The 72,089-nt window shown below is 38.0% G+C and overlaps 4 protein-coding genes and 2 non-coding genes across 13 annotated transcripts; 3 read left to right on the top strand and 3 right to left on the bottom strand.

Moving 5' to 3' along the window:
* Positions 1-34,546: 34,546 nt before the first annotated feature.
* On the top strand, positions 34,547-40,097 carry LOC103425238 (filament-like plant protein). 8 transcript variants are annotated; one of them, XM_070813664.1, is made up of 7 exons: positions 34,612-35,206; positions 35,549-35,700; positions 35,804-35,907; positions 35,977-36,111; positions 37,498-37,690; positions 37,983-39,391; positions 39,519-40,097. In XM_070813664.1, the coding sequence occupies exons 4-7, from the start codon at positions 36,004-36,006 to the stop codon at positions 39,921-39,923; spliced, it is 2,115 nt and encodes a 704-aa protein (XP_070669765.1). In that variant the 5' UTR covers positions 34,612-35,206; positions 35,549-35,700; positions 35,804-35,907; positions 35,977-36,003; the 3' UTR covers positions 39,924-40,097. The 8 variants fall into 8 exon arrangements, with proteins under 8 accessions (XP_028949991.2, XP_070669765.1, XP_008361543.3 ...); XM_029094163.2 differs by having other exon boundaries at positions 34,647-35,206; positions 35,498-35,700; XM_029094158.2 differs by lacking the exon at positions 35,804-35,907 and having other exon boundaries at positions 34,547-35,206; positions 35,498-35,700; positions 35,954-36,111.
* A 220-nt stretch (positions 40,098-40,317) lies between these two features.
* On the bottom strand, positions 40,318-40,402 carry TRNAM-CAU (transfer RNA methionine (anticodon CAU)). Its single transcript is given in 2 exon segments — positions 40,318-40,353; positions 40,365-40,402. It is a non-coding gene; the product is annotated as a tRNA-Met (tRNA).
* Positions 40,403-40,867: 465 nt separating this feature from the next.
* Positions 40,868-40,939, top strand: TRNAQ-UUG (transfer RNA glutamine (anticodon UUG)). The gene has a single exon. It is a non-coding gene; the product is annotated as a tRNA-Gln (tRNA).
* Positions 40,940-41,268: 329 nt separating this feature from the next.
* Positions 41,269-43,951, bottom strand: LOC103401839 (uncharacterized). The gene is made up of 3 exons (XM_008340551.4): positions 43,403-43,951; positions 42,293-42,570; positions 41,269-41,746 (listed from the first exon to the last, which is right to left on the bottom strand). Exons 1-3 carry the CDS (start codon positions 43,653-43,655, stop codon positions 41,435-41,437), a joined length of 843 nt encoding a protein of 280 aa, XP_008338773.2. The 5' UTR covers positions 43,656-43,951; the 3' UTR covers positions 41,269-41,434.
* A 6,253-nt stretch (positions 43,952-50,204) lies between these two features.
* Positions 50,205-54,058, top strand: LOC103431681 (chlorophyllide a oxygenase, chloroplastic-like). The gene is made up of 9 exons (XM_008369857.4): positions 50,205-50,533; positions 51,004-51,237; positions 51,442-51,546; positions 51,713-51,988; positions 52,243-52,390; positions 52,509-52,693; positions 52,803-52,915; positions 53,051-53,345; positions 53,440-54,058. The coding sequence occupies exons 1-9, from the start codon at positions 50,432-50,434 to the stop codon at positions 53,608-53,610; spliced, it is 1,629 nt and encodes a 542-aa protein (XP_008368079.3). The 5' UTR covers positions 50,205-50,431; the 3' UTR covers positions 53,611-54,058.
* A 304-nt stretch (positions 54,059-54,362) lies between these two features.
* LOC103431682 (uncharacterized) lies at positions 54,363-55,120 on the bottom strand. The gene has a single exon (XM_008369858.4). The coding sequence runs from the start codon at positions 54,968-54,970 to the stop codon at positions 54,635-54,637; it is 336 nt and encodes a 111-aa protein (XP_008368080.3). The 5' UTR covers positions 54,971-55,120; the 3' UTR covers positions 54,363-54,634.
* Positions 55,121-72,089: the final 16,969 nt, after the last annotated feature.

The raw sequence follows: 72,089 nt of genomic DNA, 5'->3' as shown, positions 1-72,089 counted from the left end.
CAACTTTTATACATGGGTTGAAGTCCAATTAGGCCGGGAAAAACCCCAATTTCACTCAAACCTACCGAAACCCTAGAATTTAGGTGGCCTCAATCTATCACCTCCGGTGCTCCGCCACCCCCAAAGTTGTTTGGGCTTTGTTCCAGACCTCAAGAGGAGTCTAGTGGTGGTGGTAATTGGAGGAAAACGCTTCATAATTTGAGGAATCTTCACACGAACCTGTTGCACCCACCGACGATTTTTCACCATTTCAAGTTTAAATTTTACCAATTTTAGGGTGGAATGAGTTGAGGGAAGGTGGTGGAGTGATTTCCAAGTGGTGGCTTGGCTTAAATAGCCAGAATTTGACTAGAAATGCCATTAGAATCCATCGGGTATTGACCCATCCGCGGGTCCGATCACAAGGAACCGGGAAGGGATCCATGATCCGTTGTTGCTTTCCCTCTCTCCCATTCCCTCTTTCCCTCTTTTCTGATTGAGCCTTCCCTTTCTCTCCTCTCCCCATTAGCCGAGCCCCTCCTCCTTTTTCTTCCTGAAACTCCTCTTCCTCCCTTATTTTTATTCTTCCTTTTTTTTTTCTTTTTTTTTTCTCCAACCACTCACGTGGCCTCCTTTTACCAAAATGATGCTCCCACAAATCTGGAGCCTTCCAGATTCCTAGCAAAATAACTATTTTGCCCCTACCTTCATTCATTTATAACTCTTTCGTTATAACTTCGTTTTACAAACGGTTTGCGCCTACGCATCCGCTAGATCAAGCTCTATCCAAAAATACCAAAAATACAATAAAATATATGAGGATAAAAATACATCCTCGTATATTTATGTTTAGCCGCCTAGGAGCACTTTCGTCATTTCCACTTATCAATAGATTTTACAACGTAAATTATAATAATGTCCGGAAACAAAACTTTAAAATTTCCCAATTCTATTTCCATAACCATAAATCGATTTATTTTCAATTTTCACCACATATTCATAATTATGAATATCTAAATCGTATATTTAAATTTTTAGGGTATTACATTCACCCCCTGTTAAAATAAATCTTGTCCCCGAGATTTCAACCATCGAGTTACGAAAATGAATTAGAACTATTCCCACGATTTCTTTAATGGTGAATAAAATCATAATCTCAGTCTACGATTTTATTCATGCTGCAAAAATAGGCCACCAAGGAACAATAATCGTGATTCTCACCCACATTCCCAAATCCCTAGCCACATTCATTGGCAGAATAATTATAAAAAATTCTAGCCATACCCATTGGCAAAATAAAAATCCACATCAAGCCACATTGCTCATAGCCTAAAATAAATACTAGATTATCAAACCACATCTACCATTGGTTAGATAAATACTAACATAAAAATCACAGTTATTGGTAAATAATTTACCATCATTGGCTATACGTTGCTGTTACCATGATTGTTCCTCAAAATTTCTAGCCACAATCACTGGCGATACCCAACATCATAAAATTTTTGCCATATTCATCATTAGCAAAATAAATATCACTTATTTTAGCCATAACCATCATCGGCCAAACAAATATCAGAAATGCAAGCCATATTCATCAGTGGCTAAATAAATATCACTCACTAGGTAATGGAAAGAAATTTAAAATCAAATTTGCAATACCGTTAACATTGAACGAAATCAAAATTCGTTCTATGATTTCATTCATTTCCTCAATTCACTAAATTGCCCATAGTAAATTTAAAAAAACCTTATCTTCCTTTATTTTATTTTATTTTTTTCCAAATCTTTCTTTCAATTGTTTCTATTTTAAATTGCTTCAAAGTGCAGCCACAAATCGAATAAATGAGTGACTTGCACATCCAGAGTACTATTCACATTTCATCAACCAAAGGAGAAAATTTATATAACACGACTCTAATGGTCAACAATATTAAACGTTACTAATCACATAACCATGAGAATATGTGCTTGACATTAGTTTTGTTCTGAATATCAAATGCAACAATAACTCATGAGTATGGAAACTCAAAACAATCAAATTTTTAATTATAAACTTTCCCCATCGATTCGTTTCATCAATCACAAAAATTTCACATCTCACACAACTAGAAATTTGTTTTTATTAAACGAACTCAAATCTCTTTTCATAATTTTATTCATGTCCACCAAAAATAAAGGGAGGAATTTTCATGGTCTTTCAACCATTCCAATTATAATGGTCAACCATAACCACAGTTTATCATTTATTCCCATTTGATAAATCATCATGACTTTTATAAATACCAAAATGTCCAACCATAATTATCATTGGCCACAATATTTTAAAATTTCTAGCCATATTTATCATTGTCTCTAGCCATATTTATCATTGTCAATACAATGATTTCACCACCATTTTTTTTTTCAATCAATGAGTAATAGTCTGGAAAAGATTGTAATATACTTGGCCGATACACATCACACCTTTTATCACTTCAATAATTCATTTTTTATTTCACAGCCCACACATGGAGCTTTTCTCCCGAAAACATTGGGTCTTTGTGCCTACTCATCCATTCTTTCACATTTCACGGGTCATTCGCCCAATTCATCGTTCACATGGTCACTTTGCCCAAGTCACACATCCTCGGGCCTTTTTGCCCACATCCCACATCCTTAGGCCTTTTTTGCCCACATAACACATCCTCCCATTCCACGGGCTATCACACCCAAATCGACATCCACGGGCCTTTTTCGCCCAATTTCAACATCCACGGCATTTTCTGCCCAATTCAACATCCATGGCATTTTCTGCCCAATTCAATATTTTTCACTGGCACATGTATAATACAAGTCTTCCATCTACTTGTCACAATTCCACTATCATCTTAACATTCAAATTTTTTCATAATACAAAAATAATATCAATCCAATTCACTTCACTTCATGATGATTCACAACATATATATGTATTCCACATAACTTTCTCATTACTCAAAGAACTTAGGAAATAATGCAATACCAATGCAAATCATAATTCCCATTAATGAGATTTTCATAATCACCATGGAAATTTCACCACAAACACAATGCAAATAATATATGTATCTCACATACACACACACACACACACACACATATCACATGAATGCAACTTTATTCACAAAAATTGTGACACACACACACACATATATCACATGAATGCAACTTTATTCACAAAAATTGTGAAATCATGCAACCACAATGCATATCATAATTCACGCCAACAAGACTCGAGAATGTTGCATATCATAGAGTATGATCATTTGCTCTAATACCATTTGTAGCACCCCGACCCCAAAATATTTATTTTCGGGGATTAAGTTTGTTGATAGGCCCAAATTTAAACTCTTGTTTATTTAGCTGCCAATATTCACGACTCTTTAATTAAGTTCCTTAATTCCACATGTTCTATAACCTTAATTCTCTTACCAAAACATAACAATTATATTTTCAATTTACTACCCTTTACTCCTCTTAGATCAATTTTCCAATCTAGCCTTAAATAATTGAGAATTACATTTTAGTTGAGAATTATTCTTAGCTTGGAAAATTGATCTAAGAGAAGCAAAGGGTAGTAAATTGAAAATATAATTGTTATGTTTTGGTAAGAGAATTAAGGTTATAGAATGTGTGGAATTAAGGAACTTAATTAAGGAGTCGTGAATATTGGCCGCTAAATAAACAAGAGTTTAAATTGGGGCCTATCAACAAACTTAATCCCTGAAAATAAATATTTTGGGGCCGGGATTTTACAAATTAATTCTTAGTCTAGTCTTGTATTTGTTCCATGTTATGATTACGATTAATGAGACTAAAGGGACTCGCATTGTCATGCCCCAAAACTCGAGGTGTGAGATTAAGAGAATTAAATAGAACCAAGTGGTTGTATAAAAATGTAAAACAATTATTAGCCAAAGATTATGTCAATGAAAAATTTAAACTCAACAAATATATTAAACCAAAACTACAAAGGTAACTTTAAGAAATAGATGTTAAGGACTTCTTGCTATAATACAAACTGCAGAAACGACCTGGACCATAAAATTCACCGAAAATAGCTCGTCAAACCAAAAAGTATGAAAATTTCCAAATCCAAAGTAGACATATCTAACTTGTGTTAAAATTTTATGAATTTTCAAGTTCGGGAAGCGTAGGAAAATTGAAATCTAAAACAGCCATGTTGCTGTTGTGGGTGCAAATTTTCTCCTCCTCGATCTTGGACGATTTTGCACCTACAAAACAACTAGCACCTTAGGTTAAGGCCAAAAGCCTCACACGCCCACGATGAATGGGGGGGGCTTTGGCCGAAGAACCTCCAATGCCAAAGTTAGAATTTTAGAGAGAAATAGTGTTTAGAGTATTTGGGATTTTTTGCAAGAGGTTTGGAATGAATTTTTGGTGAGAATAGGTGCCTATTTATAGAGTTAGGCCTTGCCCCATTTTGAATAATGGGAACCGGCCATAAAGTTTTTGTGGAGGTCAATTTCATGTTTTATTAGCCAATTTATTGGCTAATTAAATATGAAAAGAATTAATGGGTGGTTATAAAAATGAATGACTATTTTAATAAGGAAAATGGGAAAGGTGAGGATGTGAATAGTGGTGGCCGGTTTTGTCTATTTAATTTGGGTGACTTTATTGACAATTAGGGGATTAATTGAGTTGATCCCCTAATTAATCAATTATTTATGATTTTAAGGGATGATTTTAGGAGATATGGGAAGAATATATTATTTAGATAATTAATTAACTAAATAATATATTAGAGAAATTAAGTTTCGGAAATAATTACCTAAAATGAGATAATTTGGAATTGGTTACCTCTTTTGGAGCATTTTTGAATTGGTTGAGGATGATTACCCACTACTTGCGCGTAGGAATCCTGTTATACCTCAAGGGTATTTTTGTCTTCTTTTGTCCCAAAGTCCACGTGTCGCCTAGTGAATATTTTTGGCTCCACAAATGCCCCCACACATGTTGGGCTGTTTGCAAAAAAGGGCAACAGGTGTAGAGATTTTCTCGCTTTAGGCAACTCTGAATTGCTTCCTATTTTGTTGTTGATTCTCTCTTTTAATAGGAAATTTAATCCTTCTAGGAAAAGGAAATAAATTTCCTCAAAGCTTATTTAAGTCCACCTTAAGTGGATTATTAAATCAACTTTTTAGAGAGAAACTTATTCAACCTTACAAGAGAGAAAGAGAGCTTAGAGGATATTTGTTCCCCCTCCTCTAGCAATCTTCTACGTCTTGCCCGTGCAAAGGATCGCCTTTCGGTGCATGCTTTGTCTTCTCATCGCCTCTAGGTAAGAAAAATTTAATTTTCTTATCTTCATAATAATAATTTTTTTTTTTTTTTGTTTGGAGTCTCGGAACTTGAAATTGTCTTGATAATGGTTGAAGAGACTGCGGCACTGTTGTCGTGGATAGTTGGAGCAGACAAACCATGCCGTGGAATTTGGCATGGATGCTATGCTTCATGCCGTGGGTTGACACTGCAGTCTAGGCCTTTGTGCCTGGGTTGTGAGGAAGGAAAAAGTGTGGGGGCGTCTGCCCCTGTCAGCTAAATTGGGCCCGTGCCCTAGGAAAGAAAAAAGGCCTTAAGTCCTTTTTTGGGCTTTTTTTTTTCGCGGCTAAGCTTTTAAGCCTTTTTTTTTTTTTTTTTTTTTTGCTGAGAGCTGTTTCTTTTTTTCTTTTTTTTTGAAAACAACTCTCTAACAAATCTTCCTTGTACTTTTGCAGAATTTTCAAACATGTCTTCCTCGAGCCACAAGAATAATGATGGTGTGCCCCTGTTGTATCGTCAAGGCGGGTCTTTGAGCAAGATTGGCTACTTCAAAGCTGCTCACCTCAAGATTAGCTCCGACGATTTGTTTAGAGATTTTCTTGAAGCGTATTGGCATGCCATTCCGTCTGGAGTGCGTGTGAGGCAAGTTAAGGATGGTAGCAGCCGGGAACTATGCAGTGGAACTCGGAGAGCTATCAAGTTCCATCCTTACTATTTTGTGTTAGGGTTTACTTTCCCTATGCCGCGTTTCTTCTAAGAAGTGCTCTGCTCCATGAAATGTGCGCCTGCCCAATGTTCCCCGAATACGGTCCGAGTGATGGTGGGGTTCCACAATTTGAACCAATTTTTTGACTTGGGACTAACCACCAACGAATTTTGGTATTTCTTTGACATAGGTCGTATTGATGGAGTTGGACAACTGCGAACTCATCATAAGCTTTTTGATAATTCGAGCAAAGGAGATCATGATTGGGCCAAAGAGACCTTGGAGATAAGTGGAGAATGGGAATTTGACTCTTCTCCCGAGCTGCGTGTACCAACGGTCTTCATATCTGGTAAGCAGACTGCTTAGTCTTTTCGGTTGCTTTGCTTTAGAGCCAAATTATTCTTCAATTTTCTGATTGTCTTCCGTTTTTTTTTTTTTTGTAGATTCGGAATTTGGCTCAACTCCTAGGGTTTCTCCAGACATGAAAAAAGTACATGTCGCTCTGGGTATCCCTTTCGAGTATCGTGAGTGGCGTTGGCTTCTTAGTCCTCTTCGTAGGGAAAAAGGTAGGCTGCCCTAAAAGAAGAAATACAACGGATCAAGGCAGACGCGATGGCTCGTCCTATCACTGTGATAGAGCCTACTATCAATGAAGGTGGGAAAAAGAAACATTCCCCGCCTGCTCAAGAGATGTCTGCTGAGAAGAAAACAAAGACTGCTCGTGGGGATTCTCCGGCTGCTCCCAAGATTGTGATTGACTTGACTTCCTCTAAGGGCGAGAAAGAACGAACTGCTACATTTGTGCCGGTAACGCCTATTGCTTCGAAGGCTGCTAGCTCGATTGCTGAAAAAATTGCTTAGCGTAAAAGTTCCTCCGTGCCTTTGGTACCGAAGTTTATGCTGAAGCGTCCGTCTGAAACTAAGCCTGGCTTACCCCTGAAGAGGCTTGCTACTATGAAGAGTGATAAGGTGCCCCTGTCTGCTAAAGTGGCGCAAAAAACTGCTTCTTCCGCTGCTGCAACCAACTCGTCTGCTGATAAGAATGAAGCTGCTTGTTCAGGCAAGCTTGAAGAATCCGCCAAGGCCGTTTCTGGGGAAGCTGCTAAGATTTGTACGCTTTTGAAACCAGATCTTCTTGAAGACATGGATGTATGTGCCAAGTTTGTTGATGGCGTCAAAGAGATTGTTGGTCCGAGTCTTTTTGCAAAGCACACCCCCGAGTATAGGAAGACTACTTTGCTAGCCATGATGCAGAAAACAACAATTCTAGCAGTCGAGTCTATGTTCCTTGACCAGGAGGACACCAAGGCTGCTAAAGAGATGGCAAGAACTATGGTTGCCGAAGCTTACTCCTCGACCGAAAAAATCAAGAAATTAGAATCTGAGCTTGCTGCTTTGAAGGAATCTAATACTTCTGCCCCCACTTCTCTGCAGCTTGAGGCCGCTCGCCAGGAGATCATGGATTTGAAGACTAGGTTTGATGCGATCCAAATAAAGTATGAAAGTGCAGATAAGGAAATCGAGCGTTACATACCTCAGATTTAAGATCTTGAGCGTTCAATATCTGAATTTCGCTCCGCTGCTTATGCAAAGGATGAAGAATTGATTGCTACTTACAACCAAGCGATCCACTTCAAAAAGGTTGTTGACAGGCTTGAGCCTCAAGTGTCGGAACTTCAAGGTGTTTTGAAGACCAACGACAATCTGAAGAAGGAAATTGAGGAGTTGCAGTGGGTTCGTGCTTGCTTGCTTGAGGAGAATGAGCAGTTGAAGAGTGAGAATGATGGTTTCGAGGCTTCGCTTATTCAGAATCAAGCTAATTTCTACAAGTTGGGCTATGTAGATCATCTCTATGGGCGGTCGTCTGACTTTGAGTTTTCCGGTAAAGACTTCGAGACCTTCTCTATTTCTTCAGAAGACTTGCTGGCTTTTACCTTTGAGTCTTCTATCGGTGAAATAGCTGGAGGAGTTGATACCCAGGCTGGAGCAGTCGAGGGTAAAGATTCGGAAGATGCCGCTGCTAAAAACACCAAGGCTGCTGAAGGTGTAATGACCGAGCAGTTGAGAGATGTCCAAACTACTGAAGAGTAGTCTTCTAGGTAGTTTTTAGGATTTCCTTTTCTTTCCTTTGTTGCTTTTGCTTGAACTCCTTCGGTATTTGCTTGTTGTTTATCAATTTTGCTATAAAATTTAATAAACTTGCTTCTTTTGCTTTTCCCATCCTTGCTCTTTTTTTTTTTACCCTAACCTTTAGACCTTATAAGCCAGTGGCAGGCGTGCTACTTTTCTATAAGCAAACAGGCCCACATAGCCTATGCAACCGTAGGTATTGATGTAGAACTTTTGCAAAGCTATTAACCATAGGGTTGGCAGCCGGATGCCTTACTTACAGAAGCAGACGAATCCGCGTAACCACTTGGCTATTCAACCTTGGCTCTTTCCAATTCCGTAGGCTGTGTAGCAAGTATCACAACACTTTAGGACTTGGTGTAGGTTATTCTGCGTTTGACAGAGGTGAAGCTTATCGACTACGTAGCATGTCGGCAGTGGATAAAATCTTCGTGTGTGCACGCTAACTTGTTTAACCTTTCACAATAATGTGCGGTTGCATAAGTTTAGCGTGGTTCTACTGCTCGAAGGGCAAGCCCTAGGCAGTCTTCTGGAAATCCGTAGGCTACCTTAGTGCACTCGATAGCAGCTTTAGGTTTCCAGGGCAGCCGCCCATTGGGTGTGCTGCATAATGTGCCCCCTCCGTTTCTAGGGCCCGGTTTCCTGCGGATTAAGCCGATAGATCCATAATCCTTCAACTAGCTAAGCCTTGAAACAGACCATTGTGGCTATTTCTAGGAATCCCGGCGTAAGCCATCATGCACCTAGTTATACTAGGGCAGCCAAGCTCATCCACTTCTGGATATTCGGAGTGTTAAGTTTATCCTCCCGCCTTGGAGAGCACAATTGGTCCCTCGGGGGGTGCAATCTTCTTTTGAAGTGTAGAAAGAAATAAGTTGTTGTAGACATATAATAAAGCCAAGTTACAAATTACTTCTGAATTCTTTATTGAAAAATAAAATGAGCAAATAACTTGGTTGCAAAAACTGTATGATGATTGGATAGTCCTCGGTTTACGAGGTGGTACCCGTTGAGCTGCTCGAGTCTTCGGGTCTTGATATAGTGTGAAGTCACACATGGTATTTCCTCAAATTGTAGGCATTCCATTGCTTCTCGATCTCTTTATCATTCATGGTAGCAAGAGTATAACTACCATTGCCGCCTACTCTGCTGATCTTGTAAGGACCCTCCCAGATGGGGTCTATTTTTTTCGAGCCTTCTCTGCAGGCAGTGATGAAGGCCTTTCTTAGGACTAGGTCTCCGGGTTGGAATTGCCGGATCTTGGCCCTTTTATTGTAGCTAGAAATGAGCTGCTGCTGGTAGGCTGCGATGCGGGTGATGGTTTGTTCGCACCTTTCTTCTGCCAGATCTAAATCTGTGGCCATCTCTTTACTGTTATGCTCAACGCTTGGCAATAAAGTGTTGATGCTTGGCACGATGATGTTGGGAGGAATGATTGCTTCCGAACCAAACGCCAAAGAAAAAGGAGTTTCACCGGTTGCTCGTCTTTTGGTGGTGCGATATGCCCATAAACATCCCGGGAGCTCATCTGGCCATTTTCGCTTTTTGTCCGTGAGGGATTTCTTGAGGCAGTCGAGGATCGTCTTGTTAGATGCTTCGGCCTGCCCATTGCCTTGAGGATATCTTGGTGTGGACATGTGTTGTTTGATGCCGTATTTTTGGAAGAACTTTGCCAAATCTTTTCCCACAAATTGAGGGCCGTTGTCAGTGACGATGGACTGAGGGATGCCAAATCGGCAAATGATGTTCCTCCATATAAAGCGTTCTATGTCCGTCTGAGTCGTGGTCGTCATGGGTTCTGCTTCTACCCATTTGGTGAAATAGTCGGTTGCCACAATCATCATGCATCTGCCCCCCGTAGCCGGCGGCATAGGTCCTACCAGGTCGATTGCCTATTGCATGAATGGCCAAGGACTCGTTTGCGGGTGTAGCTCACTGGCGGGTAGTGCTGGTACTGGTTTGTAGCGTTGGCAGCGGTCGCACTTTTGTACTAATTCCTTAGCATCTTGGTGCATGGTAGGCCAGTAATAGCTTGCGTTAAGAGCCTTTTGGGCTAAGGATCGGCCTCCAGAGTGATTCCCACAAACGCCTTCGTGGATTGTGAAGGAAAAATTTTGTCCTAGCTAAGAACATGTAAGAACATTTGAATACATATGCAAACTATTAACACTTTAAAGTAGGCATGCATTCAAAAACAATTCATAAAACCCATGACTTTCAAAGCCTAGTATATGGTGAACCAATAAACTCTTTAACAACATTAAAGAGAAGTAAAGATTTAGAGTTTCTTTACCCTTGAAGCTCATCCTTGTTTACAAAAGGGATTCACCCAAGTGGAGGGCCTTCAAGTCACCTCCTAGCTCCTTGGATATTGCTTGTGATTTCCTTCTCCTTTTTGTGCTCCTTTGGACTTTGAGGATGTAAGGAAATGATCTCCAAAAACACCAAAGATTTGATGTCTCTAAGTCTCCACACCAAGGGTTAAGTGTGAAGATGAAATGGATGACTTAGAGAAGAAAATATTGCTAGATTAATCTCTCTAAGTGGCCGGCCTCTTTAGAGAAATAGAGAGAAAGTGTTTCACCTCATTTCACCAAGAAAAACCCTAATGAGAAATAAAGCTATAAAGTTGATTTTATACTTCATTTCAAGTGAGTGGCAAACTTGTAATTAATCCAAGTTTGCTACCCTCACCCTTATGGCCGGCCTTACCTTTGTTATTGGGCTAATTGCCCATTTTGTTTTAGTTGTCATACAACTTAAACATAATGGGCCTTGTGGACCAAAACGCTTTTGAGCCCCGAAGCCCAAAACCAACTTAAAAGCCCAATATGAACCTTTCGTAAAATTAATTAACTAATTAATTAATCTTGACCATTCTTCAATTAAACCATTTAATTGCATATCCATTTCATTTAATTTCTTCACTATCGCCCTTACTCGGTGTACGATCCATTAGGTTCCAATTAGCGAGGTAGTGGGCGATTGTTACTCTTAACGATCGATTGTGAATTGAAACCACATTTCAATTCTCCCTTAATGATTAGTGTTTGCTAATCATTTAGGGCTTCCACAAACCATGAGTGACACCTAGCAGTATGTCATGGTTACCCAAGCTAAGTAGAAGTGGTTGGAAAACCTATCCAGTTACAACTACAATGCAATACGGTCATTCTCTAATACAATACTCTTAATCACATTGTTTAAGTGATAGTTTGTTTCATGTCTACTATCCAATGTGATACTTATCTATATGATTCCCTTGAATATGATTTGGAACATTCTTCCTAAGTCATATTCATATGCTTTGGCCAAAGACTTTAGAATCATATCTTAGAGTATTCTCCTTCCACCATGGAAGGTTAGAGATCCCTTGTTGTGCATTCATATGCCTACACGACTAGATAGCTTGACCCCAACAATGCTGTGAACACTCCGATGGAATGCCGTTGACATGATCAAAGATCAAGGACCTAACCATTAGACATCTATGATACCTCAGGTCAAAGGACTACTTTGCATATTGCAACTTTCGAGTTCTTACATGACATGTATGTTCGAACTCTTTTTTGATCGTTGTTCAGTGTACTCGATTACTCTTTCGAGCACCTATGTGTTTGTCTTAGTGTCCAACACCAAATGACTTGAGACTAGTCATACTCACGCTTGAGTCAACATAACACATACTAACCTTAGCGGATTGTCAATGCCCAATTGGCAATCCTATGGCTAGGAACGTTTTAGGAATGAACATAAGAGAATGGTCTCGATAATCTAACTCACTTAGATCACTTGTCTCTTAGATCAAATACATCCCTAGGATTCCCTTATTGCTTAAACACATGATACAATAAATAGTGATTAACAATAAGCTTTGCCCTTCATTAAACATATAAAAGTTTAATACATTAAGTATTCCAAAAAGCTATTACATCAAATGAGTGGCTTTGTGGGCATACTTCCAACAGATTGAGCTTAGAACCTTCAAGTCATCAGGAGGTGCTAGGCAGCGGAGATGTGGTCTGGTGTAGGATTTTCGGATGAGAATGCCATTCCACATATAGTAGCGTGCCGACTTAATTTGGAGCTTCCTTGACTCCAATCTTTTTGTGGGTAATGTGCCGTTGACCAAGTAGTCTATAATTGAACTTTGCCAAGTGGGAGTTACACTAACCTGTGACACTTCGGCTATCGGCTCCATCTCTATGCTTGGCTTGTCTAGATATTCTACCGGAATTGAGCGTTTGAATTGGTGGTCAAGGGCGGAGCCTAAACCAGCTAGTGCATCTGCATGTGCATTGTCTGCCCGCGGAACTTGAGTGAGAGTGTAAGTCTGAAATGCTTCAAGCTGCTAGCGTACTTTCTCTAGGTATTGTGCCATCCTTGGGTGTTTTGCTGTGTATTCCCCAGTAGCCTGGCTGGTGATTAGTTGGGAATCAGAATGAATTGCGAGTTTCTTCACCGCCAAGTCTTTTACCATTCAAAGGCCTGCTAGTAGAGCCTCGTACTCTGCTTTGTTATTGGATGCTTTGAAACCTATAGTGATCGCCTGCTCGAGCATTGAGCCATCTGGAGTAACAAGAACTACACCTGTTCCCGAGCCTTTATAGTTGGATGCTCTGTCGACATGCAAGTTCCAAAAATCTTTATTGGATGGAGTAAGTATGTCTAAGGTACTCTTGGCTGCTTCTGGGGCGTCGTTGGGCCGCACTGTTGCGTTGCCTAGGCTAGGTGTGAATTCCGCCACGAAGTCTGCCAAGGCTTGGGCCTTTATCGCTATGCGAGGTTGGAAAACTAAACCATATTGGCCAAGTTCCAATGCCCATTTCATCACTCGTTTAGAAGCGTCTGGACCATGTAATATTGATCGTAAGGGATATTGAGTCATAACAATGACTGTATGAGCTTGAAAGTATGGTCTGAGCTTCCGAGCCGCAACAACTAACGCCAAAATTAATTTTTCGATCATTGGATATCTTGTTTCCGCATCGAGAAGAGCTTTAGAAGTGTAGAATACCGGCAGTTGGGCCCCCAGCTCTTCTCGTATGAGATCAGAGCTCACTGCTACCTCGGAAACTGCCAAATAAATGTATAAATCCTCCATTGCTTCCGGCTTGGATAGTAAGGGAGGTGATGTGAGATAATTCTTCAAGTCTTAGAAAGCTTTTTCGCATTCTTCATCCCATTTGTCTCTTTGTGCCCTCTTGATAGCTTTGAAAAAGGGTTTGCATCGATCGGTGGATCGTGAGAGGAAGCGATTGAGGACGGCTGCTCATCCGGTCAAGCTTTGGATCTCCTTCAAGGTAGTTGGAGATTTCATCTCTATGATTGCTTGGATTTGCTTGGGATGTGCTTCAATTCCTCGTTGGATACTCCAAATGTGCACTTGGTGGGGTTGAGCTTCATCTTGTACCTTCTAAGGATATTGAAAGTTTCTGCTAAATTATGAATGTGATCTGACCGCTGCTTGCCCTTTACCATGATATCGTCGACATAGACCTCCATGATTACCCCAATTTGCTTTTTGAACATCATATTTACTAGCCTTTGGTAAGTGGCTCTCGCGTTCTTGAAGCCAAAGGGCATGACCTTGTAACAGTAAGTGCCTCGCTCTATCACGAACGCAGTTTTCTCTTTGTCGGGCTCATGCATGGCTATTTGGTAGTAGCCGGAGTATGCGTCTAAGAAACTAAGCAACTGGTTTCCAGAAGTTGAATCTACTAATAGATCAATCCGGGGGACAGGATAATGGTCTTTTGGGCATGCTTTGTTAAGGTCGGTGTAGTCTACGCAAACCCTCCATTTGCCCTTCTCTTTCTTCATGACTAGTATGACATTAGCAAGCCATGCCGAATGTGCTACCTCTTCTATGAATCCGGCCTTCAATAGTTTATCGATTTCTACCACGATGATCGCTACTCGTTCGGGTGCGAAATGTCTTCTTTTTTGAATTACCGGTTTGGCAGTTGGATCGACGTGCAGCTTGTGGCAGGCCACTTTGGGATCAATACCGGGCATGTCGGATGGTGACCATGCGAAGATATCTCGATTTTTCGTAAGGAAAATTATGAGTTCTTCCTTCTCATCTGGGCTTAGTCGTGAGCCAATTTTAGCCGTCTTTTTCGGCTGCTGGGGATCAAGAATGATGTCTTCGACGTCCTCTTCGGGTTTCCATCCTATCTTGTCTGCTTGGGCGTCATCTTCTCGATCCACCTACTGTAATTGCTATTTGGTAATTTCTTTACCCTTTTGGACTTCGGTAACCTCTACGGAGGTAAAGGTCTTCTTTTTTTATTCTTTCAACATTTGCACAGTGCATCGTCGGGATGAAACCTGGTCAGACTTGATCTCTCCGACTCCTCCTCATGGGATGCGAAATCAGATTTTTTGATACTTGACGGAAGTGACGGCATCCAGCTTGATCAACCAAGGTCTCCCAAGAATCCCATTGTAGGGAGATGGGTCACTTACGATTGTGAATGTTTGCTTTGAGACGACTGGCGGTGTTTTTACGTCAAGTGTGATATGGCCGATGGCAGTTGAGGTGTGTCCGTTGAATAAAGTAAGTACCTCTGCCCGACGTATGATTGTACTTTCCAGGCCCATCTTCTGAATGACCGAAAGTTGAAGTAGGTTGACTGCACTTCCATTGTCAACCATCATCCTGTCGACTATAGCATGGGCTAGTTGGACATATACTACTAACGCATCGTCGTGTGGGAAGTCGACTCCTTCTGCATCCTGCTCCGTGAAGCCAATGATAGGTCCAGGTTGGGTATCGACTGTTTGAACTTGTGAGATTAGTAAAGCCTGCTGGATCTTCCTCTTTTTGGAGTTATTAGTGGCCCCCAAGTGCTCGGATTCAGCGAATATGCCATTGATTCGAATCGTCTTAGTTGGTGGCTCCTCATCTCCGTCTGCATTCCTTTTTGGCTGCTCAGCTGGCTTGTCCAAATATCTATCGACTTTGCCTTCTTTCAAGAGTTTCTCTAAGTAGTTCTTCCAAGTGTAGCAGTCGTTGGTTGTGTGACCAGGACCTCGGTGGAATGCGCAATACTTGGTGTGGTCCAACTTGGAAGTATCTCCTTTTGACTGTTTCGGCAACTTGAACCATGGTTCATTCTTGATGTCACGAAGGATTTGATGAATCGGAATTGAGAACTTAGAATAGTTATTGGTCATCGGGCCTTCTTTGGTTGTGGGTCAGTCTCTGCGCTTGACCTCCTGCCTGCCCTTGTTGGGTTGCTTTTCATCCTTTTTTTTAGCCGCTGCTAACTCTTTTCGAGGCTGTTCGGGAGCCTTTTCTGCTTGTCGAGCCTCGTCCCAAAGTGCATGTTTCTTCCCCAGAGCAAAGGAATCTGCTAGAGTTAGGTCTTCTTTCATGATCATTTCTCCAAACAGTGGGTGATCTGCTGGTAGTCATTTTTGGAAGGCTGCACTTGCTATCGAGTTGTCGCATCCGACGATCTTCGCCTTCTCCGCTTTGAATCTCTTCACGTAATCGCGAAGTGACTCTTTTGGGTTTTTCTTTACGTTGAACAGGTGATCGGACTTTTTCTTGATTGAACGATAAGATGAGTATTCTTTGGTGAAAAACAAGGAAAGATCATCAAAATTTTGGATGGATCGTGCCGGAAAGGTATGAAACCAATCTTGTGCCTCGCCTTGTAAAGTAGTGGCGAATATTTTACACATAAGGGCATCATTATTCCGATAAAGGACCATTGCACTTCGGTAATGCTTCAAGTGTCTTTCGGGATCTCCGTCTCCTTTGAAAGATGTGAAGTGCGGCATGCTAAACTTGCGCGGAGGCTCTGCCTGCTCGATCTCATCCGTGAAAGGTGACCTGCTTATGTTGGTCATATCTCGCCTTAGTGCTTCATCAACCATTTTGTTGCGTCGAAAATCACGCATCCGTTCATTGAAAAGCCTTTCTACCTCTTCTTGGATCTGCTTTTGTTGGGGTAGTGGAGTCTTCGGCTGCCCTTGGTCTTTATCTACCGGTCTAGGCTGCTCTTCTTCTTGCTCGGCTCGTCTATGCCATGGCTGCAATGTATGAGATAGGTTCCTAGCAGGCGAGGGATTTCTTTGTAAGCTACCAGTGGAACTAGAGCCGGATTGAACGATTGTTTCCTTCCGTTTGTCAGGCTACCCGCTCCGATGTAATGTGGAGGATACTCCTTGTGAGCCTAATCGCGAATGAATGCTTTGCCTGGAAGGCTGCCCATGTTGATTATCAAAGCGTGGCCCCAACCGTGAATGTATACTTGCTCGTGGGCCTAATTGAGAGTGCACGCTCCTCCGCGCGCTAAGACGGGAGTATACGCTATTTCGAGGGCCCAATCGAGAGTGTGCACTGTCTGAATGCTCGACTTGTGATGGGTTGAACGGCTGTTTTCCAGGTCGCTGCTTAAAAGACTCCTTGTCTACCCTTGTTCTACTTCGGGAAACTTCATCGTGGGCGCGTTGCATCTCAGTGCGGGACAAGTTTTGTTCGCCATTCGGATTGGAAGAACTTGGATGGAATGCACTTCCTTGAACAATAAAAGGGTGGTTGACTCCAAGTGCGAGATTTGAGTTGGGGAATGTCAAATCTGGGGAGAAATGTGGTGAAAACGCCCCAGCCTCGATAATTGGTCCGGATGGTTGAGATTGTCTCGGGCCGACTTGGGCAGCTTGGGAAACCATGAAAGCAGGCTGGGCTGCGGAGGCAGGCTGGATCACTGGGGCAGGCTGGATCGTTAGAGCAGGCTGGGCTACAAGAGTAGGCTGGATCACGGGAGCATGCTGCTCAATGCGCGGTGCATGTGAATGCGAGGCTTGGGCTTGGGTCCATGTAAACTTGGATGGCACGGCTTGGATCATGGTCTTGGTACCATGAACCTTGGATGGCACGGCTCGGGCCGTGGTGAAGGTTCCATGGACCTCGCCACGAGTGGTTACCGAAGTAGCCACCGCGGTGGTTCCCATGGTGGAAACTCGTGGTGATAATGCCGCTCCCCTCATTGTCGCATTTTGCCTCACGGATCTCCGCAATTCCATTTCTTGAATATTAGAATTTTCACTTGTGAAATTTTCTAAATTTCTAGCCATTATATTTTTCTTATACGTTTTATCAAAGACCCTTTGTAAGTGAAAAATTCTATAAATAAGAACGTACGAAAAATATTCAAATGGACTAGAAAACAAAGAAAAAACCTTTTTGCGCGAGAGTCTTTTACGAGTATGGATTTCAACTCTCAATGAAAGCACCAATTTGTGGATGCAAATTTTCTCCTCCTCGATCTTGGACAATTTTGCACCTACAAAACAACTAGCACCTTAGGTTAAGGCCAAAAGCCTCACGCGCCCACGATGAATGGGGGGGGGCTTTGGCCGAAGAACCTCCGATGCCAAAGTTAGAATTTTAGAGAGAAATAGTGTTTAGAGTATTTGGGATTTTTTGCAAGAGGTTTGGAATGAATTTTTGGTGAGAATAGGTGCCTATTTATAGAGTTAGGCCTTGCCCCATTTTGAATAATGGGAACTGGCCATAAAGTTTTTGTGGATGTCAATTTCATGTTTTATTAGCCAATTTATTGGCTAATTAAATATGAAAAGAATTAATGGGTGGTTATAAAAATGAATGACTATTTTAATAAGGAAAATGGGAAAGGTGAGGATGTGAATAGTGGTGGCCGGTTTTGTCTATTTAATTTGGGTGACTTTATTGACAATTAGGGGATTAATTGAGTTGATCCCCTAATTAATCAATTATTTATGATTTTAAGGGATGATTTTAGGAGATATGGGAAGAATATATTATTTAGATAATTAATTAACTAAATAATATATTAGAGAAATTAAGTTTCGGAAATAATTACCTAAAATGAGATAATTTGGAATTGGTTACCTCTTTTGGAGCATTTTTGAATTGGTTGAGGATGATTACCCACTACTTGCGCGTAGGAATCCTGTTATACCTCAAGGGTATTTTTGTCTTCTTTTGTCCCAAAGTCCACGTGTCGCCTAATGAATATTTTTGGCTCCACAGCTGTTTTTTTTTTTTTTTTTTTTTGAAAAAGACAATTTCAGCAGCACCAAGTCACTTTGGAAATAAAGCTGATTATGTTCCAAAAGTTCAAAATTTGAAATTTGCAAAATGCAACCTAAGTAGTAGATATACACCCACAAATATAACCAATTTCATAATGGTTCTCCAAAGGTAACTCATTAAGCCTTACAGATTATCATGAGTTGTTCAAGGCTTCTTACAAGAAAAACATGTTCAAGTCATCTAATGAAAAATGTACATGAGCATAAATTATACAAGCCAAAAGACAAGTGATCATATATTACATGGTTTTCATATGGTTCTCCAAAGGTAACTCATTAAGCCTTACATATTATCATGAGTTGTTCAAGGCTTCTTACAAGAAAAACATGTTCAAGTCATCTGATGAAAAATGTACATGAGCATAAATTATACAAGCCAAAAGACAAGTGATCATATATTACATGGTTTTCATTGCCCAGGTAAGTAGAGATACCAACCCATTGTGGCCTAGCTTACGTCTTCTTAATCTACATCATTTACAAACTAAGACTAGCTATAGAAAATACTTTGGCAGCTTACCCAAAAGATACATATGTCTGGACTCATTTCTACTAGTCCACAATAAAGCTGCAACTCAAAACTCAGCTATTCAACCTTACACCACCTGAAAATACATTTTTAGAAAAACGGGTAAGCATAAAATGCCTAGTAAGGGTTTACCGGTAAGTCTGTAGTCATTTAAATTCTTGGTTCATGCCGAAATATGATAAAGAGTAATTCGATATCATTCACATCCATTACTGTGTAATCCAACAATGGAAATATTTTCTAGAAATGCTTGGAAATAAACATACTGTTGGAAAACCAAAGTTTCAGAGCACTAGTAGCTTTGATAACAACATGGTACACAATACACAGTTCAAAAGCATTTTCTTTTGTTATAAGAACAACGAAGCCATTATTGTTTAAAGAAAATCAGCACAACTAATCACAAACATTTTCTTTTTATCCCAAACAAGTGACTAGCAGATTGGAAAAAATCGTAATATACTTGGCCAATATACATATCACACATATTTATCACATGACAACTCATTCTCGCAGCCCACACATAGAGCTGTCCCTGAGGAATATTGGGTCATTGTGCCCATAATCTAACAATTTCAGGGGTCATTGTGGTCATTCATACATTTCTCAACATTCTCAAATTCATCTCAACATGTTTCAAAATCTCATAATGAGTCAAATAAAAGGCATGCACGTCAAAAATGGAATCTTGAATAACCTTTGCAACTACTTTGAACACACCAAAGTTGTAGAAAGAAAATTACAATCCAACCATAGAGAAACATTTTCTTCACTCCTTTCACGTAGTCAAAACGGAGAAACATTTGAAGTAAGGTTGAAATAGAGCGACAATGCCAGCAATCCTTTATCAAGTAAAAATGAAAAATCTAAATGTTTTTATGATTAAAACTCCCCTACCTCAACACAATTTGTTGATGCTAAACTCCCACGGTGTTCGTCAACTTATTATGTAGTCACCTTGTCATTCTCTTCCTTATCTATAAGTAAGAAAAATCATCAAACACTGCTTGTACAAATACCAGACAAGCAGACCCTGAGTCAAAGTTAATTAGGGACTTTAATCAAGCACTTGGTGCTCATCTTTAAAACTATAACATGAAATATGATACTTTCATTTTTCCTACTCCCACCCAATCTAATTCAAAGATTATCTAACCAAATAACAATTAGATTTCAAATGTAAGAAATAGATACCTCTAATGGAGACAAAGGAAGGAACCTCACTCGTTCTAATCTTCACAAGCCAAGGAAAAAAAAACTAAGTTCCTCTTCCTTAAATTTTTTTTTTTTGGGCAAATTAAGAGCTACAAGAGAGGAGCCTCTTCCATCTCCCTCAACTAGAGAAGGGACTAGGATTCTCTCCTTTCCTCTTTCCATCCCCTTCCATCCCCTCCTCTCACATTCTCTTATTTTGTCTTTCTATTGCTATAAAAAATTAATATAAGATGTTGATGTGACTTAACAGTGACTGTCAAATAGGAGGGGAGGGAAGGGGAGGGAAAAAAGGGGAGAGAATCTTACTCCCTGGAGAAGAGAGCGGCAAGGAAATAGGGTTACTAGAACAACCCTTTCCCCTTTTTTCCTTATTTGTTAATGTAAGCACCCACTTTTATATTTATTTATTTATTCTTTTCTTTTCTTTTCTAGCCAACGCTTGGTCTCAATAGTATATGATCTTTTAATGGGCCAAAGGCCAATTGATCCAAACCTCAAATAAGGCAAATTAATTTTGCTAACAATGGCCACAAGTAATCCACTCTTAATCACCACTTAAAATTTTGGGATATTACATGCATGGACAAACCCTTTCGCTAATAGGTCAGAGAGACTCCCCAAGAACCATGGGACTGCTAAGACTTCCCTCCCCTGTGTTTGCTCTTTGCTCTTCTACCTTCATTACTTATTAATAGTCCTCATCCAGCGAAATGACACTACCAGACCACCATACTCTCTCCCTCTCTCCTCGTCCTGCCTGACTGCGACAGTGCGTCTGTGGGTGAGCAAATCCAAATTGTCGTTCACCCAAAGCTCAACGTCAATGCCTACGCCAATCTGCGCATTCGTGCTTGACTATACCATCTGCAACTCCAACACCTGCTTACTCAACCAGAGGCTATTACAGGAATAACATATGGTACGCCTGTTACAATTTTTACTGCCCAATAACCAATTTAGTCCCAGGTAAGGAATAACTAGTTACACCAAAAAATACGGTCAATACACCCAAAACCACACCTTCTTCAACCGGTAAATCTTTCGTCTGGTTGGGGTTCATCGGCTTGTACCCATTTCCTGAATTTGAAAAGGAAGAGAAAAAGAAAAGTAATGAGTAGAAAGGAACGAAGAAGCTTTGACCCAAAAAACAGAAAGGAATGAGGAGCCTTTGGAAAGGATAAGAAAGAAAAGAAAGAGAAAAGAGAAGGGAAAAGAAAAAGGGTGGAAAGAATAAAAAATGACAAAAAAATATTAGTCTGTGACTTAGTCTGACACTGTATCAAACACTTCATTATTCTTATACTAGTTAGTCCATGCCAAGTCAATGTCAAGCCAATCTAGCTTAGTTCCTGAACTTAGTCCAGTCTAAGATAGTCTGGTAAAACAAATGTATCCTAGGGGTTTTTAGGTCCATGTCTTACATTTTTAAGTCCATAACTTATCTAAAAGAAAGGTGGGCCTAGTTTTAAATCGAAATGACCTGACTTGAAACAGAAGTCCATCGTGGATCAAAAAAGGAAACAAAAGCCCACCTTTTTCTTTATTTATTTTTTTTCCAATCAGAAGCCCCCCTTTTTTTAATTAAACATAACAGTTTATAATTGAACATGGGCTTTTTTTTATTAACACCTCACATCTTATGAATACACCCAATTTTTTTGAATTCTTGTTGAACTACCTTTTTTACCCTAATTTAAATTTGAAAAAGAAAAAAAAAAAAAAACCAGCACCCACAAATGCACCACGTATTCCCTTCGCAACAGCCAAACAACATACACCACCAATCACAAATTCCATTGATCTCAATAATTCAATTCCTACAAAAAGATGGTCTTGATAACTTTATTCACCCAAACATATGCCGACCTTATATTATAGAAGCACTTTCCATATGTTTTCCTACCCATAGCCATCAATTAGACATCCTTGAGTATGACGTCTGAAATTGCAATTTCTACAAATTGCTAAATGTCTTGCAGAACAGCAGGGAGGGAATGGGGATGAGAAGGTGAGGGAATTGAGTGCTTAGCATGGATCGATGAAGTGGCGGAGGGTGAGCGAGATGTCAGTTAAGTGAAATATTATTGTTGTTTTGAACAGGTAGGGTGGCTTCAGTAGAAGTAGGGTTAAAATTGAAATTTAAAAGAACAATTTTAAGTGTGGGGTGTATTTATAAGATTGTGGAGTGCCAATAAAACAACCCTTGAACAAAAGCAAAAGTATATCAAGAAGTTAAAACAAAAGCCTAGTTGTCGCAATCCCAATTTCTTTTTTTCAACAATAACAGAGAACTTGACTCTCTTCTACACCGTTCTTTCTCTTTCTCCCTTATCTCTCTTCACTATCTTCTACATCATTGCCAAAAGCATCAGGCAAATTGGCGCACCCAAAGGACAACAAAACACAGAGTCTTGCGACACAGAGGCGCCCAGTTGCCACCTAGCCTGCCCAAGAGGCCGTCTAGGTGCAATAAGGACAAAAATATAAATGTCCCTTTGCTTATAATTGTATCTACCCATTATTTGTGGCTTAATCTAAACAAAGTGTGAAGAGATTGGTAATTTTTCTTTATTTTTTCTATAGACACTCCAAAATTTTATGAAACCACCTCACATCCAAAACATTTCTCCAAAATATCAGCTTTGTCTCTCATTCTTGTGAAGCCAATGCCCCCTCCCATCACACATACAAAAAACAAAAGAACACCAAAATAGCCCAAATTCCACCACCACCCATCTTCATCATCGACATTGGCATGGATGATAACTCTCATTTTGCTGGTAACAACCCAACACCTCAACTCATCTACGCATGTCACCTCGTCTGTAGCCTCTCCATCTCTCTCTAACACCATGAGTTGCCCTACTGCTTAACTCACCCAACCTATTTCCGAATTTCAATTTTCAAACTTCACTAGCCAAAACCTCTAAATACAGTTTGAATAAGTATGGATTAGTGGTTCGAGATTTTATAGTTAGAGAGAAAGTTGGTGCCTAGGTGAGTTCTTGTCTCTTGGGTCTCTTGCTGCTATTTGCTAGTGGATTTTTTTTTTGTTCTTCCCAACTTAATTCAAATAGAACTACTACTATTCCTTAAAGTTGGTATTTTTTTCTTAAAATCTTTAATTAAAATTAGTATTTATTCTGACTTTGTTTTTTAATTAAATGAATGGATTGTAAGACTAAACTTATCAAAAACATAAATTAAGAGATTAAGCCCATGAACCACAATTTATACAAGTATTAAAATCACAATTCGATAAACACAATAACAAACTAACTCGTAGAAGCAATAGAAAAAGAAGCCAAAGCAGATTTCTAAACAATGCGCCTTCTCCTCTCTTACAAAACCAAAAGTACTCAAACTAACAGTAGGTCTTAGTTCAATATTGAGCGTATATTTTGTGAGAGCAGGGGCCAATATTTATATTGAAACAATCATTGTGATTTCCCTATTAAAATCAGCGTAGGAAACAATCACACAATTCCAATCCAATTATAAGTGTTAAGTATCACGATTTAATTAAAGTTTCAATTCCAAACTGATTAGGACAACTTTAAACTCTACAACAAGACCTTTCCATACCAATTGAAAACACCATAGCCAGTTTCTAGCACTCACAATCATACTCATATTCTAACATTCTCCTACTTGAGAATGACATGTGCTTGAAACATAACTAATCAAATTATTACAAAAGTGATCACATAAGTTTTGTACAAAAAGTTCTTTATCACATACAATTTATCCATACATTTCAAAACATAGAACCAAAATTCTCCACTGCTACATAATGCAGTTTAAGATTACTGATGTCCAATCTGTATATAACAATGTGAACTCATTTATAGAGCAAACCAAAATTATTCGCTCTCACTCATCTGGCCAAACTCAATAACAATAATGTTAAGCTTCAATTAACAACAAATTCTGCTAACTTCCGCACTACTCAAACACAATGAGTAATAAAGTAATAATTCAACCAATTGCTTAATCACACCACAATTTGATTTATAAGCATCAAAATGAACTACAACTTCACAAGAGACATGAACCAACTAGCAAAACAAAACTATAATTGTTTGCATGCCAAACTCAGTATTAACAAATAATACTTAGTTCCAATCATCTCATTACTCTAACATAATGAATAACATTATCATCATCAAATTACTTAAACAAAAATATTCAAAAAAATCCAGAAGCAACACCATGAATAATTATATTACGATTCCACAAACTGCCTTATCAAATCAGTAACAATTTTAAAGCATCGTAAGAAATTTAATTTAAAACTAATAGTTGTCCTAAATACCCTTATACTTATGCTCACATTCGAACATATGATTCTCCCACTTGGGCATAAGGTGAAGGTATTACACAATTAATAAAGAAATCAGAGATATGAACCAATTAGTTCCCGATTTCTCACTTGGAAATGCAAAATCTCAGTTTAATCAATAGGCTTAAACCCTTATGCATCAATTTACATACCAAAAGACAATCTCATTCCTCTGGGAAAACTTATCTCACATAAACCGAAAATTACCAGTTTCTACTATGATCAAAAACAGAAAAACAAACACAATATTTTTGCATTCAATTTGATCCTAACTGGTTCATTATCCATCAAACAAAATCAACCAAATTTTGATAATATCTGGATATATATCACAACAATATGTTTTGATTAGAAAGAGATAATCAAAACCACTATTCTTCTGCATAACTCAAAATTCATCTTCCTCCCTGTTTTTTGTTTCAACCAAAACATCGCAGCAGAAGCATGCATCATAATTGGAATCCCAAATACACAAAAGAGGATCAAAAACACGAATCTAAAGAAAAATGTTGACCTAAATGGAATTTAAATTCATTAAAAGTCAAATGGTCATATTCGTGCAGAACAATATTATAAAAAAAATTGACCAAAGTCATAAAGACTCAATCCATGTGCCAAATTCTTGGAACTCAATAATTTTTATAAACAATTAATGCAAAAGTACCCTTTCGCCACACACATACAAATTTCATTCATATAGTTTGAATTAAATACAAAATATTCAAACTAAAATGAGTTTTACATACTTATACAATAAGTATTGGGTGGCAATATATCGCATTCATGTGCACATACAAGGCCCTTTCATATACAAGCATTGGCATTGTATTAAGCCATATGAAAAGACTAGGCATTTTTTTTCTTTGCATATTTCGTTAGAATGAAATTGACCATCTTTAATTCAAATTTGTCTAAAAAATAAAGCAACCTACATGAGTATTTAGCCAATCGTATAGGACCAAGTCAAATATAAGGTGCATCACTCACCCTACTTTGGAACCAATACAAGCACATACGCAAGGTTTTTTATTATTTCAATTAGCATGAGGACCTTTTCTTAATAATATGCATGTGTGGCATAACCTAATATAGATGTTCTCATCACACTTTCAATAATGCATATTGATTGAATTAACAACTTACAGAGAAGTTTTGCACTCATGCACCAACACACAACAAAATGCATTCATATATATATATATATATGTGTGTGTGTGTGTGTGTGTGTGTGTGTATGTATGTATGTGTGTGTGTGTATATATATGTATGTGTGTATATATATGTATGTGTATATATATATATATATATGTATTTGTATATATATATATATATATATATGTATTTGTATATATATATATATGTATTTGTATATATATATATACATATGGATGTATATATGTATGTGTGTATATATATGTATGTATTTGTATATATATATATACACACATATGGATGTATATATGTATGTATATGTACACATGAATTTAAATAATCAAGTATAAACAAAATAGCAAAAAAGCCCTAATTCATCATGCTCTTACTCATCACACTATCATACATATAACACAACAATTAATCATGCATGAAATAGTGAACCGTGTTATTCGAATGCATCACCGAAGCCATATTCGTTGACCCAACCCAGAATCCTCGACCCCAAATCATTAATGCAGATCGCCATCGTCACCATTGTCATAGACTAATGGAATTAGATTTTTCTATAAGTCATCAACTCGTATCCCATCAAAAAAAAAAAAAAAAACTGATTATGAACATTAGTATCTCTTAGAATATGTTATGTGGAGCAAAAAATAATCAAGAAAATTATGAAGGTGACACGTGGACTTTAGGGTAAGAAGGATAAAATTACCCTTGAGACACACCGAGATTCCCACGCGCATACAACGGACGATAACGTCTCAATCAAGGAAGAGTCAAAGGTAATCAAAATGGTATTTATTTAAAACTCTCTCATCACTCCTTATCAATGTTGGAAATGTGCCGTAAAAACCAATCTTATGATGGTACTTTACGGACATTTCACATGTTAAACTAATTTGGTTTAACATATATATAAGGGGCAAAGATTATTGTTTAAAGTCGTCTCACATAAATGTTATATGCTTAAACAATAAGTCCAAGGAATATGTAATTGGGAGAATGTGATCTAAAAAAGTTAGATTCATGAGAACATTCTCTTTCATATACATATTCTAAACGTTCCTGATTATAGGATTGCCAATTGGGCATTGACAATCCGTTAAGATCAGTATGTGTTATGTCTTCTCTTACTGAAAGTGACTGGTCTTGAGTAATTGGTGTGACTGACACCAACACAAGCATGTTGGTGCTCAATAGAGAATGAGTCCACTAAACACAATCAACGAGAAGTTCTCATACTCATTTCACATGAGAACTTATGGTTAGGATAATGCAAAGTAGTCTTTTGACCTGAGACATCATACTTGTCTTGTGGCTAGGTCCTTGATCTTTGACTATATCAAAGGCACTCCGTCAAAGGGTGTCCACGGCATAGTTGGGGTTAAGCCATTTAGCCATGAAGGCAAGTGAATGCACAACAAGGAATCTCTAACCTTTAAACCGTTTGAAAGAGAATACTCTATAATATGATTAAGAATCTCTGGCCAGAGTATGAATGAGATTTATGAAGTCGTTCCAAATCATATTCAAGGTAATCATATAAGTAAATGAATCACATTGGATAGTAGACATGAATAAACTATCAAACCAAACAATGTGGTCAAGAGTATTGTATTAGAGAAAGACCATATTGCATTGTAATCCTAAACTGAATAGGTTATCCACCTCTTATGATTAGCTTAGGTAGCCATGATATGCTACTAGGTGTCACTCATGGTTTGTGGAAGCCATAAAGGTGTATAATCACTAAAGAGAGAATTGAAAGTATGTTTCAATTCACAATTGATTTGAAGAGTTCTAATCACCCACTGCCTCCCTAAAAGGAACCTAATGGATCGTACACCGAGTAAGGTAGAGATTGAAGAAACAACGAAGATGAGTAAGGATAATTAAATGGTTTAATTATTTATGGCTAGAATTAATTAATATGTTAATTGATTAAACGAATATGTTTGTTATAGACCTCGGGTTAGTTTTGGGCCGCAAGGCCCAATGGGATTTGAATGTCAAGCCCATTAACTCAAGTTGTATGACAACTTGAAAACACAAAGGGCTTGAAAGCCTAATGAACCCTTAAGGCCAGCCACATTTGAGGATGAAGGGTTTTGGTTCTTTTATCACTTAATTGAAGGGACTATATAAAGAACTTTATAACATTTCATCCTTAGGGTTTCGTTTGGAGAAAAAAAATGAGAACACAAAGCTCTCTTTTCTCTCTAATGAAGGCCAGCTACCCTAGAAGAGCTTAGCTAGCAATCTTCCTTCCTCTAGGTCACTCATCTCTTCCTCAATGCTCTCTTTGGTGTGGAGACTTAGAGGTTCCCTATTTTGCGAACTTAGATAATCCATTCCTTCATCCATCCAAGAAGTCATGGAGCCAAGAAGCGAAGTTCCTCCATCCACATCCATGGAGCCAAGGAGCAAGGAGACTAAGAAAAGAAGGCCCTTACATGGGTGAATATCCTTTGCTAAGCAAAGAGGTGCTTCAAAGGTATAAAAGTTTCTTAACTCTTTTTTTTAAGATTTGAGTTGAGTCTTGGTTCACCACACTTACCAGTCCTTGAATTTCATGGGTAAAGTTTTATTTTTGAGTGCATACAAGCATGATTCCACCTTTTAATTGTTAATAGCATGCATAGATGTTGCTTAAATGAACTAGTTTTCACAAATATTTCCTTCAATCAAATCCTCACTCAAAAGGTAACTCCCAATTTTCCTATTCAATTTGGAATTAATTGCCAAGTTAATTTGTAAGATATTATTTCACATAATATCTTACAATTACACTCACAATTTGACCATATGTGGCTAACCCCTATTCTCCAAATAGGGCCGGTCAGTCCCCTATAAATAGCCATGTTTTCTCACTAAAATACTAAGCCATTCTCTCCTAAAAAAATCATATACACTTTCTCTCTCAAATTCTAACTTTGGCATCGAAGATTCTTCAACCAAAGCCCCCCCCCAAATTCATCGTGGGCATGTGCGGCTTTTGGCCTTAATCGTAGGTGTTATTATTTTGCAGGTGCATTTTCATCAAAGGAGAAGACGATGGAAATTTGCATCCATAAATTGGTGTTTTCATTGAGAGTTTGATTTACACGCTCGAAGAAGACTCTCGCATTCAAAGTTTCTCATTTCTCGTTAGTTCATAAATTTTTCATACGTTCTTATTTCTAGAATGTTTTGATTCTTTGAATAGACATAGGAGAAAAAATACAATGGCAAGAAATTTGGAAACCACAACGAACGAAACTTCCTACATTCAAAGATTCGGACCAAATGATGGAGATTGCGATGTAGCCCTACCACGACGATCCACAAGGCTCAACGCAGCAGCAAGAAAGCAACTTTGCCACCACAGAGCACCACCACCATGGCAGCCACGAGGACCATCATGGCAGTGGGGAGTGGGCCAGCTTTATGGTAGCAAACCATGGCCTTATGCCCTGCCACTACAGCAGCCCAAACCCAGGACCAAGCCCAGGCCCAAGTGCTAGCAGTAGCTATGCAAGTAGCCCAGGAGGTAGCCCAATCTGTAGCCCACGCCGCAGGGTAGCCAAGCCAAGCCCAACACGAGTAGGCCCAAACTGCTACCCAAATAGCGCATCCCATCCCAAACTGGCTCCGCTGTAACACGATATTGTCCACTTTGGGTCATGACCACGCCCTCACGGTTTTGTTTCTGGGAACTCACACGAGAACTTCCTAGTGGGTCACCCATCCTAGGATTGCTCTCGCCCAAACTCGCTTAACTTCGAAGTTTCGATGGAATCCAAAGCTAGTAAGTCCCCAAAAAGCCTTATGCTAAAGAAGATGGGCATGTACATATAAGGCACATCACCCCCTCTCCATTGGTCGATGTGGGATGTTACACAACACATACCTAAGACGTATTGCAGGCCCAAGTTGCACCAACCATCCCTTCGACCCAGATCCAACGCACTCTTAACGTCGCACCGCCCCTACGTGGCACAGCCAACTTCCGCGACCCAACCTGATTCTATGGCCCACTTGGCAATCTCGACCTGTCCAAGACTAGTTTAATCGTCCTAGCCTCAAATTTTTGGACTGACAATTGAACTAGGGCATTTTCACCCTAAGTTCCTACATATTTGACTTATCTTTGCTCAAATTTTGCACTCGAAGTCCATTACACTTCTACCACCTATGGAGAAACCTACCATCCAAACCCTTCTATCTCACATGGTGAACAACACTTGTCCCGACAAGTCATAGAGTTGGCAATCACCCTCGCGTAGTAGACGACCTTGGTGAATCAGCTTTTACAATGTACCGAGATGCAACGTACCCCAAACGAAGTGTCCCGAAGCAAGACAAGGGTAGACGACGAACCTCTCAGGTAGAGTATTGGCAAACAGCCTCTCAACCAGCCATGATACGAGCGTTCTGGTAGTTTACGTTATCACCTAGGTCTTCGGGATAGTGTATACTATCATCTTAATGTGCGAATAAGCGTGCACTCCCGATCAAGTCCACGGACGAGCATACGTTCACGGTTGAGGCCACACTCCGATTATCAACATGGACAACCTTCCAGGCAAAGTGTTCATTCACAACTAGGCTCGCAATGAGCATTCTCCACCTCACATCAGAGTAGGTAGTACGACGAACGGAGAGAAGCAGTCCCTCAGTTAGACTTAAGTTCAACCGGCAGCCTATGAGTAGCTCACTCGCTTGCCAGAAACGTGCCACATGCATCGCAACCGTGGCATTGATGAGTCAAGCATAAGGAAGAGCAACCTAGAACAACAGGTCACGACCGGGGGCAACCGAAAGTTCCACTGCCCCAACAGAGGCAAATTCAAGAGGAAGTTGAAAGGCTCATGACTGAACAATTGCGCAATTTCCAGCGCAATAAGGCTATTGACGATGTGCTTCAACGAGACATGACCAACATAAGTAGGTCACCATTCACGAATGAGATCGAGCGGATAGATGCACCTTGCGGGTTCACTATGCCTCACTTTACTCCGTACAAGGGAAACGAAGATCCAGATCAACATCTCAAACAGTACCGCAGTACCATGATCCTCTACAGGAACAACGACGCACTTATGTGCAAAATTTTTGCCACAACTCTACAAGGCGAGGCGCAAGACTGGTTTCACACCCTACCACCGCAGTCAATTCAGAGTTTCAACGAACTTTCTTTAGTTTTCACTAAGGAGTATTCATCTAACCGCTCAGTCAAAAGGACATCCGACCATCTCTTCAACATTGTAAAAGACCCTTGGGAGACAATTCGCAACTATGTCAAGAGGTTCAAAGTGGAGAAGGCCAAGATTGTTGGCTGCAACAAAGACATAGCAACGGCAACATTCAAAAATGGGCTTTGGAGGGGGAACAAATATCCTCTAGCTTTCTCTCTTCCTTGTAGGGATAAATAATTGCCTTCCGAAGTTGATTTAATTCCCTACTTAAGGTAGGCTTAAATAGGCTTTGGAGGCGATTTATTTCCTTTTCCTAGAAGAATCTAATTCCAAGTCTAAGTGGGAATCTGCATCAAAGTTTGAGATCTCTACACCTGCTGTCATTTCCTGTGAGCAGCCCAGCAAGTGTGGGGGTATTTATGGAGCAAAAAATAATCAAGAAAATTATGAAGGTGACACGTGGACTTTAGGGTGAGAAGGACAAAATTACCCTCAAGGCACACCGAGATTCCCATGCGCATACAACAGACAATAACAGCTCAATCAAGGAAGAGTCAAAGGTGATCAAAATGGTATTTATTCAAAACTTTCTCATCACTCCTCATCAAATCCTCACTCAAAGGGTAACTCCCAATTTTTCTATTCAATTTGGAATTAATTGCCAAGTTAATTGTAAGATATTATTTCACATAATATCTTGCAATTACACTCACAATTTGACCATATGTGGTCGGCCCTTATTCTCCAAATAGAGTCGGTCACTCCCCTATAAATAGCCATATTTTCTCACTAAAATGCTAAGCCATTCTCTCCCCAAAAATTCCTAAACACTTTCTCTCTCAAATTCTAACATTGCCATCGGAGATTTTGCAACCACCCCCCCCCCCAAAAAAATCATCGTGGGCGCGTGAGGCTTTTCACCTTAATCTTAAGTGTTATTATTTTGCAGCTACATTTTCATCAAAGGAGAAGATGGCGGAAATTTGCATCCACATGTTAGACAACATATTAATGTCTTCAAACCAAAAAATCTCAAAACCAATATTTCATAATTACAAATACACAAATTGCATACAAGATAAACCTTATAAAAATTACAACTAATAGTTTCTTGCCTCAAAAATTGATTGTGTCGCATGCATTAATGCTTCATTAGTCTAATATCAAACCATTAATTTAATAACAACAACAAATAAAAAGGTTAATTATTAGGCTAACCAATAGATGCATCAAGACACAAAACCATGGCCTCCAATATCGATATATGCAATTCAATATATATTGACATATGTACAACAACAATTCTAGCTCAAAATAAATTTTACAAGTGCAAACTTCAACAACCCCTTGATCTTTTGCAGAAAGATGGTTTAGATAAAACATGATTTTCCCCCTTTTCAAAATTGCAATGGTCAAATAATTTTGAAAACAACACTACCTAATCTTTTACATAAAGATGTCCTCTCTATTATTTCTTTCAAACCTTAAAAATTTCTTTTACAAACCATAGTCGATTCCCACTAAACCATCATGTCGATTACTACATCAATTTTATACTTTCATTTTGAATTCAACTCTAAAACCACATGTAAGACTATTATCAAAAACACAAGTTAAGAGATTAAGCCAATGAACCACAATTTATACAAGTATTAAAATCACAATTCGATAAACACAATAACAAACTAACTCATAGAAGCAGTAGAAGAAGCCAAAGTAGACTTCTAAACAATGCACATTCTCCTCTCTTGCAAAACCAAAAGTACTCAAACTAATAGTAGGTCTTAATTCAATATTGAGCGTATGTTTTGTGAGAGCAGAGACCAGTATTTATATTGAAACAATCATTGTGATTTCCTTATGAAAATCAGTGTAGGAAACAAACACACAATTCCAATCCAACTATGAGTACTAAGTATCACGATTTAATTCAAGTTTCAACCTAAACTGATTAGCACAACTTTAAACTCTACAATTCAAGACCTTTCCATACCAATTGAAACACTGTAGCCGGTTTCTAGCACTCACAATCATACTCATATTCTAACATGGATTAGTAAGCTACCTGACGGCGTTCTAATTAGCATTCTTTCCTTGTTGAGTATTAGGGAAGCAACAAGAAGTAAGAACTTGTAATATCCTCTCTAAAAGAGGTGGATCAATTTGTACAACTGCAAACATTTTACGTGTCTCAAATTCGATGGTGTAGATATCTCTAAATCCTAAATTTACTATACCAATTAAACTACTCTTTGGACACCCAAAATAATAATAATAATAATAATAATAATAATAATAACAACTATTACAACAATTTTTACACTCTTTAAGTGAATTATTCAGTATTTTAAGTAGCAAAATTATCACAAAATCTCAAAAGTGTCTTGACTTGTCCTAAAATTATTGAAATGCCGATTCATGTGAGTGGCACTTCAATTAACTAAATGAATGAAAATGTGACGTGTCCTTGAATTGAATCATTTTTAAAACAACTAGGACTAAAATTGAGAAAATTGAAACCACGAAAAGTGAAATTTAGCTTTTATCTCTACATATAAAGGGAGCTTCGTAAATTAATGAAACATTCAAAATACCATAAATTGTCTTTCAATAAATTTAAAAATTACATTAAACTAAAAAGAGTTTAATTCAACACATTTTAAATTTTTAATGAATTTTAAAATGTAAAAGCTTCAGAAAAATTAACAAACACTCCCCCGCTTCAGAAAAAGTAACAAACACACCACCCCCCCCCCAACATTAGTGGATGGTTTATGATTAACTTTCATTTTTTTAAATAATTATTTGATGCAAAAATATATAAATAAAAAAAAAATTTCCGAAATCTGTTTTTTTCTTTTCAAATCATAAAAAACTGAATTTTTAATAGAATCTGTAAGAAAAAATACCTAAAATAATTTTTTTTTTGGTGAACAACACCCAAGAATTTTCATAGTGCAGCTACTGCATTAAATAGAAAGAAAAGAAAATGTAAAAGACACCTATTGTTTTTTTAGTTTGCACATTTTCCGGAAAAAAAAATCATTTCTCAAAAATAAAATTCCCCAGAAGCTTTGTCCACTATTGGATCATGAAATCAGCTGAGAAGAAGATGTCGAAGGGCTGGTTTGGTATTGCTGTGCTTTGAAAAAAAGCTGCTGTGAGAATAAGCGGATGTGCTGTGAGAATAAGCGGCTGTGAAATAAATCAGCAGAGTGTTTGGTAAACTTTTTTGTAAAAGTGCTTTTGGAAAAAAAAACAGTCTAATAGTAGGTCTTTTCATTAAAGAAGCACTGTAGCTCTGTGTGCTTTGAAAAAAAACCAGTTTTCCAAAGCTGCAAATAGCAGCTTCAGCTTTTTCCTTTGATTTCAGCTTATTCTCACAGCAGCTTCCAAAATAAGCTATTTTTTTTCAGTTTACCAAACACCTAAAATTCTCACAGCTTTTTTTCATGGGTGCTTTTTTTTTAAGCACCTCACTCCCAAACTAAGTCGAAGTCAAGGCGCGGCTTCATGCTAGAAAGATTCCTTCACTATGCCTATGGCCCACCGACCAATACAAAGGCAATAAAGAAGAGCTTTGAAAATCCAAGAGGGGACAAGAAAATTAGGACCCATCATCTCTACAACATAGGAATTTTGAAACCAAAAACAAAAAACAAACTGTTAATTGCCATTCAAAAATAATTTCGAAAAAAATATAAAATAAAAATTGTCAAATAATAGAATTATTAAACTAAATTAATCTTAGCTATGGCCTATAGGTGAGGAATTCAAATTTTGAGCTGAACATGAAACACATTATTCTAACTAATTCATCTAAACTAATCATCACATAGTAAATTAGTAGTTAGGGACGAATTTCAGACTCATATTTCACATGACACGTTTTTTGTTCGATTTCTTTTATTAGTAAATCGTACGACGATGATCAAAGGAAACTAAAATACCTCTATGAATCTTCCTGATTCTTAAAATGATGGACTGCTGTGGCAAATCCACTTTGTCCTCATTTTTAGCTAAACCGATCATGAAGAAAATAAAAACTTGCTGGTAAGCAAACAATCAATCGCCATTATGAGCGGGAATAAGGGACAGCTCGATTTCAAAGTCCAACCATAAATAATAAATAAATGTTGAACAAAATTACCCTTTCAAAATTTGAATAGAAAGAAAGAAAAAAGTGGAATTTTGAGGTTTCTGTTTCTGCAGCTCAATCACTATCTTCTCTCTCGATCTTCTCGGAGCTTGATATCCACAAAGAAGCACATGCTCTTCACTTGTTTAATATATAATTCTGAGAGTACCAAAAATGGTAAAAGTAGAAAACAAGAAATAGAAACCCAACCCATCCCACATTATCTCTGCTGCTTCTGCTTTCGGTTGTCATCTGACATTCTGCAGAGATTTTTGCAGGCTTTTTTGTTTATTTATTACTGTTCATGATTGTTATTGCTGGCCTGTAAAATCTTCAGTTTGAAGTTTGAATCTTTACATTTACTTGTTACTACTGGCTGGCTGGCTGGCTTCCATCTAACTGTTGAGCTTGTTGTGTTCTCCAGTCAAAGGTAATTTAATCTGGGTCTTACTCCTTTTATTCTTTCTAAGTTGAATTTTAGTACTTTAAAATTTTTGATAATTTTTTGAATTTGAGTTTCTGGGTTGCTCTTAAATTGGAGCTTTTGTGTTGGATATTTTGGTTTTTTTTCTTCCCTTTGTTTGCTGATGCAAGCACTGTTCCATTCATGCAATTTTGGCTTCTGAAACTGGGTATTCTGCAAAAATTCATCAATTTATCAATTGGGTTGTTCTTGTTTTGTGATTTCGAGAATTGGGTTGTTCTTGTTTTGTGATTTCAGGAATTGGGTCTTTAGTGATTGCACATTGTCATGGTTTTATCACTATTTCAGAAGCAATTGATTGAGTTGGATGTGATGCTGCTGGAGCTGCAAATCGTTGAGTCTTCAGAGCGAGCGAGTCTGCAGATCCATTTTGTTTTGATTCTTATATAGTGTGATAATATTTTGGGTTAGATGTTTTTTGGAGTGGATTTGAAGCAAAGGTGAGAGAATGCGATAAGCGAAGTCTTTCTTTTTTAGCTTAAATGCTTTAGATTTGGTGGAAAGAATATTGCTTCCTGAATTTGAAGGGCTTTGCTGTATTAGTTGGAGTTATAGTTGTGCGGCAACAATCTCTGAAGGATTTCATTGTTGGCTAACTATTTAAGGCTTTCATCTTCTGTTTCGTGCAACTTTGAAGAGGATTCGAGGTGGGTTTCTGATGACTTTCTGTAAAATTGTAATTCCGTGTTGTAGCTGAACACATTGTGATGTGCTAGTTGGGGAGTTGAAGAATCGAACCGCAGATGGAGCGCAAGTGGTTGTGGAAGAAGAAGTCTTCTGAGAAGAGTTCTGGAGAAACTGACAGTTCAGGTTCAGTATCTTCACACTCCGAGAGGTACTCCGATGAACAGGTAGGTAGCTGAACCCTGAGTCACACAAAATTTGAGTTCAATTTTAATTCTGGAAAGCTTGCATACATTTGCTCTCATGGAATTTAACTCAGTAATTAACCTAAATTGTCCTCAATTTTACATAAACTGCTTGCCTCCCTGTCCACTTTATTTGGATTCCGGTAAATTTTCTTTATGTGCATGTGTTCATGAAAATTTTGAAATTATTTTGCTATTCCCAAAGATGTAGCCATTAAGGCACCCATATTCCACATAAAGCCTCGCTTTCCTTCAAAAGTTGAAGGTTGCATTTACAGTGGAAGTTTTCTGTCCATTTCTTTGTGATATGGATTGACTCAATGATGTGAGGAGAGAAATAATGTCATGTAACTACCGTTTCTCATCCCCATGCTGATTGCTTTCCCTTCCTACAGCTTTTTTTCTCGTTTTTGAAACATATTTCCAGAACATAGTAATATGCACGTATGCTAATCAATTGCCTTCCATGACCGTGTGTTGTAAACAAATATAAGATAGATTTGGCTATTCTGATTTGAAATTTGCGTCTCGTATTCTTTGTAGCCCTGCAGGAGTAGATGTCTGCCTGTGTAACCAAACAATTAGGTTGCATTCCCTGTTTGAGATACCCTTATATATCTAGCTAGTTGGTCTCATAGAAAGGCTTATGACCTATATGCTTCCTCCCTCCTGCTTTTTTGTCGTCTTCCTTGCCTTGATATGGTATGGATGCCATGCCTTAGCTTAAGTGGCAGATACTTGACGCCAAATGAGTTTTATCACATGTGTAAAATTTTGTTACTCTTGAAATTCCCTTTGTTTTTTAACAACGGCATAGAAGTGAAGTTTGGCTGAATAATGAACTGTGAAACCCAAACAGGCTGGGTTGAGTACACAGGGTGTGTGGTAGTTATCAAGTTTGCTAGAAAGTTATTGAAATTGTTATCTCGAGTACGGAATTAAAAAAACCGAACTTTTGGTCTGGTTGACTAGATTTGAGGCATCATATTGGAGAATAGAGAGTGTAGTTTATAATTTATGGGTCCTACTTTTGGATTTATTACCTAGACTGACCCCTCCTATGGTGGTTAAAAGCTGAATAATTCCTACCATTGGAGGACACCTTGCAGGCTCCAAAGGAAGATGAATCGTAGCTTTTAATGTGGCTGTGCGTGTATACAAACTAATAGCAGTGACTTTGATTTAACCAATTATAAGATTTTAAGTTTTCTTAGTGTTCTGTATTATTTTCTTTCCTGTTGTTAAGATAAACCTTTTGGTGCATTTACAAGGCTCCCAATTAGGTGAGTTTTGTTGTTCGTGCAATCCGAACTATGATTTTATGCATGTTTAACTATGGTTAAATATCTTATGGCGTCATTCTAACAGGAGGCACTAAAGGCATCTCCGAATCATGATGCTCAATCACCTGAAGTCACATCAAAAGCTGCATCCAGTGCTGACGATGTTAATGATAGTCTGAAGAGTCTAGCAGAGAGATTATCAGCTGCTCTTGTGAATGTTAGTGCCAAAGAAGACTTGGTGAAGCAGCATGCCAAAGTTGCTGAAGAAGCTGTTGCAGGTAATAGTCATATAACATATTAGTACTGCTAATTTCTTTTTTACTTTTTTACACGGATAGTTTTATCTATTTAATGATTAGGATGAGATTTAAAGATTTCCGAAATTCCTACCGGCAATGGATTTGTACTAATATTCTTTACAAATTATATAGAACATGTGAAATGGAGAAGTCTATAGGATAAGTTTAGCCAAATCTCAACCATGATCTATATTTTTTATTTTCTAAATGATTTTATAAAATTGTCATCTTTTTCTATCTTAAACCATTCTTGTGTTTCATGTCATTATAGGCTGGGAAAAGGCTGAAAATGAGGCCGCTGTTTTTAAGTCAGAACTTGAAGCTACAATTCAGCAAAACTCGGCTCTGGAAGATCGGGTAAGCCATCTTGATGGGGCCCTCAAGGAATGCGTTAGACAGCTTAGACAAGCCAGAGAGGAGCAGGAACAAACCGTACAGGAAGCTGTGCTGAAGAAAACCTGTGACTGGGAGTCCACCAAATTGAAGCTTGAAAGTCAGATTGTTGAGCTCCAGAGAAATGCAGAAGCGAATAGATCTGAAGCTTCTGCTTTTGTCGATCCTCGTCTTTCTCATAGGTTGCAATCTTTAAAAAAAGAAAACTCGGCCCTGAAGCATCAGCTACTGTCTCAAGCAGAGGAGTTGGAAATCATGACGATTGAGAGGGACTTGAGTGCTCAAGCAGCTGAAACAGCCAGTAAGCAACATTTAGAGAGTATAAAGAAGGTTGCAAAGCTTGAAGCTGAGTGCCGGAGGCTAAAAGCTTTGGGTAGCAAAACACCTGTTGTCAATGATCACAAGTCCAGTGCTGCTTCTTCAATTTATGTGGAGTCTTGCATGGATAGTCAATCGGACAGTGGAGAGCGGCTAAACATGATGGAGATAGATTCTCAAAAAATGAATGGCTCTGAGGCAAACAAGCGTGACCTGACTTTCTCTGACTCTTGGGCTTCGGCTCTGGTTGCTGAGCTTGATCAACTCAATAACGAAAAGGCTGTAAACAGAAATTTGCCTGCTCCTTCCATTGATATTGATCTCATGGACGATTTTCTTGAGATGGAACGACTTGCTTCGTTGCCACAGACTGAGAATGGAACTAGTTGTCTGGAATCAGAAGCCATAGTTAATCAAACCAATAATGAAGAACGTGCCTTGAGAGCTGAACTTGAAGCCATGAGCCATCGGACAGCCAAACTTGAGGACAAGTTAGAAAAGTTGCAAGTAGAGAAAGAAAGGTTAGAGGTAGAGAATGCTGAACTTGAAGCTATGAGTCATCGGGCAGCCGAATTAGAGGACATGTTAGAAAGGATGGAAGTCGAGAGAGAAAATTTGGTTGTAGAGAAAGCTGAACTAAAAACTGCTTTATCCAAAAGTCAAGAATGTTATGTGGCAGCAGAATTTCAGCTTAAAGAAGCAGAAATGAAGTTAGAGGAGTTACAAAAGGAGCTAAGTATTGCAAAAGAATCAAGGCAGAGTATTGAGTCTCAGCTCGTTAGCATGGAAGCAGAGGCGAGGACCATGTCTGCTAAGGTTGATTCTTTGGAAGCAGAGGTTCAAAGGGAGAGGGCTTTGTCTGCAGAAATTGCGGTCAAATGTCAAGATTTAGAGGAGGGGCTATCAAGAAAAAAAGAAGTCAAGTTTCGAAAAACTGCTTGCTCGAATGGTGAATTGAAGAGAAAGCAGGTTGGTGATCAAGTACTTAAATTATCTACATAAGATGCCAAGTTATTCATTATTCAAACCATTTATCAAGTAAAAGCTAGTTAATGTGCCGTCCTAAAATTTAATGTTATGGCGACTTGTTTACCAGGAAGACCTTGCTGTAGCAGCTGGAAAGCTTGCCGATTGCCAGAAGACAATAGCGTCTCTTGGAAATCAACTCAAATCTCTAGCGACGCTAGAAGATTTTCTGATAGACTCCGGAAGCCTCCCAGGGTTCACTGCTGTTGCGCCGCAGGTTCCTAAAGCTGATGAAATTTGGAAGTTGCATTCCAATGTAACAGATTCACCTAAAAGAGATTCTGTGTCAAAACCAGCCGATGAGAGTTCTGGTCCATCAGTGAACAGGAGTAGAAATGAGGACAACTCCCCACCATCTTCATCTTCGTCAACCTCATCCACTGTGTTGTCCACTCATGTCAGCTCTGAAAAGAACCGAAATGGGTTCGCAAAGTTCTTCTCCCGAACCAAGGGTGGGATACGACTAGAAATTTAGGCGAGATTAATTCTTCAGTAGAGAACGAGAAACGTCATTGGTTTCCGGGGTTTGTATTAATTAATTCATTTGATTGATCAAACTCTAAATCTCCTTGGAGTTTAAAATTTAAATGCTTTTTCTTCTTGTTTGTGTAATTTGGAATTTTATGGTTTTTCTATCCTTTTTTGGGCATATTAAGTTGTGAGATTATGCGAAAAGAAATTAATTAATTCTGGACACCCGAGTCGTCGCCGTCGATGACGAAAAGTTGAAGATTACCACAGCTACTTTGCTCTTAACACAGCTAGACAATGAAAAGTCCTACAGGGGTGGTAAGTAAACAAGAGTAAAAGGAAAGAAATTTTACCCCAAAAAAAAATTGTAAAAAAATTGTGAAAAAATAAAAAGTTAATGGGGCGAGAGAGGCTCGAACTCTCGACCTCAGGATCACTCAGAAGCTATGAGACCTACGCGCTAGCCAACTGCGCCACCGCCCCTGTTGAACACTTGTCGATATGTAATAAAAATATATGCTAAATTAGTTTTAAATTATTTATTCATCTTAATGTTAAGCACGTAGCATGATCAACAATTGTCGATTGAACTACACAGAAGCAGATCCTCTCCGGATCTAGACGTCCGCAGCCCCACAATCAAATAATCCTGGCTTAAGTTTGATCTTACGGTAACAAACCATTGTAGGTTTAAAAAAAATTTCAGTAAATTATCTGGTTTTGGCCGTATGATTAAATTTTAAAGAACATAATTATTTGGACATTAGGCTCTGGACATCTAGATCCGGCGAGGATCTGCTTCCGAACTACACTGCTAGCATGATTAGTCTCTAAAATGTTATTAGAGACTGTTTAATCGACAAATGAATGATTAGTCTCTAAAATGTTATTATTTTATTATTCTGGTTTATAGGCATATTATACCTGATGTTCTTATTAATAAAAAAGGGTTCTATGGTGTAGTGGTTAGCACTCTGGACTTTGAATCCAGCGACCTGGGTTCGACTCCCGGTAGGACCTCTTTTTTATTTGTTCCTGAATTCTTTTTTTTTTTTTTTCATTTTTTTCATCTAAGAACAACCAAATAAACTATAATTTGGAAAATAAAATAAAACTAAATGGAACAATTCCTTTCTTTTCATTTTTTTCATCTAAGATCAACCAAATAAACTAAATAATTTGAAAGAGAAATACTAAAAAGACTAAATTTGCAAACTAATGATGTGTCATCAATAGGAATGAACACGTTTATCAACGCTTAAGTAATAAACCAATCACCAACTTCCATGTCATTTAGTTTTCAAAATTTAATCTCCCTAGCATTTTGAATTTGAAATTTTTTTTTAAAATTTCCACGGAAACGAACCATACTTTTCATATGCTCACATAATTTACATTGTTAATTTCTCAAAGAACAACTCATTTCTATCAACGACGACGATTTCATGTGCAAAATCAATTAAATAAAACAACAGAAACCAAAATTACTTGCAACTCTTGATCTTTTTGGCCTTGTCATTCATGGTGAGCATTAGCATGCTGAGGATTCCTCTCTCTCTTGAAAGCATGGAAGAGATCAATGCCAAGAGAAGCATTCAGAAAGTTCATTCCGAACATTCCAAACAGCGCAAGTGGCAGCTCTATACCCTTTCCGAATTTGGGAGCATCGCAGAAGAGCTTGGCTGTGATGAGAATGTGAGGTGCCGTCCTTGCTAGAGTGAAGGTGACCCAATTAAGAACCCACTCAACTTTTACAATTTTGCTTGTAGCGTCACGAATGCCTGCCATCCGCCGCACTTTCCTCACATGCAGAAAGATAGAGTGCAGCTGTCGAAAGAAATATAAATATCAGAATCAGTTTCATGTAGGTTTCACTTTATGAGTCTAAATCCCTATAAGATTTCAGATTCTTAACGTTGACATCTTCTACTGCTATGCAATATGTTTATGAAATGATCACAGCGATGCGAGGCTTAGTAATAATGGACTTTATGTTTAACAACAGGGTTTGAAAGCTTGGGTGAAAATCTGTAGAATCTCTACTGCACCGATGGGTTCAAGTCGTCGTGTCTGGGTCCAACTGGCTCACAGTTCAACCGACCAGTTTACACTAAAAAATGTCGTACCCAGTGCACAAGGCTCCCGCTTTACGCAGGGTCTGGGAGAGGTAAATGTCGGCTAGCCTTACCCCCATTTATGGAGAGGCTGCTCCCAAGTCTCGAACCTGAGACCTACCGCTCATGGGCGAAGGCACTTGCCATCGCACCAGTTTACACTAAAGGATGAATTTTCTTTACACTTGAGAAATATTATCTGAAGAAGCCAAGGAAAGCCTAAGGAAAAGAAAGCTTTGAAGAAGATAGTTCAACATACCTCACAAATGAGAGTGAGAATAAGGTAATTGATGGTGACATTCCGATACAAAGCAAGAGTAAAACAAATTAGGAGAACCAGATGATGCATCAAGATGGAAGGGATCCAACCGCTATATAACCCATACTGCAGCATATCCCACTGATCATATGCAAAGTAACCGCATGAGAAGCACAAAGCTGGGTATGCCCATGGCCAAGTACGTCCAACCAACTCCGCATGCTCAAACATTCCAACCGAGCCATTTTCAAACCACCGATTAACCAAAATGAATACCACTGCAAAAACAGACAAATTTAACTTAACATCAAATATAACAGGATTGAAGAAAGATCCGCTCAAGCTAGTTACAGAAAGAAGTTAAAAAACGGGTTCGTTGGAAATGTTTTGTAGGGGACTTGAAAATTTAGTTGGTTATGAATGTCGAAGGCTAAGTACCTTGATTTCGGAACTTGAACTCAAACGTTTTTCAAATTAGCTATTGCAAGTTCTGATCTATATCCTATATGCAGCCACCTGCTTCGTCCATTGCCCAAAAAGCTATAACATCGCAGTTAAGAATCCATAATATACAATTCTACTTTGACAAGTATTACCCTTTTATGCATAACATTTCGTGCTCAGGAGAAGAACTTCTCTACACTCGGGAATGTCACCATGGCGTTCGGGCCAATGATACAATGCCATCGGTCCGAGGGACCAGGACGCCATAGTGGCATCTCGGGGTTGTAGCAAAGTCTCTCTGTGCTCAGAGACCCCCAACATATCCAATCTAATCAAAGAAACAATGGCTTCCAAACCAGCCTCAATCATAAGATAAGAGAAACCTAGGCACATAGAAAACCTTAAATCCGACATCCTAAACTAACCAATTCTCCTCCGTGGCTCTGCAAATAACTAAAAGATATCTTCATATCATCACTTTCCCACCTTCTACTAATTAACTGAGTTTTTAGCTAACAAAGTTCAGAATTCAAACGTTAATTTCAGTACAAAGATTCCATTACTTTGTCTAACCTATCACTTCCGCAGAGTGTTTCGGACAAAGAAGCTAACACAACCCGGAAAAAAATTTCAAAAAGCGAAAGTTATAGAGAGAGAGAGAGAGACCTGAAGCGGAGGTTATGGAGGAGTGGAGGAGCGAAACGGAGGTGTTGACGAAGAGAGGGTCACGGGAGACGAAACTGCGGACAACCCAGTTGGCGAATTGGTAAAAGAAGCAGCCGGCAACAACGGCGAGCAGCTCCGAGCGCCGGTGGAAGAGTATTTCGAACAGAACGGAGACGAACCAGAGCACCAGAGTGGCCAAGAAGAAAGGCCCGGCCTTGTCCTCTTTCGGACATCTCGTTGTCCTGCTCATCATACTCTGTTTCTACTCTCTCTCTCTCTCTCTCTCTCTCTCTCTCTCTCTCTCTCTCTACACTAAGTCCATGATAAAGGGGCAGAGGAGGAGATATTTTGGAGGGTTGTTCGTCGTAGTTAAAGGTAGTTGCTTGCTGCTCATGGCGGATTGCACTGGATTAATTTCGTCAATTGGGAGGCTTAGATTGTTGGTAGGACAACTTTAGTAATGTTTGACTGATTGTCTGTCTGATTGATTGGAGGTTGCATCTTTTGCCCGCAATCTAATCTTGGGCAACGGGCTGCCACTGTCGGCTCAGATTTTTTTCAATGTTTTTCTGTTTTTTATTAGTTTTAGGTGGCACGTATTGAACGTCCAAAGAAGTCAGATATGCAACACGAAGGCTCATAATCGTGAGAGATTTTTCAGTGTGGTCGCACAAAGGCGATAAATCATGTGTCATTATATAAATGATAAGAAATGTGTGATAAAATATTAATAACTTAAAAAATAAAATTTCTTATTATTTACATAAAAACATATAATATATCACTCGTATTCCCGTCATAATTAAAAATTTCTCCATAATCGCTTACTCTCCAACTCGTTTCAGCGATTGAGATTTAATTAATTGAATGAGAACCCTCTCCAAATCTTATTTGTGACAATTGTATGGACAGACAAATTTATATGGTGATATTGGAAGAGATAGAGGGTTTGAGTTAAGTAATATGGTGTCTACTAAGATTAGAGTTGAGTATTTTATTTATTTGAGTTGAACTTGTCATTTGTGAGTGGAAATTTGCATCACTATACATGCGTATAAGACTAAATTGAGCTAAAAATTTTAAAAACATCAATTTCTTATCTTGTGACAATTCTAAAACTCAACAAATCAAACTCACATTATTTTTACTTTTTGACGATACACATTCAACTATAGTTGCTCGGTTTGCTCTTTCTTGTCCAGCCATTTGTCATGATGTTTAAAACTTAATATTGGAGCTTCTTTGTTTCTTAATCATCATTTAAGTGATGTCTACGTAGAATATCAATCACTTTGACGATCATCATTTATATGTGTCAAACTAATGAATGCTCCATCATAAGAATGGAATTGTTATGATAGTTGTCAATTTGTTGTAAACACATATTTGATTGAATTTCTACATGAACGATCTTTAATTGATAATTTAAGATGAATCCGAATTTTAAAAGTCATATCATTAAAGTATGTTATTCGCACATGAGCAAAACTAAAGTACACCCATAAAGTAACGTGGATGCAAGTTTGTCGTTCATTTTGGGGTAATGCTAGGAAAATTAAATTTGTAGATAAAATTTGTAAATAAAATAATGTGTCACCAATAGAAATAAGCATGTTTATCAATGCTTAAATAATAATCCAATCATAAGCTTCCATATCATTTAGTTTACAAAATTTTGTCTACAAATTTAGTCTCATTAGCATTACCCTTCATTTTGAGTTGCCTTCTTTCTCTATCTCATTCTCCTCTCTTCACCTCTTCCTCTAGTCTTGCTGTCCGCCTCTTATTCTCTTCCACTCTTCCTATCTTCTCTCTTCTCCAAACCAAACAAAACCAATTAGACTGAGCCGAAACCAAACCAAATCCAAATCCAAAGACTTTCTAGAAGTAATTCCTAAAAGAAGCGCATATCTACAAACTATTTTTCTACCAAATTTTCTCATAAGAGCTTTTAATTATCTAAAAGTACTACCAAACGAGCTGTAATACTTTTATCATCGGGAATTTATCAAATATAACAAAAAATTAACCCTTAATTTCAAAAATATCAGTTTTTATAAAAACTTTCATATATATTCAAAATCTCACTTAAATAGACATAACTACCCTTAATTTATATAAATAACTAATTGTTAGACTTAACACTTCTTATGCTATAATCTCTAACTAAAACTTTCTCCTTTTTTTTTCTTTTCTTTTCCAAACAAAGAGCAAAAATTTTCTCTCAATTTTATTTTAATAGATAATCAAGGAAACATTTCTTTCTCACATGGTTCACAGAAAACACTTTAGTATGTTATAAAAGTGAACTATTAGAGTAAAGAAATAAAAGTAATTATTTTTAATCATCGGAAATTTAAAGAATTGTATGTACAACCAAAATAAACAATAAAATGATCAAAAGAAAATATTTATTCATAAAACTCCAATTTAAAAGGGTTCTACAAAGTAGGATGAAGTTGAACGGGATTCCTACAAGTTTGTTTATAATTTATAATGGCCATTTGAACCACATTTTGAACACTTTTGAGTTGATTTTTCTTCTCCACGTGATGGGATCCTCTTTTCTTTGCGCCTACCATATCTTCGTGTAATTGGTGGTAGGACAATTCTTTCACTCACATCATCAGTTACTATCCAATCAGTTTGATCACCAACTGGCCATATAGCTTCTGCATAGGCAATGACCAAGGAGTTTGTAGTATAATAATGAGAACACATAGGATAACATGACAATTGTCGGTGTCTACATGTAGCACAAGCATATGAGCAAGGGAGTTGGTCAAGATCAAATTGTAGGCATGTGCAACTCTTTTCCTCTAAATTCACAACTTCAATACGAGATCCATCATATACATGAAATGAGTAAGTTGCAATGGGCGATACCTACATGTTCACATACATATATATTACTCAAACAAAAGAACTAAACAACCAAAAAAAATATTCCGCATAAGAACTACAAAAGCAATTCGCAATTAGTGATCTGTAAGAGAAGTGGATGAAGGATGAATACACTGAACTGCTGCATAAAACTACAAAGGCAATTATATAAAACCATAGCAGCAATTACGTTGAAGTTCACAAGATATGGTTTTTAACTTTTTTCTTGTCAAAGCCTAGTTTTTTTTTTTTTTTTTACTTTAGCCTTTTACATTGCAAACATACATTTATTCTTTACTAAACATGGCAGTGATGGATAAAGCTACAGATGGGATACAAGAATCGGTAAAAATAGTTTAAAAACTTGAGAACAAATGAAAGTGTACCAAAATTAAATAGACAAATTGAACTAAAATCTATTTAAGTGAATTCAAAATACCTGTAATGATAATCCTTGCTTGTTATTTTCTCGCACTAATTTGTCTGCCCAATTTGTCAAATGTGTATTCATTTTGGCTGCCTCAGTTCGACGCTCATAAAACCACTTATGGGGAATATTCATTCTTAAATACTCAAGAAATCGTGTGATAGGTAGTTTTCGAGCATCTTTGGTGATTGCATTAAGACATTCAGCAATATTTGTTGTCATGATGTTGTACCGTTTTCCATCGAAGTACGCACGAGTCCACTTTTCATATCCAGCCGAATTAAGATAATCACTCACCTCAGAGTCGACTTTATATATTTCTGTCATAAGACGATGAAATTTAGGAATTCGATATGCCTTAGCAGCTGTAAAATACAGTTTGTGTGCTCTCTCATGCTTAAAATGATGCCTAATGTTTTGACTTATATGAAATATGCATGCACCATGATGGGCATTGGGGAAAATAGTTGAGAAAGCCTTCCAAATGCTTTCATGTCTATCAGAAACAAACACCAAGTCATCAATTTCCCCAATTGCTTCTTGTAATTTTGTCAAAAACCAATTCTATGATGCGTCATTCTCTGAATCTCCAACTCCGAATTATAGAGGGTACATTTGTTTGTTGCCGTCCATGCATGTGGCAACAAACAAAGTGCCAAGATATTTACCCTTTAAAAATGTCCCGTCAAATCCTCTTATGCAAGGTCCAAGTGACATGAAACAGTACAAAAAGTGATTATTCTCATCTGTTTCAATATGTGTTATCGTACCTGGATTTTTGGCTTCTAACACAACAAAATAAGATGGAAGTAATGAGTAAGATTCCTCTGGTGATCCCCTAACCAACTCCAATGCATGTTCCTTAGCTCTCCCAGCCTTCACATAACTTATACTCACACCCATGTCCTTCCTCATATCTTCTATGATGTCACGTGGTCTATGTAGTCGTGATACACCCTCGTACTTAGACTTTATGCATTAACCAATAAGAGAACTACTTGCCTGTCGATGATGGCGATTAATAACGTCTAATGAGCATGAGTGCATAGTAATGTATTTTCTGACCTTGAAATATGATGATTGTTGTAATTTAGAAGTGGATAGTTTCCACTTGCATCCATCGCCGACACAACCAACTTCAAACCTTTCTTTGCTTGATCTCTTCACTCTGAACTCGTAATTGTTCTTCATAGCATGAATACCTAACTTTTTTTTTTAAATCCTCCTTAGTCTCGTACAATTGGCCTACAACTATATCTCCATGGAATTGTACAGGTCTGCCTTGTCTAATTCATGTACAATATTTGTACCCTTGTGAACATTTGATCGGTTAGAGCTGGGTTCATCAAATTGCACATTAACAGGCACATCATCACATACCATCCCTTCAGGAGGCAACTCATTGAATTCAACACTATCTTGGAACACATTATCAGACTCCATATGTGGCAAAATTCAAATTCTTCATGATACGATGCATTCTCAACTTCTTGATTTACCAAGTCGTTATCTGAATCATGTAGCACAATATCTTCCAAATCACCTTGAGTAACAAAGTTAAGACCTGTTTGTAATGGGTCATCATTATCTTCTGAAGAAAATACTTTCTGCTTTAATGTAACACACAAGGGAATCTTCCAAGACCTCGAAAGGTTTTCAAAAATAAATGCCCTCATATCATCATCATCAACTATATTTGCAGGCCATGTAGTTTCCATTGCGTTATATATAACTTTCATACTTATCTCATACTCATTTGGGTCCACATTCACAATACCATGTACTTTCTTTTGAAGCTTTGCAAAGTAATTTTGTCTGAAACAAGTAATTCTCTCATTTTGCAATTTTTGTACATTGTCCTGAAATATAAACAAAAACAATAAGAAAAAAAAAGTGACATACAGACACACCTAAGATTGATATATATGTGCAAATAAAGAGGGTGTTGTGAAAACTGGACTCAATCATGAGAAAGGTTGGGCGTTAATATATACACAAAGCATCATGCATTTGAGCAATGGAAGAAGGACCTTGTTGATTAAGGTGCTACTCTGGAAGTTAACTTCCAATTACTTTTACACATTGAAAATAATTAAATTAATATTGCTTACCAAACCAACATAAGATGAATAAAAACATAGAAAGAAAAACTTTATTCCGTGAACCCTAATTGGAAAAACTTTATTCCGTAAACCATAATTTTTCAAATATGCATTGAAGAACTATTAGCTTTGCCTCTAAGTGATTGGCAAAAGCAATTAGATTTGTCAATCTTCCATTGACACAAGAAACCTAATTTTTCTAATTTTACAAAAATTGACAGTTCGTTCTTCAATAAAATTCAACCGAACGAAGAAACTACAAAAGCAAAGAGAAAACATACACTAGGAAGAATGAAAAACTTTACCATCTACACTCACCTTTGTACGTTTAGGGTTGCACAAAGTCTCCACAGTAGCCGATGCCTTCACTATATCTCCACCATTTTTTAGGTTTTGCCGTCCAAAATATCAATCTAATAGGGTTTTGGTTTTTCTAATTTATTTGGTTTTAAAGTTTAAGGGCATTTGTGTCTATTTAAGTGATATTTTAGATATATTTGAAAGTTTTTATAAAAACCGACATTTTTGAAATTAAGGGCTAATATTTGGCTATATTTGATAAATACTCTTTATCATCCTCATCACGAGACATAACAATGATCAAACCCATTTCACCAAGCAAATGCCTGGCCCATAGTTGAGGTTGAGTCGGCCCGGGCGCAAAGCTGAGCCTAACCCATTAAGTATGTCAAAGCATATTTTCATCTACTCAACAATGAGATGCTATACACTAAGCAATCAATCACAATTCACAACCATCAACATCTTTGATCACAAATAATCACCCTTTGCCAATCAATTTATCATAAATTAATTGGATCAACGGACAACATTACAAAATGTCCCACGTACAAGAAATAGAGGCTTAGCACCCACCCATTCCAAAACCCAACGCTCAAAGTGTCAGACAAAAAACACCTAACGGGGAAGATAGAAGATAGATCAAGATATCTTGGTCATCCGAGCTGGCACTATTTGAGGGCCCCATTTCAGTGGTAGAACTAGTATTTTAGCTTAGAAGAAATCCAAAAGCATCAATCTAAAAGTTTTTTTGATATTACAAAAATTACTCTGCTGTGTGGTGAGCAACCATCACCGTTGTTTGAGTTTGGTATGGTCTTGTCATCATCATCCTCTTTGTTAAACTTAAATCCCAAGCCTCTTTGACTTTCTTCTTCTCCCCTTCCACTAATCCCCAAACCAGAGTCCTCAAGCAACGGATTGCTTCAACTCTACAGGAGTTACCAACCTCAAATCAAACTTTATGAACAATGTCGATTGAAGCCTTGAGCTTATCAAAAAAAAAATATTGAAAATCATAAGTATAACGCTAAACTTTTATACGTAAAATAAATGTTAAAATAACCCTGAAAACTATCTTGATCTCTTCGTAGCTCCGCCCTTGCTCCACTTTTGCCAGATACTCCTACACAAGCAAAGAGCATGTGGAACTAGAGCTTGCCACGTGGGAGACAACTTTGTCCACGTGGCATATCCTGGGAGGACAACTGAGATCGCGGGCTAGAGCAGCCACTTATCAACAGAAATTTCCAACACTAAATTTAAGACACCAATATCTTACGTTTCTCTCTCTCTCTCTGTGTCTCTCTCTGAGCCATGAGTCTGTCAGCTTCAAACGCCATGACCATTGTAGCCACAGCGGCAGCTCTATCCTTGCCAATATCTTTTTGTAGACCGACCAAGCTTAGCACCAGGAAGGTACGGATTCATACTTATCAAATTTAAGAGACTTGTCGGTTGAAATGTGGATTAATGCATGCTAGGAGGCTTTGGGAAAGGGCTTTAATAATCAAAAGTGCTTATGATAATGTTTGGTAGGACACGTTCAAAGTGTTTATGTATTGTAAAAGTGACTTTTAGGGTTTTTTATTAGAAGTTTCGATCGTGCTTCAAATTCAAACCGCTTATGAAATCATCAGAATCTAGTATGTTTGATAACTACTGGGTAAAAAAGTTGACAACTTGGGATAGGTTTCACCTTTGATTTAAGTGGGCACATGCTAAATTTGAAGGGAAACTTAGCTGGTTTGTTGATTAATTGAGATTATAGATTGAAACTAGTGCTTGGTCCCAAATTAAACAAGATTAAAGCGATGATTTTTAAGCTAGTGATAAGCGTAGTAAGTTAGTATATGGTGGCTTAGGTTGGTGGGATTGTTGTATTTCAGGGTGTGAAAGGAGGATTTCGGGTGTTTGCTGTCTTCGGAGAGGAATCAGAGATAGAGAAGAAGAATGTTTGGAGCACACTCTTTGATGTGGAGGATCCGAGGTCGAAATTTTCACAATCTAAGGGCAAGTTCTTGGATGCAAATCAAGCATGGGAAGTTGCTCGGTATGATATACAGTACTGCGATTGGCGAGCTCGACAAGATGTGCTTGCAATCATGCTCCTCCATGAAAAGGTCAGAGTGCTAATATGAGTAACTTCTATCTAGATTCTGGACGATATATCAAGTTCTAATCTCAAAATCTTTAAAATTTCTACTGCTGCGCGTTGAGCATTGCCGTATACATGGAAGGAAACTATAATTTAGTTGATAATTTTTTATCTTTTTAGTTTCTGAAATGTTCCGTTGGGATTCTTACACTCGGGTATGGCTGCTCAGGTTGTGGACGTTCTAAATCCTCTTGCCCGAGATTATAAGTCTATAGGTACCGTCAAGAAGGAGCTCGCGGAGTTGCAAGAAGAACTACGAGAGGCTCATAGACAGGTGCATAAATTTTTAACGCCTGACGATATAAAATCCTGTAACTTCCAAATAACTTGAATTACCCTTCCATTTATCCGCCTTACTGAAAATTGAGTAGCACTAACAAAGATCAATGAGTTCTAGACTATCCAGCTGATCAGATACTGTTGAAATTGAATTACGACAGGTTCATATATCGGAAGCAAGGGTTTCCACAGCGTTAGATAAATTGGCTTACATGGAAGAATTAGTGAATGATAAGCTGTTACAAGATAGAGCAACTACATCTTCCGAGGAAGCATCCCCTTCTCCCAGCGCTTCTACGCAATCTCTAGATTCTGTAAAACGGAAGCCGCCTCGAAAAAGCTTGAATGTTTCAGGTCCAGTTCAATCCTACCATCCCCGATTGAAGAATTTTTGGTACCCTGTTGCCTTCACCACTGACCTGAAAGATGATACCATGGTAGGCTAGTTCTTCGAATTTGTCATTCATTACTTGTGCATTAGCTACAATAGCAGTAACAACAACAAAAAACATACAGTGGCATAGGTTTTCGTCTCTATATTATAGTTTGAACATTATGGAGATTGGATATTATCTATCGGATTACGCTTCTTCTGCGGAGTTAATCTTTTGAAGAACTTGTTCTTTATTACTAGTTAGTTACTAGTTAGTTTCATTGTGGAACAAGAGTCTTATCGATTTTCCTTTTTCAGGTTCCACTTGATTGCTTTGAGGAACCGTGGGTTCTCTTTCGTGGAAAAGACGGGAAACCTGGATGTGTCCAAAATACCTGCGCACATAGAGCTTGCCCTCTTGACCTCGGTTCAGTAAATGAGGGCCGTATCACGTGTCCCTACCATGGTTAGTGACATCTTAAAAAGGCATTGCCTTTTGCACTATATCTAGGTCATACAACAATGGATAGTTTTATGATTATAGGATTCAACAGTTTGACAACATTCTGATGGATAAATTTCAGGGTGGGAATACTCAACCGATGGAACATGTGAAAAAATGCCATCTACACGATTACACAAAGTGAAGATTAAGTCATTGCCATGTTTCGAGAAAGATGGAATGTTGTGGATTTGGCCTGGTGATGATCCTCCGTCAGCCACTCTTCCTTCTTTACAACCTCCTGCAGGATTTCAAATCCACGCCGAGGTATGCTATAAACGGAATTCTGATCCTTTCAGCTCTTCTTAAAGAAGGTTAGAGATTATTTATATATGTGGACGAGTGTAGTAACATTTTCTTACTGTTTTTGTGGCAGCTCGTCATAGAACTCCCAGTGGAACATGGGCTGCTTCTTGATAACCTTTTAGATCTCGCCCATGCTCCTTTCACTCACACATCAACCTTCGCCAAGGGATGGAGTGTTCCAAGGTTTGTTTCTCTTTTCCTTTATGTGGAAGCCATCCATCAGTATGGAATTGCTTCTGTCGTAGCGCGTTGTTTCACAACAAATCAGTTTTATCAGAAGTTCAGAACTTAACTGTTGTGAATGATCTGAATCTTCAGCTTCGTGAAATTCTTGACGCCTACGTCTGGCCTCCAAGGATATTGGGACCCTTATCCTATAGATATGGAATTTCGACCACCTTGTATGGTTAACTCAACCATCGGGATATCAAAGCCGGGAAAACTAGAAGGGCAGAGTGCTAAACAGTGTTCCACACATCTTCATCAACTCCATGTATGCCTACCTTCTTCTAGAGGTAAAACAAGGTTGTTATACAGAATGTCACTAGATTTTGCGCCCATTCTGAAGCATGTTCCCTTCATGAACTTTGTGTGGAGGCATTTTGCCGAACAGGTAAACAACTTTTTTTGTGACATACTTCACTTCTCACAGAACTATTTTCTCTCGCATTCCCGCTTACAAAATTTGTTGTGCTCCATCCACACAGGTTTTGAACGAGGATCTAAGGCTTGTCCTAGGCCAACAAGAGCGAATGAACAACGGGGCAAATGTCTGGAATTGGCCGGTGACCTACGACAAGCTAGGAGTGAGGTATAGGCAATGGAGAGACGCCTTGGAACGAGGAGATAAACAACTACCCTTCACCAAATCAACTTAAACCCGAATCCAAAACAAGAAATCCTTCTTTTGTAGATGAAAAACTCAGGAACCAACCTGCTTGCTTGGACGGTCTCCTCCTGCACAAACTTGCAAATAAAATGATCATTCAATAAGCCCTTGCAGTGTGGTATTCCTTGGCTTAGACAACCAAATCCAAAAGCGACGCGGCGGGAACTGTTTATTGGTCTGAGGCAAAGAAGAAGATAGTATCTAGAAACAGCCTTGTACAATTCAAGAGAAGAAACTGTGCACTACCCTTTTTTCCTTTCTTTTTTGTGTGCAGTGTTAATATCTTTTATTTTCTTCTCCTTACATGTCCTTGATTTTGTTTCCCACTCTTAGAATTTGGTGTTTTAGACCACCACCCAATTACATGTTGTTGTGTGCTGTACTTGTATGAAAAACATCACTCTCTTTAATGAAAGTCAATTACCCAATTCTTACAATATCGGGCTCTGATGTTTGACAGAAAAACTTAAAACAATGTATCCATCCACATAAACAGCAAAAGTTCTTAAATACACGTTCTCAAAATATTTTTTGTTATTTCTCAACAATTATAATGATAAAATTACCATTTAATACTACGGTCTAATAGTATTCATCTTCATTTGTAAGTGAGATGTCTTATGTTCGATTCTCTCCAAAGATGAATTTGAAAAGGCTAACTCCACATTTCTTCTTAGTATAAATATAAATAATATTGTTCAAAAACAGAAAAACAATGATAAATTGGCTTCGAAACAAATATGCCCAAAAAGAACCAAACCCAATTTTTTGCAACATCAAATTACATTTTACTTCAAATTACAGAAATACCCGAGTACAGAGCACTCAAAAACCCTAAACCCCAAATTGCAATCCACCCCACAAAAATTGATTCCAATTTCTGCTTTTTCTGCTACATTTTCTTGGAAACCAAGCAACTCGATAAAATATAAAATTTGCATTGATTTCAATTTACAAAGATACAGTCTTCAGTGACCACATCAAAACCCTAAAACGCAAATTTCCGATTCATTTCACTGTGCAGCGCCACAGAAGGGGCAGAAGCTGAACTCGGGCTCCACAACCCGATCGCAAAATCGGCACCGCAGAGCCTCCGAGACCGCCGCAGAGCCCACGGTGGTCTTCGGAGGCGGGAGAGAGTAGGACTCAGGAAAGAAGAGGTTGCAATTGTTGCAGTGCATGACAGGCTCTTTCCCCGGCCAACGCCACACGGGGACGAAGAAGAGCTTCAGAACCTTCTCGTACTCCACCAGATCCGCCGGCGACCTGCACGCTATGCACCTGCCCGCGCCGGATTTCAGTACCTCCCGCACCTGCTGCTGGACTCCTCCGGCGAAGAAGAAGAACATTCTTCTCCAAAATTTCCCAAAATCTCTCTGAATTCGTTTTCTTTTTACGGTTTTGGAGTTTTTCGTTCGTGGATTTTATACTGGTCGGCGGCGGCTGGTAAGCTTTTCTGGAGGGTTCGTTGGAGTTCTGGAGGAATATTTTTAGGAGGGGCATCTGTTTTAAAAAATTACGTAGATTACCTAATTTAATTATATGAACATTTTAATTTAAAAATATTTAGATTTTGATAATATTGAAAAAAAAAAGTCATTAAATCGACATCATGAAACTCGTGGAACAGTAAAAGAATATGAAATACATAAAAAAAATTTAATTACTTTCACCGTTAAATTTAAATTTGGACCGTTAGATTTGATCATATTAGACCTTAGTCACTGAATTCAATTAATTTATTAATATAAAACTAAAAAAATATGCATATATGATGGGATAGCCCTACTAACCTAAGGGAAATCTTGACCTAAATTTACCCTTGAAATGAATTTTGAATTAAAACTCATATTTGACCTAAAGATTGGAGCAAGTTGGGGCAAGTTTAGAACTTAAAATTTGAGTTTTACTTCAAATATTGGAGTAAGTCTTAGAGGAACATTCACTTGCTTGGTGCTTTTCCCTAAAAACTTGGATTTTTATTAAAATTTTTAGCATGCTTTTAATAAAAACACTTATGAGCTTGAGATAACAGTCTGTTAAAGTATTGAGAATTGTGTTATTCTTCTGTTAAAATATTGATTATTGTGTTATTCTTTTGGTAATGTCAAGAAGATTAAATTTTTAAGTTAAAATTTGTAAACTAAATGATGTGGTTATTCATGATTGAATTATTAATTAAGTGTCGATTAACATGCTTCTTTTCTGTTGATGACACATCATTTGGTTTACAAAATTAGTTTAAAATTTTGGTCTCTCTAACATTACTCTTCTTTTTTCTCTTTTTTTTTATTATTTATTTTTATTTTTTTATTATCAAAGAGGTGAAACAAAAGGTGAAATTTTATTGACCAGACGCACCAAATCAATCCATTAGGAATGTAAATCAACAATATCAATCCACAAGTCATTCCATTAGGTTAATTTCAAGGATTATTCGTTAGGGTGTAGAACGAGGAGGGGCTTCATGGAAAGGAAATCGATGCGGCTAGTTTTCTTTTCCCATTCGCAAACAAGGATTGTCCTTCAAATAATTGGGGTTACACTGGGATTGGACTGAAGTTGTGGGAGGTTACTCGGAAAGTGGGAAATTCGTACTGGGTGGAAGAGATAAACACCACATTTCACGTCCCCTATTTTATTCTTTTCTGTTTTTAGCTTTCCAATAATTTGTTTTCTAATTTCCGTTTTTTTCATTTATTGTTGTGACAAAATTATCCTTGTGAATTTGTTTCTATTATTTTTGGTTCGGTGTAGATTTCTTTTTGTTTCAGGGGCTTTTATGTTTTTTTGTTTGTGAAGTCTATGACTTTAAAGTGGGGTTCTGACTTTCTAATAGGAAAGATATATGCGTTAACTCAGTACATGTAAACAAACAATTAAAATCGAGGATAATTGCATCAATTATACTCAGTATTTAGAGAACCTTATTTTGTTAGAGAGTGTCAATCAAAATCTATAAAATGACCATCATCTTTGGGGAATTTGGAAAAATAACCAAATTTCGGATCCTAAATAGAATTCTAACCAACATTTTAAATTTTTAATAATTATAACCAAAAGTTAATATGAAAATACTAATACACCCTTAAAATAAAGTTTTCTAAAAAAAAAAGAAACCAAAAAACAAAAGGTTCGGCTATCTTTTACTGCCATCTCTGTCTTTTCTATAGAATGGATGATAATCTAAAACCACAGAAACCCAACCCATCACATCCCAACCCAAGCACAGCCAGCCATGGCGTGTAGCACGATCCCTCTCTCTTCCTCTTTTATACCTTCACACACAACCTTCATTTAGTTCCGAACCCCCAAAAAAATTTCGACCTCCTCCATACGAAGACGACTCTTACTCTCTATCTCAGTCAGCTTCCTCCTCTGCCCTCCAATTTCTGATTTTCTACTACGATGATGTAATCCTTGAGTTTGAGCACTTGCACCTGCTGCCCTTCCTCAACATCTCAGTCCCTCAATTGGTACCTCCACTTCTAAGATCGGCTCCAGAACCAAATCGTTGGTGAAAAGCCCAAAATGTGATGGTCCCTATCTCTTTCTCTCATTTTCTCCAAAGGTTGAACTTTGGATTTTGTTTTCTTCTATGATTGAATTGGGGTTTTAGGCTGTCTAAGGAACTTCAAGGAGCACGGGTGGCTTTGAACTTATTCAATTCTACTTCGAATCTCCTTATCTTAATTGAATCTTGCTTTGTTTAATTTCCATGGATGACAATTTATTTTTTTTGGGTTTTTTTTGAGAAAACTTTATTTGAAGGGTATATTAGTACTTTCATATCAATTTTTGGTTATAATTATCATAAATTTAAAAAGGTGGCTAGAATTCTATTTAGGGTCCAAAATTTGGTTAGTTTTTCAAATTTCCCATCCTCTTTTGGTATATAATATTTGTACTAATGGGTTTAAGAAAACTTTAGTTGTCCAACAGCATCAAACACCCTTAAATAAGTCACTTAGAGAATCTCCAAAGGAGACGTCAACAATAATAAGTCAAGATCATATTTGATGGCTGATGTGGCAAATTGAATACAAGTGTTAAATCCTCTTCTTTTCTAATAAATGTGTCAAATATGTATTTAATTAGGCCCAAATATATAATAACTATTATGTTGTATGCCTATTTAACTGAGTTATTATAACGGAATAGAGAGGTAGAGGCCATCGGTAGTGAGAGAGAGAAAATAAAGATTTAATTGTGAGGTGCGTATTGTATCACCCAATTGTGCATTTATTTATAGTAATAGGATAGGTTAAATCCTTACCCTTTTAGGATTACAACTCTTAATAGGATATTAACTACTAAAGGGAATATAAAAGATATCCCTATATACACTAAGATTTACATAATCACATTCCGATTCCAAATATGACTGCAACACTCCCCCTTGAGTATGTAAATACTCAACAAAACATCGCATCAGATTTTCAGTAGATAAGGTAGAACAGTTGATGAAGTAGACGACACAACAGGCGAATGCGAGTCGCAAATTTAATGAAAGTATGCATTGATAGTAAAACTCACAAAACCTCGCTATGGTAAAACCCAAGGTATGGGGAAAACACATAGACTAAGGAGAAAAGTGAGAAGTATGCATAATGTCTAAAACAAATGTCAAACAAGACGAAAGTAGTGAACTCAACAGAGTATGATCATCCCAGGATGGGTGCCTCGTTCAAACCTCGTTAGGTAGCACCAGTGGGAAAAATGTTTCTAATCGTAAGAAAAAGAGTACATTAAGATCAAATGAGTATCCTTCAGGATACTTCCCTTAAGTTAGACATAACTTCTAAATAAGAGAACTACAAGTGATTCAACTCAGATAATCCACGCATACCGATTCCTTGGATAAGCTTCTAGAAAGTAGACTTGGGCATTGATTTGGTGAAGAGATCGGCCAGGTTGTCCTGGGAACGGATTTGCTTAACTTCAATGTTCTGATGCTGCTGTTGCTGATAAGATTGTCTCCCTTGATGTATCCCTTTTTTAACTCCTCGATACATGCTGCATTGTCTTTAAAGATCGTTGTAGAAAGGTCAACAACGGAAGTAAGATCACTAGTGCTTCGAATATGTTCCATGACTGCTCTCAACCAAAAGTACTCACGTGATGCTTCATGTAGGGCGAGAATCTCAACATGGTTGGAAAAAGTCACAAATAGCATTTGCTTGGTAACCTCCAAGATATAGCGGTGTCTCCAACAGTAAAGACATAGCCTGTTTGAGAATGTGCCCTATGTGGGTCAAACATATATCCAGCATCTGTATAACCAACTAGGCGGGAATCAATCCGAGAACCAAGAGGGGCGGCAACTCTCGAAGATTTGAGGGTATAGTACAAGCCCAAATCCATCGTACCTTTGAAGCAGTGGAAAATGTCTTTAACACCATTTCAATGCTTGCATGTGGGCGCATTGCTGTATCTTGCCAAAAGATTAACAGCGAATGAAATGTCAGGTTTAGTGTATTGAGCCAAGTACAATAAAGCCCTAATTGCACTTAGGTATGGAACTTCGGGTTCCAAAATCTCTTCCTCATCCTCCCTTTGGACGAAAGGGATCTTGTTTAGCATCTAGAGTTCGAACGACCATAGGTGTACTCGAAGGCTTCACTTTATCCTCATTAAAACGTCGCAACACCTTTTGGGTGTAGTTTAATTGATGTACTAAGGTTTCATTCGAACAATGCTTGATCTCTAGGCCGATACAATATTGAGTTTTCCCAAAATCTTTCATCTCAAATTCTGATTTTAAGTGAGTGGCAATTTCCTCAAGCTTTGCGAAAGTTCCAATGAGGTTCATGTCATCGACATAAGCTACAATGATCGTAAATCTGGAATGTGACTTCTTTATCAAATATTCACTCAGATGGTTATACCACATCCGCCCGGATTGTTTCAATCCGCAGAGTGATCTCCTCAATCTAATAAAGAGAGTGTTCCGTGGTCTAGAACTATTTGAACCAGTCAATGGAAGTTCTTCTATAACTTTCATGTAGATTTCCGTATCTAGATCCCTATAGAGATACGTGGTTACCACGTCCATAAGCTGCATATTTAGTTTTTCGAAAACTACCAAACTGATTGGGTAGCGGAATGTTATGACGTCCATTACGGAGGAATACGTCTCCTCATAATCAATCCCAAGGCACTGAAAGAAGCCTTGTGCTACGAGGTGTGCTTTGTATTGCACTATTTCATTCTTCTCATTACGCTTCCTCACGAAAACCCACTTGTAGCCAACGGGTTTCACATGTGGTAAAGTAGGAGCTCCAGGTCCAAACAGCTTAAGTTTCGTAAGTTAATTGAATTTAACCTAGATTGCTTGTTTCCAATTTGACCAATCCATTCTACGTTGGCATTCATCAACGGAACATGGTTCAATGTCATCGCTAAGCATGATGTCAGTAACTACTGTGTACGTAAATGCATCGTTGATGATCATCTCATTTCGATTCCAAATCTCATCCAATACTGCCTAGTGGACCGAAATCTCGTGATTCTCGGAAGGCCGAGTTGTTTCGTCTAAGACATCACTGTAATATAAAATAACCCTCATGCGTTGGAACGGATGAGTGAGCGATGGTCGAATTCAAACTAGGATCACTAGTTGGTGCTGATTTCCTATTATGGGGTTGTGAATCCCTTCAACCAAAGGGTCTGCCATGCTTCATGGTTGGAACAGATGATTGGCTAGCCGCCAATGTACCATGCCGCGTGGAAGTTGTGGCCTCCCTACCTTTGGAGATGGTCTGGCCTTCCCAGGTAGGATTATGACGTACGCAGGGTACATCTATCCTTGCAGGTACGTTTGCAGCGAGTATATGTAAGGGTGGGCAAACGGGTATAGGAATTGTAAATCGGGGTGGGTAATCAAAGTTCAAGGCGGGTAAGGGTCGATTTTAATTTTTTAATAAGAGAAATGGGGCAGGGCGGATCTTTGAAATTTTAAGGTCGGGCTAGTTCCAGATGTATAAGAAAACAGGGCCCCGGACCGGCCCGTTTGTAATTGCAATGGACATCGCATCTGCACTCACTCTTCGCCCCTCTTATTTGTGCAAGTCTACAGTCTATCTCTCAGACTCTGGCTAACACACTCTTTCTCTATCTCTATATTTCTCATTTCTAATAGGAAATGGATTTGATCCCTACCACTCGTCGGACTTGAAAAATCCCACCCAAACTTGATTACTCAACAGTAGTCATCCACGACGACGATGACTCCGAGTCCGATTGACAGAGCAAGTAGAATAGCTTCAACCCAGAACTCGACCTCTACACCATCATAGTATATAAAGGTAATGCCAACGAAGATGAAGATGATGGCGTCTCTCTCCCTCCGCTCTTTAAACGCCTCCCCAAGGACTTCGGGTCAGGTCTAAGACATCCGTACCATCCCCTTTTTCTTTACACCATTAGGTATCATTAGGGTTTGAGATTGGTGAATCTTTTTTGGGAGAGGGGTGTTATGTGATGATTGCATAAATTCCTAGGGTTTAAGTGAAATTTGATTTAGGATTACAATACTTTGTAGGTCTAGTGTTTTGATTGTGAGATAATGATGATTGAATTATTGAAACTTCTAGCGGTTTGTATGAATCATATTTAAGAATTAAAAGTTTTAGAGCTGAATTTGTTTTCAGGATTAGTAAATTTTGTGTTGCTTGATTTAGTATTCAGGTGGTGATAACAATGATATTTGAAGTGGATTTACATGGGCATGTGTTATACTTTGTTTAATTTATGGTTTTTTTTCAAAGAATTTTGATGTGCAATAAGTTAGGAAACTCAATGAAGTTTAGTTTTCATGCTTGTGGAGAGAGTCGGTCAGCGGGACTGTGGTGAGGAGGATGAGCAGTGGCGCTGGTTCGATGATGAGTAGGACAGTGATGAGTATGCAGGTTAAACTGGATTTGGAACTGGGTTCTGGAGCTTTGTATCAAAATCAAAAAAAAAGAAGAAAAAAGAAAAAAGTAAGAGGTCTGTTGTACCCGCCCTGAACCAACCCATTTCTTTTAAATTTTGGTCTGGTCTGGTTCCTTCACAATTGGGCCTGGGCCGACCCATGCCCAGCCCTAGGTATATGTGATCTTGTCACTTTAGCTAGATCAGTAAAAGCATCTGGCATGCTCTGAGCAATGCTCTGAAGATCTAGAATTTGTCGCACCTCAGTTTCAGACTGGGCAGTACGGGGATCAAAATGAGATATATTGGGAGCATACCACGACAATTTGCGGGGTTCTCCAAGAACGCTAGCATGCTTATCTCCCCCTAACGACGGGAAGACTGTTTCATCAAAGTGACAATCCGCAAAACGTGCGGTAAAGAGATCTCATGTCAAGGGTTCTAAATAGTAAACAATTGATGGCGAATCATAACTGACATAGATTCCTATTTTTCTCTGATGACCAATTTTGGTACGTAGTGATGGGGCTATTGGCATATAGACTGCGCACCTAATCACACGTAAATGCAAGATGTCAAGCTAGTATCTAGTAACCAATTGTAACAGTGAATGAGGTTGGGTAGCGGTGGGCTTCAGGCGAACTAGCATAGCTGCATGTAATATTGCATAGCCCCAGGCAGATACCGACAATTTGGTTCACATAACCAAAGTTTGAGCTATCAATTGAAGACGCTTTATGAAAGCTTATGCCAAGCCATTTTGGGTGTGAACATAGGGTACATGATGTTCTACTTTAATCCCTACTGACATGCAATAATTGTCAAAAGTTTGTGATGTAAACTCTCCAGCGTTATCCAGTCAAATCGACTTAATCAGATAATTAAGGTGGTGAGCCCTTAGCTTAATAATTTGTTCTAGGAGTTTCGCAAATGCAGCGATGCATGTAGACAACAGGCGAACATGTGACCATTGTGTCGATGCGTTAACCAACACCATAAAATATCTAAATGGTCTGCATGTTTGTTGGATAGGTTCACAAATATCCCCTTAAATCCTTTGAAGAAACTTAGGAGGGTCGTGAATAATCTTTGTAATTGATGATTGAGTATTCAACTTCCCTAAATAACATGTTTTGCATGGCGGGAATCCAACGTAGGGAGGTAAATGATGCCCATGTGATGATTTGAGGATATGGCGCATCATGTCACGTTCGGGATGTCCCATAAGGCCATGCCAAAGTAGCAAAGTGCTCTGGAACTCAGGAATATGGTTAGCTACATGGTGGGCTTTTATGCCGCGAATGGTTTTTATGTACAACCCACTCAGGAGACGTTCCAACTTCTCGTGAATACGTTTCTGGCCATATTCATACGAAATGATACAAAGAAATTTAGAATCATTATCTTTAGTGGTTTCAATATGATATTGATTATCTCAAATATCTCTAAAACTCAGCAACGTTCTTCCGGAGCGTGGAGAATAGAGGGCCTCTTTAATGGTTAAGACGGTACCATTAGACAACATGATACGGGCCTTTCCGTATCCTTCAATCAGGTTGGATGAGTCTGAGAAAGTTGCCAAATGTGCTTTCTTAGGTACAAAGTTAGTAAAATAGTGTTGCTTATGCAATATGGTGTGAGTGGTAGCACTTTCAACCAGACAACTAACTTCCCCACTAGACATATACCTAGAAATAAATTGATTGAATTGGTCACTTGCATAAATATAAATCCATTCATTCAATTAATCAATTCAAGAAATAATATCCATAAAATAACAATCCATAGTTCAAAACAAACCAAAACCAAACAAATTATTCCAAATACTTAGAAACATTGTTCAAAATTAAACCATAAACTTAGAAAAATAATAGGGAGGGTCCGGCCACTCCTAGTGGGTTCGGCCACTAGGGTTAAGACACCCTAAAACATGTCTAAAATTTATTCGTCCATAGGAGCTCATGCCTCCTGAAAATTTGATATCTCTATGGATGTAATAGCATCTTCGAGATGATCCACATACGCAAAGTTAGCCTCACGATAGGAATGATACTTGGCAATGGCCTCGGGGGTAGCTCTACATACACGTGACCAATGATCATTTGATCCACAGCAGTAACACATGTCCATTTCAGTGGAAGCCGATTAAACGGTAGCTTTTCCCTTGTTCTTGAAGTTTGGGGCCTTAAGGGCAAGGGATTGATGCTTCTGGGTCAAATTTCCTCATTCGAGTGGGCCTTGACTCAGTGGACCTTGGGCTCGTGGTGGGGCTTGTTGCCCATTGCCAAGGCCATGACGGTTCTTGCATCGTTTGTGGCTGTTAGAATTGGTCGCATGCATTTTAGGGGTGGCGTTTGAGCTGGTGGGTCGAGCTTGATGATTTTTCATCAAAAACTGGTTTTGTTTTTCAGCAAAAAGTAAAACAGAGATCAAATCCGAAAATTTGATGAACTTATGTGCCCTATATATTGTTGCTGCAGGATAATATTGATGGCTTGGAAGGTCGAATAAGTTTTATCTAGGAGATCTGATTCGGTTAATTCCACTCTACAAAACTTTAGTAGTGATCAAATTATACAAACTTCAGAGTTGTATTCATTCACGAACTTAAAGTCTTGGAAGTGAAGATGTTGCCAGTCATGTCTTGCTTCAGGCAAGTAGATGTCTTTCTGGTGATCGAAACAGTCTGCCAGAGCAAGCCAGAGGGTGTGTGGGTCATCCTCAGCAAGGTATTCGGTCTGCAGTGCATCATGGATGTGTCTTTGAATGAAGATCATTGCATTAGCTTTCTGAGCTTTATCGATGGGTTTGTCATCGATAGGTGCATCGATGGTGGCTCTAATACCTTTTACAATAAGATGGAGTTTCACGTCTTAAACCTACTTCAGGTAGTTTCTTCCAGATACTTCCAGAGCCATGAAATCGAGTTTGTTCAAGTTCGACATGTCCCTAAAACGAAGGTTACAATAAAAACGTGGTTAGTCATATGGTGATCCATAAACATATATCATAGGACATTCAGGTTCTATAGACATGTATTGGTTTAATGTATGCATAAAAGCTACAGGTTTCATGTGGTAAGTTTTGAATGAAAACTTCAGGTTTCAAAGGCACCAAATATGAAACTACATGTTCAATTTAGTTTTATGAACAATTAGTTCATAAAGGAAAGGTGTTTGCAAGAACACGGAATGCAATATATTGATTTAAGTGTAGTAGATTTGAGTTGTTGCGGAACTCAAGTGTGAGAGCTTCGGGGACTACGAAAGGATATCAACAGTTCAAAGTATAAAAATAAATTATTGAATCCTTAATGTCCAAAAGTGATCTCCAGGTCAATAAGTTTGAATTAATTATCAAATTAATGGACTGTAGGTCACTTTTAATTAATTCAATGGATCGGGACCAAATGAGGTCGATCGTGGAAGCAAAGGAATGACAAATGGGTCATATTAGCTTCGGTTGGTGAAAACCAAGTGATAATTAAATTAGAATTAATTACTGTAAACCAAAACACCCCAAAAAATATTTTGGGCAGAATTTATAACGCGGGGATGCCAAAAATTGGTATTGGGTTGAAAAAGGACACGGGAGTGGGCCTTGCAGATTCTACTACAGGCTGATTTAGGTCTCGGGAAGGGCTACAAGCCTCGGGCTGTGTGGTTTGGGAAGCCTAGTAGCTAAGGCTGCTAGCATTGGGCTAAAAAATTAGACATGGGTGCAGGCCTAGCAAAAAGCTGACCGTGGGTTGGTCTAGGGAGCTCAACCGAAGCTGGGTTAGGGTCGGGGCAAGCGGTCCGAAGGCGCAAGACAAAGCCCAGCAGCACAAAGCTGCTACCAGGTTGGGTTAGGAACACATGGACAGGTCCAAGAAAGGCTGTAGGCTTTATGATAAGATGAGCTGGGCTTCAGGCCCGGGTAAGTTGGCTAGGCTGCAAGCTAACACGGAGGACAACGATGGTGGTGCGGTGGCCATGTCGCACAATTTCCCAGAATTGTTTTTTTTTTTTTTTTGACATAACTAGGGTTTGAAAAACCCTAAATTGCTTCTAATTTATTTATATGTTTTGACTCACAAATTCCACATAGCAATATAATTACGTAATGCATGACACACACACAAATATATATATATATATATATATATATTGACAAATATATGAAACGTATACAATATATATATATATATATATATATATATATATATAAAAGGAAAATATAAACATAGGGGGGTTCATGCATCATGGGGAATGTTTTCATGCGTTATGGTCGTTTCAAATATCTTACTTTATTTTAAGCGTACATGTTTGATATAAAACAAATAAAAGCCTTTGAATTTTGTGTAAGAGACCTCTCCTATGATCCTTCAGTTCCATAGCTTAAGGCAAGGGAGTGCTAATAACGTGTTGTAGGCTTATTTAAATAAGTTATTCTAAGGGAATAGAGAGGGAGAGGCCTGCGACAATGAGAGAGAGAAGAGACAGATTTAATTGTGAGGTGTGTGTTGTATCACCCCATTGTGCCTTTATTTATAATAGTATGATAGGTTAAATCCTTACCCTTTTAAGATTACAACTCTTAATAGGATATTAACTACTAAAGGGAATATAAAAGATATCCCTAGATACACTAAGATTTACACAATCACATACATATTCCAAATATGATTGCAACATATTAAAAAATAATCAAAATTAATTTTATTTTTTATTCTATTGGTTGTTAATGGGACCCATAAATAAAAAAATTTAATTAAAAACATTTGACTCATTCTTTATTTGCTGTAAAAAAAGATAGCTAGAAAGTAAGGAGTTAAATGACTCAACTATCACATCATACTTGGCATATATATTGGAGAACACCTGAATGTCTTTGAATCCTATTTGGCATATTTGACATCTCCTTTGGAGATGATCTTAGTAGTCAGTACTATGATTTAGTGATATTCATTTTCACTTATAAGTTGGAGGTCTTAGGTTCAGTTCTCCCCAAAGGAGAATTTGAACCACATTATTGCTAGCCTATTGTGAGACTTAGCCCACTCTCCAGGTGTGTGTTGTATCACCCCATTGTGCCTTTATTTATAATAGTATGATAGGTTAAATCCTTACCCTTTTAAGATTACAACTCTTAATAGGATATTAACTACTAAAGGGAATATAAAAGATATCCCTAGATACACTAAGATTTACACAATCACATACATATTCCAAATATGACTGCAACATATTAAAAAATAATCAAAATTAATTTTATTTTTTATTCTATTGGTTGTTAATGGGACCCATAAATAAAAAAATTTAATTAAAAACATTTGACTCATTCTTTATTTGCTGTAAAAAAAGATAGCTAGAAAGTAAGGAGTTAAATGACTCAACTATCACATCATACTTGGCATATATATTGGAGAACACCTGAGTGTCTTTGAATCCTATTTGGCATATTTGACATCTCCTTTGGAGATGGTCTTAGTAGTCAGTACTATGATTTAGTGATATTCATTTTCACTTATAAGTTGGAGGTCTTAGGTTCAGTTCTCCCCAAAGGAGAATTTGAACCACATTATTGCTAGCCTATTGTGAGACTTAGCCCACTCTCCCACATCTTTAATGTAGATAATTCGTTTGTTAAAAAAAACACTCTTAAATAGTACCTTTCAGATGAGATGAAAAATATACTAAAGTGGGTGAATGCATTGTAAAAAATTGGGGACGGGGTTTAGTTTGGTTTAGCTACAAAGAAAAGGCAAACAACTTTAATATATTTTGAGAAGGAACTAAATTGAGAAAATAGAAGTTAGTGTGTAAAAAATTCCTAATATGTATTATGAGTTTTATCAATTATTAATTTAATATATTCACCAAGCATTAAAGATTTTTTATTTTTTATTTTTATTTTTGATATCCTGTCACAAAGAGGTAGATGAGTGGACTAACTCACAATGGCATGGACATATTAATTTAGTTCAAATTTATCTTTAGAAGTTGAACTTAAGTGACATACCCCGACCTAGATCGAGGCATGCTGGCCGTCACGTGAGGGTGACGTAGCCATATGCACAGTGTGGAAGCAATATTAATATAAGAAATGCGAATAAACAAAAAAAAAAACTAACCCAACTAGAGCACTAGATAAGATAAGGTGTAAGTGCGATATTAAGTGTGATTGCACAACCAGAGCATAAATAGCCTAAGTGCAGTCTAACAAGACAAATACTAATTATACAACACCTAAAGGTGATCCTACATTGGTGATAATCTGACAAAACCTCCGTCAAATCCTCGTAAGTCACCAATAAGCACTCCTACCTAAAACCTGGAGGGGCGCAAAACATAAAGTGTGAGTGGGCAAAAACAAAGTTTTCCAAAACCATTTCAACATCAAAGATAGTAACCCATCGCCGTAAAACCTGTATAATTTTTCAGAAAATAGAATATATACATATCTCAAAACATGCTCAGAATAGTAATATTCAAAAGTATGTCATGCCAAATATCTCAAAATAACTGAATAAGTAGCTCAGGTGAATTAACTCGTGAGAAATAACATATTAGCCAGATCCACCTAAAGTGGCCTGTATGGCTAAATCTATAGCTCAACAAGTATGCTTACACACAAGTCGGAACCACCAAAAGTGGTCTGTACGACAGGACTAGGTGTAAATAAATACGCTCTAGTGCTACGATCACGTGAAGACTGTGAGAATAATCACGGGTCACCTACAAGTTGGAACCACCTATAGTGGTCTGTATGATAGGATTGTGCACCTAACTTGGATCCAAGGTGTGCGTATGGTGCAGGAGGTGAACATCACGTGAAGGACTGTGCCCTAACCACGTGCAGGAGCACTAACACCGGGGTGCAGGTTTATGAGCTCTCAACACATTTCACATAATTATCAATTCATATAAACAATCTAAAACTCACCTAGTACTTACCTGAGCATCCACATCGTCAAATCACATTTATTCATACCATACAAATTCATAGTCTAAGTATAAATCACTAGGCATGGCATTTCAAAACATAATTTCATTTAAACACATTTTCTGGGAAAAATACCAAGTTTATAAGTATATACTAAAAACCAAAAGCCCACTCATTGATATGTTGAAGGTTCGTAGCCCCCGAGTCTCGCTTGATTACGCTCGTCCTCAGGATAAGTCTCACCTATATGTGAAACAACTATATAAACATTATTTTAAAGCACATAACCAAAATTAGGTAATAACTTCTCATATATTGCTCAGTTGGGGTGTTTGAATATACCAACATGACCCACTCAATCCTATGAATATTCCCATATTTTTAGAAAAAAATTTCGAGCACCCACGCACCCTCACATGTCGGCCAAGGCACGACCACATGCGCGGCCACGCGCAGGCACGTGCCTAGCAAACCAAACGGAACAGTTAACGCTGTCAAGGAATATTCCGTTAAATAAAAGCATATGCCGTTAAATATACTTGACGCCGTTAGCAATATCCTGTCAACTTTGACAGAATATTCGGCTTCTTCTTCGGTGAGTCTCCGGAAACTAGGAAAAACTTCAAATCATCAAGTTTTCTTCATTTCTCAACCAAAATTCATGAAATTTTCACCAAAATGAAGCTTAGGATGAGAAGAACACATTCTTACCACTTTAAGGTCCTAAAACCAACGAAATCTCTCCAGAAAAATTCAAGGAAATTTGCCAAACCCTACAACTAGCCAAACCCGAACTTCCTAACGTCCAAAACACTTCAAAATCCTTCCCTAAGCTTTGTGAAGTAATTATAAGGCTCCCTAGATCCTTAAAACTTGAAGAAAAGTCTGTGATCACGTTAGATGAACAGTGCACCAAATTGGGGCACCTTGATATCTCGAGTTTTCGAGGTTCTCACGTCCAACCAAAGCTATGATTCGACTTCTGGACTTGCAAGGATTCCAAAAACACCAACTACAACCTTGATCCGTAACTGGTGAAGCTCGGTTAGGAGTTGTCTATACAGTTGTACGGAAAATGGATGAAATCTGAGAGAGAAGAGAGAGAGGGTCAATGGGAGTTTGGGTGTGTGTGTGTGTGGTCTAGGTTGTGCTACCACCCAAAAACAGAGAAAAACTTAGTTCTAATTGGGTCCAAACAATTAGAACTTAACATATTTGGTCCACAACCAAAGTGCATGTCACATAACACCATCTAACATCCAAGGGTATATAAGTCATTTCACACATCGATAAAATATTTCGGGACGAGCTATCACATTAAGACCTCTAACTTACAGGTAATGAAAAATATCACTACACCGTAGTACTAAGTGGCTCAAATGTTTTATTATTTTGAAGGACAAATCTTAGCTGCTTAATAGTTAGCAGGAAGTCCTACTGAATAGCTAATGTGGCTACTTACCATTTTGACACTTGTCCACTGTTTTTCTCCTTTCTAAAAAAATTATGTAATATTAAAACATTATGTAAAGGACCAAAATAACCTTATGCCCCGGTTCAATTTGTCCAGTCTTCTCCCTTTCCTCTATTTTGTTTCGCACAGACCCTAACTTTTCTTTTGTTCCTCTTCTTAGACAAAAGCCAATCCTCTTAATCATGGATTCTCTTTAATCTCCATATCTCATCAGCAACATCAGGTATATATGCACCCATTTTAATTTCAAGTTTTGGCAACTTTAATTAATGGGTTTTTTGATATTTAGGAATTATGACTCTAATTCTTGTTATTTAGGGTTACTGTTCTTTCACTTGTTTTCCAAGCATCTAATTTTCTTTTCATTTGATGCTTGTTCCCTGTACAATGTGCATATACAAACCCATAATTTATTATTTTGAAAGTGGCTGATTCTTTTTCATTTATTTGGTTCATTGGGTTGTGTAGTTAATCTAAAGTTGTCTTTTTCGATTCATCAATTTGCAAGCAATATGTTTGAAAAAAAAAAAATACTCATGTGGTTGTTGTTTAAGTTTAAAACCTCATTTGTTCACAATATTTTTGTTTTTCAGATTACTAGAGATGGATATTTCATGTTTAATCAATGCGCCATGTGGTGATTTCGGAGTTGATTTACAAGGTGAGCCCCAAACTAATAATCCACCTGCGAATAATCTATATAGACCGAAAGTTCATGTGGATGTACTTGGAAGGGAATTTAGTTCGTGTGATAGTGCATATAAGTTTTATGTAGATTATGGTGGAAAAAGTGGTTTTAATGTACATAAACTTCACCAGACAAAAAACAAGATGAATTTGGTGTCACGAGTAAGTTATTGTTGCTCAAAAGAAGGTTACGAACAAAAAGACAAACGGCGTGAAGTTGTAACTTCTTCGCAACCAATTTCAAGAGTTGGTTGCTGAGCATATATGACTTGTTTACTTTAGAAGAGCGGAAAATTTAGGGTTGTGTTATTTGAGGAAGGTCATAATCATGATTTGATTGCAACACCAATGAAGCATATGCTTAAGATCAATAGAAGTATGTTTGAGGCTCAAAGAGCACACGCCGATGATGCAAAAAAGGCAAGATTACATATTAAAGCAACTGTGGACTTATTGAGCATAAAAGTTGGAGGTCATGACAATCTTGGATTTTTGGATAAAGATTATAGGAATTATATACATAGCAAGCGAAAGACTAAAATGAAAAAGGGAGATGTTGGTGCTATATTGCAGTATTTCCAAAAAGTGCACTCGGAAAACTCCTATTTTTATGCAATGCAAGTTGATGATGATGATATTATCACAAACATATTTTAGGCTAATGCACGTTCGGTAAGTGATTATAATCTCTTTGGTGATGTTGTGTGTTTTGATACCACTTATCGAACCAAAAAATATGGTTGACCATTTGTACCATTTGTTGGAGTTAACCATCATAATCAAACTGTAGTATTTGGTGCAGCTTTGTTGTATGATGAAACTACAACTTCTTTTTGGTGGCTATTTAATACTTTTCTATCAGCAATGTTCGGAAGACAACCAAGAACAATTCTTACAGATCAATCGGCTGTAATGTCAAGGGCAATATTTGAAGTCTTTCCTGAAACTTGTCATCGATTATGTATTTGGTACATTTATCAAAATGCAGCCAAGAATTTGAGCCATGTTTTTCACAGATCAACAGAATTTGCTCATGATTTCAGCACATGTGTATATGATTATGAAGATGAAAATGAGTGGCTACTAGCATGAAATAATATGCTTGAGAAATATAGCCTTCAAGACAACAATTGGTTGCGTGACATATTTAACTTGCTAGAAAAATAGGTTTTGGTGTATGGGCGGCATACTTTCACTATAGACATGAAGAGCACACAACGTAGTAAATCTATGAACAATGTCTTAAAAAAATATTTGAAGCTTAAACATGATTTTCTATTATTCTTTTAGTATTATGAGAGAGTGTTAGTAGATCGAAGATATCAAGAATTACTTGCTAATTTCAAGATGATGGAGACTAGTCCTATATTATTAGCAAATGTAAAAATGTTGCAGTAAGCAGTGGAGGTTTATACCCCAGAAGTATTTAAACTTTTCCAAAAAGAGTATACATGCTTTCTTAGTTG

This window comes from Malus domestica, chromosome 15, assembly GCF_042453785.1.
Source record: "Malus domestica chromosome 15, GDT2T_hap1".
NCBI classification, from domain to species: domain Eukaryota; kingdom Viridiplantae; phylum Streptophyta; class Magnoliopsida; order Rosales; family Rosaceae; genus Malus; species Malus domestica.
This window is presented reverse-complemented; position numbering and strand designations above follow the sequence as displayed.

Excerpts from the sequence above, each read along its gene's own strand:
- LOC103425238 (XM_029094158.2), top strand. The coding sequence starts at position 36,004 with ATGGAGCGCAAGTGGTTGTGGAAGAAGAAGTCTTCTGAGAAGAGTTCT. Across the intron at positions 36,112-37,497 it reads AGAGGTACTCCGATGAACAG|GAGGCACTAAAGGCATCTCC; the intron begins GTAGGTAGCTGA and ends TCATTCTAACAG. Across the intron at positions 37,691-37,982 it reads TGCTGAAGAAGCTGTTGCAG|GCTGGGAAAAGGCTGAAAAT; the intron begins GTAATAGTCATA and ends ATGTCATTATAG.
- LOC103401839 (XM_008340551.4), bottom strand. The coding sequence starts at position 43,655 with ATGATGAGCAGGACAACGAGATGTCCGAAAGAGGACAAGGCCGGGCCT. Across the intron at positions 42,571-43,402 it reads CTCCATAACCTCCGCTTCAG|TGGTATTCATTTTGGTTAAT; the intron begins GTCTCTCTCTCT and ends CTGTTTTTGCAG. Across the intron at positions 41,747-42,292 it reads TTCTCACTCTCATTTGTGAG|CTGCACTCTATCTTTCTGCA; the intron begins GTATGTTGAACT and ends TTCTTTCGACAG.
- LOC103431681 (XM_008369857.4), top strand. The coding sequence starts at position 50,432 with ATGAGTCTGTCAGCTTCAAACGCCATGACCATTGTAGCCACAGCGGCA. Across the intron at positions 52,391-52,508 it reads TATCACGTGTCCCTACCATG|GGTGGGAATACTCAACCGAT; the intron begins GTTAGTGACATC and ends GATAAATTTCAG. Across the intron at positions 53,346-53,439 it reads GGAGGCATTTTGCCGAACAG|GTTTTGAACGAGGATCTAAG; the intron begins GTAAACAACTTT and ends CCATCCACACAG.
- LOC103431682 (XM_008369858.4), bottom strand. The coding sequence starts at position 54,970 with ATGTTCTTCTTCTTCGCCGGAGGAGTCCAGCAGCAGGTGCGGGAGGTA.